The sequence below is a fragment of the Urtica dioica genome, chromosome 4 (genome assembly GCF_054948205.1).
Source record: "Urtica dioica subsp. dioica isolate 48M chromosome 4, U.dioica_male_clone48M_v1_H2, whole genome shotgun sequence".
Lineage (NCBI taxonomy): Eukaryota > Viridiplantae > Streptophyta > Magnoliopsida > Rosales > Urticaceae > Urtica > Urtica dioica.
Window position 1 is genome coordinate 26,302,473 of NC_142759.1, and position 72,089 is coordinate 26,374,561.

The 72,089-nt window shown below is 41.9% G+C and overlaps 3 protein-coding genes across 3 annotated transcripts; 2 read left to right on the forward strand and 1 right to left on the reverse strand.

Annotated features, from left to right (window-relative positions):
- The first annotated feature begins 8,775 nt into the window (after positions 1–8,775).
- LOC149401403 (Glutaredoxin family protein) lies at positions 8,776–10,253 on the forward strand. Its single transcript, XM_089613137.1, has one exon. It carries the CDS (start codon positions 9,089–9,091, stop codon positions 9,923–9,925), a length of 837 nt encoding a protein of 278 aa, XP_089469263.1. The 5' UTR covers positions 8,776–9,088; the 3' UTR covers positions 9,926–10,253.
- Positions 10,254–30,442: 20,189 nt separating this feature from the next.
- On the reverse strand, positions 30,443–32,735 carry LOC149401404 (pfkB-like carbohydrate kinase family protein). Its single transcript, XM_089610315.1, has 4 exons — positions 31,958–32,735; positions 31,097–31,282; positions 30,815–31,010; positions 30,443–30,681 (listed from the first exon to the last, which is right to left on the reverse strand). The coding sequence occupies exons 1-4, from the start codon at positions 32,576–32,578 to the stop codon at positions 30,590–30,592; spliced, it is 1,095 nt and encodes a 364-aa protein (XP_089466441.1). The 5' UTR covers positions 32,579–32,735; the 3' UTR covers positions 30,443–30,589.
- A 35,623-nt stretch (positions 32,736–68,358) lies between these two features.
- LOC149401405 (uncharacterized) lies at positions 68,359–69,165 on the forward strand. The gene has a single exon (XM_089610705.1). The coding sequence runs from the start codon at positions 68,359–68,361 to the stop codon at positions 69,163–69,165; it is 807 nt and encodes a 268-aa protein (XP_089466831.1).
- Positions 69,166–72,089: the final 2,924 nt, after the last annotated feature.

Consider the following 72,089-nt stretch of genomic DNA (forward strand, 5'->3'; position numbering starts at 1 on the left):
TATCAATAAATCGTCAAAAGATTTTGGAAAATTCTTTGAAGATTTATTGACATCATTGTCAATAAATTTTCTGGATGTCAAAAACTCTTCAAGATACAATTTTTATTTTAAGATTCATCGACGTCCAGACTCCTGAAAACTTATTGACAACGATGTCAATAAATCTTAAAAAAATTTCTAGAATCGTTAAAAAAATATCAATAACTCTTCAAATGATTTCGAGATTTTCAAACCTTTTTATTCTTTGGATTTTCCAAAAAAAATCATTCTTTTTTTTAACTTCACAACCAAAAGAATCAGACGAAATAATCTCTAACTTTACTTTTGTGACAATTAAGTAAATACAAAAGAAAAATAAAAGGATATTCATTAAGGGTATTCTTGTACAAACACATATAACAAATTCATAATTTTCGATTAAGAATAAATGACATCCTCGCCCCCTCAACTATGGCTGTTGCAACGACCTGGTCTTCGCAGTTTTTTTTTCGGATTAAGCATATTCAAACTCTTTTTAAACAATTTTAGCGTTAATTTTTAGGTGGAACTGTGAGTTAAGTGATTATGCTTTTGTCACGTGAATAAATAAAAAGGGCAATACAGTAATCTCTTTTTATTTTTCCTTTATTAAATTAAAAAACCTTTCTTATCATATTTTTATTTCTTTTTCTTCATTCTTTTTTTTATTGAATTTCTCTCTCTCTCTCTCTCTCTCTCTCTCTCTCTCTCTCTCTCTCTCTCTCTCTCTCTCTCTTCTTCCTTTTTCTTCTTCTGACTTTTTTATATAAAAAAACTCAAAATCCGGAAAGCTTATCTCCAAAAAATCGATAAACAAACATACGAATTGAAGATATGTACTCGAATTCCGGCCATTTCTTATTAGTCTGGCTCGCTTCTTGATTTTTTCTTGTTGTTGGAGTGAATTGATCAACAAAGTTTAAGTGTTGTCATCTGTTGATGTATATATGTCAACAAATCATGTCATATTTGTTGACATCTATGTCAACAAATCAACAAATTTGTCAGTGTTGTCAATTGTTATGTGTGTATATATATATATATATATATATATATATATATATATGTCAACAAATTGTGTCCATTGTTGACATATATATGTCAACAAATCAATAACTTTTTTAGTTTTGTTGTTTGTTGTCATCTATATGCAAGGATCGACTTTCTCGGGGGAACCGGCTGGGAACCAAACGGGAACCGATGAACCAGAGCGGACCGGGGGGGTAAAGACATATACCATTTTCATCCATAGAACCCGGTCGAACTGGACCAGATTCCTTTGAACCGGTTCCGGAGTTTAATATAAAGGATTTGGTCTAAATTTCGGGAAAACCTAGCTTCCCGAGTCTGAATTTGACGAAACCCTTTTCTCTCGGATTTCATTTCTTCTAGCCTAAATTTTCTCAGTTCCCAATCTCGTTTAGCAATTTCCGTCAGCGTCAAGGTGCTTCCCTATAGTCCCGTTCTTCACAGGCTTCTTTTGTCAATTTTTCGGCGTTTCCGAGAGGTAAGTGACGAGGATTTCAGGGATTTGGGGATTTTTCCATTTTTTTTCAAAATTTCATGTTTTAATCCTCAAATATGATGATGAATTGATGATTTTGATGATGAATATGTTGATTATAGATGAGTATGATGATGAATTGATGATTATGATGATGAATATGTTGATTTTAAATTAATTTGATGATGAATTGATGAATATGATGGTGAATTGATGAATATGATGGTGAATTGATGATTGTGATGGTGAATAAGTTGATTTTAAATTAATTTGATGGTGAATATGTTGATTTCGAATGATTGTGATAGTGAATATGTGGAATTGAAATGATTATGATGAAGAAGTATGACGTCCGACCCGGCACAAAAGTATTGAGAGCCCGTCAAAGGACGACCGATTGGAACCGAATGCAAAATCTGCGAGCACATCATGGGCGGTGGTGGAATCACTCGTGTGAAGAACCACTTGGCAAACATGGACAAGATAAAAAGCGTGAAGCTGTGAGAAAAGGTTCCTCCTGAATTAAAGGAGGAAATGCGAGAGTTACTCTACGGTAACTCTCAAAAGACGAAGCAACGTAACAGTTTGGATGAGTCGATACGAGACAACCTTCAAAAAATTCTAGGTGGAGACAAGACTCTGATGAAGAAGTAGACGAAGATCAGGAACTTCTTCGAGTAATGAGGAGTTCTTGAGAAACACAAGCCGTCGAACAATGGCGGAAATAACATGAAGGTCCCGGTGGATTTTTCGGGTCGCCGAGCTAAAAAGATCTGCTACGACTGCACCGTCATTGTACAATAGCGACAGTGCGCGCCAAAGGAGGGTTGACAAATTGCACTCCGAGAACAAGAAGAGGTTAGCCAAAGCCATCGGCCGATTCTTCATTCACTCGCAAGTTGCCACAAACAAGACGCTTGACCATCACTTCCTAAACATGATTCATGTTTCTGGTGAAGTGGGTAAGTAAATTTTAATTTATTCTTTCTTTTACAAGTATAAATTGCAATATCATATATTTGATAAATTGATCTCGTTTAAATGTAGGACCAAATGTCCCGGTGCCCAGCCCGAAGGACATTCATGGCTAGATCCTCGACGAGGAGGTAGAAGACATGCGAAGTATGTTGAAGAACAAAAGGTCATGTGGTAGACGTACGGATGCACCATCATGGCGGATGGTTGGATCGGACCCATGAGATTAAGTATCATAAACATTATGGTGTATTGTGGTGGGTCGATCGTCTTCCTGAACTCAATTGATGCGTCCGACAAGATCAAGAATGCCGACTACCTCATCGGGATACTCATCGAGGTGATTAAACAAGTGGGACCCGCGAACGTCGTACAGATCATCACCGATAACGGATCCAACTACAAGTATGTGGGAAAGAAGCTGATGAGAAAGTACAACTTGTACTATACCCCTTGCGCCGCACATTGCCTAGACTTGATTTTTGAAGATATCGGGAAGAGGCGATGTGTCGACAACGTGGTGAAAGCCACTCGGCAGACGATCAAATTCATTTACAATCACGGCTCCATGCTATCCATGTTGAGAGAGACAAGTCTGGATGAAATTGTGAGACCCGAGGCAACAAGGTAAGCTAAAAACTACTTAGCTCTCAGAAGTCTCCGAGCCAAAAGACAGCATCTCAGAAACCTCTTCACCTCTCAATGATGGGAGAATTTGAGGTTGTCGTTGTTAGGAATATTGCCCACTTGAAGATAATAAGTAAACATGAATCATTACTGAATTGGATAAAAAGTTTACTCTATTAGCATCATATGATTAGTGGGTTGAGTCCAGAAATTAGAATCAATAACAACTATCTTCCATAGCCTCTGTATTAAACTGAATCATGTGTTGGACACCTGAGTTCGGACGGTGAGCTAAAACATGGTCGATGGAGCAGAGTGAAGGTTGATCACTTCGTGAGAGCATTCTGCACATTTGGTAAGTGTACGACCCAGATAGACTTTGGTTGTAGATGTGTCGTTTAAGTACCGTTACGACGCACTAGCCGGGATCGTTTATTATGGTCACAATGAGACTTGATCTAAATCCTTAAGTGATCATAGACTTCTAGTTCATATCGCCGGGTTCTTTGACTCATTGCGTTAAAGGCTACTGAGACGCTGATTAAACTTATATCTTGGGAATTCAGAATATGATCCGAGAAGAATGTGGTTGACAGATACAGAATCCAGTCTTCCTGAAAGAAGGTTAATGTTCACTCACCTAAGGGTTGATTCCATAATCGATAGATTGCTAGAACTTTCGAAGTAAGTAACGTTCGGAAGAATCTTTCGCCGGGGAAACAACGGTGCTTAGGGTATATATGTATGAAGAAAAGTATAACAGAATAATTGACCTTTCTAGAATATATAGAAAGAAATAATATATTCTTCTTTATTCTCTCTAGAATAAATATTCTCTATTTAAACAGAAATAAAAATATCTTAAATATTGACATGATGGATGAGAGAAAAAGTCCGATTCATAAGATGAGATACAAGAGCTGAAATTACTCCATTGATGAACACATAGTTTAATGCAATAAAGGAAAATAATATATTCTGGAAGTTTCAAGGAATATCTCTTTCTATAACTATAAATAGGGGTACATGAGAAGACAAAAATTACTTCAACAAAAGTAAAAATTCGCCCACTTCCTCTTTGTGGTCAACGAATTTTTTTGCTCTCCTCTCTCCCTCATAATTTTGTTATTCCATTCTTAAAAAATAAGAGTGAGATCTGAAACTTCAATAGTCAGATCTAGTGAGATTAAATAAAGTGTGGTCCACACCTTATTCTTGTTCCTCCGAAGATTACGTTTCGGAAGACTAATGTGTCATCGAGGCGTAAAGAATGAGATCCCAAGGTTTTCAAAGACATCCTAAAGGTCTAATCGTAGAAGACGACGCTAGGAGGCTGAAACGAGACGATGAGCTCGAGCAGATCCTGATTCAGAAAGTTTGAGAAGAAACCCGTAAGTTTTCTAATAACTCATCTCTTTATATTGGTTGCTTGACTTGTATGCTCTCATGATTAAATTATATAAACAAAAATAGATCTTGTTAAATAACCATTAAATTGATTAGCTTAAGTTAGCGTAATTAATTATATTTTCCGCACATTTATTATTTTTTGGTGCATAATCACCAACAGTCGTCCTCTTGAGATGGGAAACGGGTTGCCGAGAACGCTTTACAATCCCGTTTTTCGCAAGGAGTCGATGACGTATGTGCCATCTTCGAGCCCATGTATACGTGTTTACGACTAGTGGGCTCGGAGCTGCATCCGACCATGGGGTTGTTGTACTATGTATAAAATGAGATGCGGAAGCGGTTTGAATCGCTTCACGGATGTCGCTGGGTCATAGACATCATCGACAATAGGTGGAACAACCAACTAGGCCACCCGTTACATGAAGCATGTAACATCTTTTTTTTTTTTTAATTTTAATATTATAATTATGAACCTAACATTATATTAAATTGTCCTTAATCCAAACTTGCAGTACAACAAGGAAATCCATAAGGATAGTACACATATGGCCGCAGTGACCAATGTGTTCGACACTCTACACTCCGACGAAGATTCATCGACGTTGACGAGTGAGTTGTTGTCATTTCGAGATATGCGAGGTGACTTTGGACAAAAGAGTGCAATGTCTGCTAGGGGACCGTGAATGCAAGTAAAATTTTATTAAGATGTTATTCAGGTTTTATTCACTTATTAACTACATTCGTATTGACTATAACTACGTGGTGGGAACTATACGTGAATCATACACCTATGCTGCAGAAGTTGGCAAGGCGAATCCTATCGCAAACGGCGTCCTCATCTACCCGTGAGTGGAACTGGAGTACGTTTGCTTTAATCCACACGAAGCAAAGGAACCGTTTGGCGCACTCAACGCTCGACAAGCTTGTCTTTGCAAGCTACAACATGAAGTTGAGCCTGAGAGACAAAAGAACGAGGTATGCAGATAAAATGAAACCTCTCGATCCTCACGATAACATTGAAAGGGCTTTCGATAGCTCAGGTACGAATAATTAGGGCGACGATGAGCTTTACCGTTGGATCAATCCGGTCCACGTGGATGGATGACAATTTGCTCGGTCCTTTGGTGGAATCTCATGCTCGGGCAGAAGAAATAAACATCGAACAAGTATTAAGTGAGGAAGACGGAGTTGATTCCCGTGATCATAATTTTGGTGGGGAAGTCGGAGTTGATACTCTCGTCTTTATTGTTTCAACTTATGGTTTGAATGATTATGTGTGACAGCGGCAGATGGTCGTGGAGGTCATCAATAGAGACATGGCGGGTCGTCACACGGGGGCAACAGGTCACCACACGGGGGCGGCGAGTTTCAATACGGGGGCGGCAGCGGCGGGAGCAATCCAGGCCCGGAGGTTCTCAATACCGGGGCGGCAAGGACCAATACGGGGATGAGCCCTTCAATCCGTTCCTTTTTTCTCCGGGAAGTGGATGGAATCAAGGCAGGAACCAAAGAGGTATGAACGATGCGATGTCAATGTCGTCTAGTAATGACGTTGATATGATGACTTCTGAATTTTGATTGTTCTCTCTTACAACCGATGGCTCTGAGACTGATTATTTACCGCAAAAGGCGTCATACAACCCTTATGAGAACCAATCTTACTCTTCTTACCCTTACGTCCCCATCCCCATCCCTATCCCCGTCCCCGTCCTCGTAATACCCGTAATCCCAGTGGAGGACACACATGAGACATACAATGACTACAATCAAACCTCTTTCACACGTTGGGAGGTCGGATATTGTCCGTAGTCGCGGCCTATTAGTCTTAGCCAAGAGACCTACGATTATCACTTCCGTACGTGGATGAGCATATATTTTAGTTCTATGACGTGGTACCAGTATAACATGATGGTGGATGATCGACCAAGACGCACATCTAGGCCGCGTAGATCTCAACCCCGAGACACTCCACCTATAATTAGTGTATTATGTCGTACGTGTTGTAATATATATATATACTCTACTTATGGCACTTTTTGTTTTCCAACTCAATTTATGTTTGGTATGAAGTTTGGACTATGAAAAGTATGTTTATTTTTGCAAAATATTTTTCTGAATACTCCTCGGTTTCCTACCTTTTTGCCGGTTTCCTCCGCGCTAAGCGGTTTCATGCCGGTACCGATTTCCTAATATTTGTCTGAATACCCCTCGATTTTCCCTCCGGTAAGCGGTTTATCCCTAAAATTGAAGTCCCGGTATGCGGTAACGATAAGGCGAACCTTGTCTATATGTCAATAAATCATGTCAATTGTTGACATATATATGTCAACAAATCGTCGAACAAACCCAAATTTCTAAAAAAAAAATATCAGATTTTTTGTAATATGCAATACTCGGAGAAAAAGAAAATTAGGAATAAAAGTAAAGAAAAAAAATATAGGGTAAAAATGGTTAAAAATTATTCTTTCTCCAAAATTTGTTAGTAAATTTGTTTAAATTATGATTTTGGTGAAAAATGAGAATTGAGTTATAAAATAGTGTGTCAATATTTTTTTTATTTTAGACCTGTATGGGCTTGCAGCGATTCAGAGAGAGAGAGAGGCCTACATAGAGAAGTCTGTTGCCATATTACACCTTTAATTTCATCACAAAAAGCGACTTCAAGTAGAAGAAAAAAAAAAAAAAGATCAATACAAAAAGGCTACAAGTAAACACTCTTTAAATTACATAAATTTTTGTTTATGTATTTTAATAGAGTTTTTGGCGCCAACGGTCTTCAACTATTTAAAAAACTACATTTTGGCCAAGATATATATATATATATTTTAAATAAGTCAACTGCAACTTTTAGATGACAATTTTATTCATTAATCCACTCATTCAACGGATCTTATTTGTAAAAGGTTTTATTCATGACTAAATTATCAAATCCCATAAGAACGAGAGTGACTTGTATTATATTTTAGCAAGAATAATAAATATATCTTCCAGTGTCAAAATATACTTTAATTTTAAATTATACAAAAATTAAAATGTAATTTAATTTTTAAGCACATAAATATGTCTTATCATCTCATTCTTTTTATGCCTTTCTACCTAATTTAAAGTTTGAGTTTATCAAATTAATCACTTTCTAAATTTGAAATAAACTAGACAAAAATCTTAAAAATCATTAAAATACTTTTTCACTCGCCCTCTAATACCGACCTCGCCGTCGATCTCCGTCGATCTCCGTCGACATCGATGTCGACTTGATCTCCGACCCATCTCCGTCGATCTCTCTTGCCATCATCGTCGATCTCGGACCCACCGCCGTTGATCTCCCTTGCCATCACCGATGAACGTGAACACAAACATAAAAATAAAAAATTTAAATATTAAGAAATTATGATGAAAATAAATACAGACAATTTTGAAACGACCGATGGACCAGACTTGAGTTTGGAAGAAAAGGACATTGATCAAAATCATGTACGATTTCTTTTTCAAAGTGAAATAATATACACCCAAACACTACATTATAAATGACTACTATGCAATAATTTATGAAATCTTGACTATTTTATCAAAAAATAAGTTTAATTAAAATAAAACGTCCGTCCAAACTACAATTTTTTTTTTAAATTAATCTAATCGTCTATTGTTTGATTTTATGAGATTTCATAAAATATCTTAGTTTAGAGAAGTTTTTCACTGCTAACAAATATCCCACGGACAAAGTATAATAATACCGTCAATGAGCTGGTATATTATTAAGAGTTACGAGTTATTTACTAAAAAAAGATTTAAAATTTTGCTCATTTGCCAGCGATCTTTTAATTTGGGATATTTACTTATAAAGCCATTAACTGAAGAGAATTCACATCAATTAAGATTAATTTTTTCACATGGCTATATATGTACAATTCCCTTAATTCAATCCACAAATTATTTGCTCCTATCAAAATTAAACCAATAAAAAAAGGGTAGGAAGAAAAAAAAGAAGATAAAAGGGGGGCTATTTGTCAAGAAAACAATTTCAAGAGCCAAATGGTCGAAATGAAAGAGCTACAAGACTTCCTCAAAAAAAAAAAAAAAAAAAAAAAAAAAAAAGAGCTAAAAGACGTTGAACAGCTAATCAGAATTTAAAAACACTAAAAGATTTACTTGAAGAATTTCCGTCTGTTATTTAAATATATTTTACATCCACATTATCCATGTTATAATTACAATAATAATTATTAGGTTATGGAACACGCTTTCATTATTCCTTGCTTTCTGTCTACGTCTTCCCTTTGAAAAAGTGGCTTTCATTTTCATTTGTGTACGACAATTCACAACGCCCAAAAACAGAAACAGAAACACCACACCAACACCAATAACGAAACCAGTTTTCCAAACACAGATTTTTGACAACACAAAACCAACGATAAACAGACATACGTTACTCTCTCTCCAAACCGTCCAATTTCATTTCTTGATCCAACGGCCAAGATTACCTCAATCTTGATTTCGCCTCGCGATTATCATAATATCGAAATTCGAAACCCTAGTTCCTCCAATTCACCGGCTTCCATGGCGGATTTTGGGAAAAAGCTCGACTCTTCGGAGAAACCGAGATTTTCCTTCTTCAACCGATCGCTCACGATGTACTCGCCGGCCATCGCCGCCACGGAGTCGTCGCCGAAGAAGTATTTTCAGCCGCCGCCGGAACAGCCATCTCCGACCAGCTCGTTCGCGAAGCTTTACAATTCGATCGAGTCCGTGCGATCGACGAGCAGCTCGTTCAGAGGGAAGGTCAAGAGGCTCTGCAGCATCTTCGAATCGGCGAAGCCCACGGCGACGACGGCGAAATCGATCCCCGACGAGTCTCAGGCCAAACTAAAACCCTCGAAATCGATCGGCGGCGATTTTAGGGTTTCTTCGTTCCTGAACAGCTCAACGCTCCGGCTTCCGGGAACGGAGGACAGGATCGTGGTGTACCTGACGAGCCTCAGGGGAGTCCGACGGACCTACGAGGATTGCTACGCCGTGAGGATGATATTCCGGGGATTTAGGGTTTGGATCGACGAGCGTGACGTGTCCATGGACTCGGCGTTCCGGCGAGAGCTTCAGGGCGTGCTGGGGAACCAGAACGCGGGGCTTCCTCAGGTGTTCATCAATGGAAGCTATCTCGGCGGCGCAGAGGTGGTGAAACGGCTCTTCGAGACCGGCGAGCTTGCCATGATCCTCCATGGATTCCCTCTCCGTGACCCAGGGTTTGTCTGCGAGGGCTGTGGAGACGCGAGGTTTGTTCCATGCTCGAATTGCTCCGGGAGCCGGAAAGTGTTCGACGAGGAAGAGGAGACGATGAAAAGGTGTTTGGTGTGCAACGAGAACGGGTTGATTCGGTGCCCGGATTGCGGTTCATGAGAAGAGATTTCTCGGTGCGTATTTATAACTAGATGCTCCTTTTGTCAATACTCAGATAGAAGAATTGCTGTTACATGATAAGTATAATTTAATGTATGTATTACTGAATGTGAATTGTGAAGCGGAGTTGAAGTACTAGAATTTCGTGTACTTGCCCCGAAAATCTCTTTTGGGGATTCCAAGGTTCGTCGGTTTTGGGAACCGATGTTCAGTCACTTTTTATTTTCTTTTTGGTGACAATGTATGTTATCAGGATGCAAAAATCGGAGGTTTGTCGATTGTTTTTCTTTTTTCAATTTTATTAACACTGATGACAGTGTTTCTCCTCTATGAATTGTGTAAATATATCCCAAGTGTAGTGTTGTAATCGCCGCACGGTGTTTTTGCAAATGTTGCAAAGAAGAAGATGAATGGTTTTCTCTTACCCCAATCCTGAATTTGAACTCAATTGGCGTGGGAGGTTAGTTTCGTATCGCTTCTCGTAATTTTTTTACAGCAGTGTTATCGACCAGTTTTGATAGTTATGTTTGACATATCGAGTGTTTCGGAGAAACTATAGTAAACACTTGGATGCAAAACAGTTGATAAAGTTGGCAAGGGTCGCTCTGTTCTTCCGTCAGTATGAGAGGCGGGACTTGATCAATGACTGGTTGTGGAATTCTCTATCGGGTAAACCCGTAGCAAATAAGACGAGGAGTTGAGTATTGGCTTGAATGGTATTTCAGACTAGGACAGAATCCAAGTGTTGAAAGTTAGTTTGTCAGACAAAGAAGTGTGAACCACCAATGCAGTGGCTAGAGTTAGCTTCGGGGAAGCTTCTCGATCCAGATTCGGATGTCTATATTGCTGTTCAGTGATTTACGGGTGTTTCGAGTGCAATATTCTGGTTTTGGGGGTCAGACACCACCTTTTCTTTCTTTCAAAGCATTTTGGGATAGTCAAGGATGATACCTCGCAGGCACAAGTGAATAAAAACATGAAAGAGAGGTCATGGCTTTAGCCATCTTTGACCACGCTTTAATCAAGCACGTGTATTCAATTCAATTCACCCTAAAACCTTTTGCATAGGCAACACCCACGAAAGTAAAGACATTTATTTGCTTTCCCAGAATTTGGTGCAGTTAATGCTTTGCCATATCGTTTCTCTTTATTCTGCCGCCTGCCCTCTTTATTTACTTTAGAGGCTTAGACCAATCTTTGGTGAGAGGGCAACAATTTAAGAATATACGGAAAAGACCCATAAAAGATGACTTTTCGCATGTTCACCCCTCAAACAATAGAATATTACCCTCTTCATCCCTCTTCTTTCGAATCTTTATCTAAATGACTTTGGCCTAGCAAAAGAAGAAAAATAAAAATAGTAAAATACCACTTATCATTCTCTAACTGTAGGGAGCCGTTCTATGGCCTTTGTTTGTTATCCGATCAAATGGCACTCTCTCAAAATTTAGAGGAAATCAATAGTCAATAAAATATCATCATGCGAGTTGGGTTATAGTCATATTTACATTTTTAAATTGTTATTTAGTCAATCTTTAGTAAATATTTGGTAAATAACCACGTCCACGTATTTACATCCGTAAATAGACTAAAATACCATATCTTATTTACACATTGGGCGGGAAATAAAATGGGGTATATTAGTCAATATACGGGTGTAAATACGTAAACATGGCTATTTAAAAAATATTTAGTTGGCTAAATAACAATTTAAAAGTGTAAATATGACAATTTTACTAATTATATTTTGCTAAAATTGCATTTGTTTTTCAAAAGTCGAACCTGGATTGAGTTTTTATAATTCGTATGCGAGCTATCAAATCCCTAGTCTACAGTCTTCATGACCTTTTTTGACTATCCAGATCGGTCGAAGTGTGAAGTAGTGCGAAATCCATAATAAAAGTATCATCCCTTCAATAAATGAAGAGTGAGGGAGCAACCAAGTTTAAAATGTCCATATAAATTTAAACGTACGTTAAACGTTGTGCGGTACGCCTTAGACACGAGATGCGCTAACCTTTTCTTTTCAAATGATTATAGAGGACGAAGTAATTACTTTAATGACCTTACCAACAAGACGAAAATGATGGCGATGCTAAGGTCTATTCTAATGGAGCATGATAAAATCACAAAGCGTTATAATGAAATAGATACTTCAAGAGAGGAAGGACTCATGTAGTCATGGTAGATCGGATAAGGGGAAATGCCATAAGATAATAAGCAACCAAATGTTCAAAGGTTTGGCCATAAGAATGGCAAGGTCGGAGAAGATAATGACAAAGCTCAAGAAGACGAAGAGGAAGTTGATACAAATGATGAAGACATTGTGGATTTTATCCCAAAAAGTGGAAAGGGGACCTAACAGCTTATCTCAATCTAGCAGAGAGCGGCACATAAAAAATACTTGCACTTACTTCATATCTCATTACTTATGATAAGGTTACATATTACCCAACAGGCTAGAGAATTTTGAAAGTGGACAATACACTTAGTTTGATGTGAGTATATTTGTGCCTATTCTATCAACTATACAATTTAAACCCTCGTGTTATCTTAAACAAATAATTACCAAAAAGAAAAAAAATCTCGAGGGCGACGGCACGGGTCAGACGACTTACTTGCATATCATAGAAAGTTACAATATATGTTTTGGACATTTCGCGAGAATGATTTTAGAAGCAACATGTCGTTTCTAATTTGTTTTTCACGCGTTTTATTAGAAGCGACATTTCATTTATAATCTTTGTTTTTATTTTTTTTTACAAATTAATATCAATTATTTACAATATGAAACTCAAAACTAAAGTTTCATTAATTCATTTACAAAAAAAAACGTAACATCTCGACCTGGACCGTTCTCCTCCACGACTGATGCTGAGATGATCCCTTTGGGGTTGGACCGATGCACATAATAAGTTCCTCGGATTGCGAGTGTGCCTCGGGTGTGTGGTAGGAGCTAGGAGAGACGTTCGGTGACCGTGAACTTCTGGCTAAGTCTAACGCGATCTGGGATAGACCCCGCTCCTCTGTTTGCTCCCGTATATCAGTGATTTGGTCCATGATCCAGCCCTGCATATGGAACTTGTGTGGGGAAATATAAAAATAATACGCACAGCCACAATGACATGGTTTCTTATTCAAACTTAGAGTTGACATTATGTGAGATTCATTAAAAAAAAAAAAAAAAAAAAAAAAAAAAAAAAAAAAAAAAGTGGCATGATCAGCGAACGACGACAAAGACACGTTCAAAACAAAAGATTTCACTCCAAAACATGTCTACAATGACTTGTTAAGATCAACAAATCAAAAGCATGTACGTCCCATTAGAAGATCAATAGATAATTAAAGTCATAGCAATTTGTACCATAAGAAAAGACAGGCTAACAATCGTAATAAAGACTTTGTAGCTAACAAAACTTGATTTTGTTTTGTTACTCCTTTAATGGCAATCTTTGTTACCTTTAATTTGGTTCAAAATGTACTTTACGCAACACTTTCTTAAAGACTACTTGTGAGTAAAGATTAGCGCTTATAACAGTTTATAATGTCGTACCTAAATAATTTACGGGTATACACCATCTCAATTTACCACTGGTACTTGACAAGGAAAAAAAATTCGATACTGGCTGTTACATTGAGATAACCATAAAAATAAAAAAGAGTAAAATGAATGATATTCCAGAATAAATAAATACAGAATAAAAATTTGTTATAATTAGTCATTTTTTAACTCATTTTAAAAATTTTACCCAAAATTTCATTTTATTAAAAAAATGGCATATCATGCCCGCAGTAAATTAATTAACTAATTTATTTATTGCGAACATGATGAGTTATTTTTTTTTTAATATAAATTTGAACTATTTTTTAAAAGGAGAGTTGACTATTGGGTTAATTGCCCCTTCTATTATATATGGTGAAAATAGTCGAAAATAACCGTTTTTCATAACTTTTTTCAATATTAACCGTTGAACCTTCTAATGTTCATAAATAACTATTTTTAATAACAAATAACCAGATTTCAATAACGGTTAATCAGATTTCAATAATTGTTTATCATATTTCAATAACTATTGACCAAATTTCATTAACTTTTAACCGGATTTTAATAACAGTTAACCAAATTTCAATAACAGTTAATCATATTTCAATAATTGGTGATCATATTTCAATAGTTGTAGACTAAATTTATGAAACATGAGTGTATTTTTGTCCCAAAAAAAGAGAAATGGTTATTAGTAAAATATTTTTGAAAATTTGAGTGAAATATGAAAAGTGACGCATGTTTTATGTTTAAAGTTAGTTCTGAAATTTTCTCCTATTTATACATAATAAGATATAAAATTTGAAATTAAATAGTACATACTGCTTAACATTATTTGATTGTTCTCCTAATGATACAAAATAACATACTTTTACAAAACTAATATCTTCATTTATAAGCCTTAAAAAATATTACACTTCGAGTAATTATAATATTAATTTGTCAGTTAAATCAAGTCTTCAAAATCAAATAAATTCTTTTTTATTTTATGTAAATTGCGAAACCTCCAATTTTCTCGAAATTTTCATGAAATTTGTAACTGGGTTGGTTGGTTTCTGGAGCTTAGGATATGCTACTCGTACCGCGTGAGAAACTCCAAGTACCCTAATATCCACGATTTTATACAAACCAGTGCCTATTATTTGTGGTTTGCGTAATACTGCTTAAGAACCGATAGATTAGTCTGGTACCTCAAACTTTGCTTGCAGAGTAGGGCTAATACAAAATCCACCTAAAGATTATGGACCATGATATATATATATATATATATATATATATATATATATATATATATGGCCTGTTTGGAAGAGCTTATTAAGCATGTTTTTGGCTTTTTATAAAAGCTTAACCGTTTTTTCCTGTACGGTAAAAACAACTTTTTTAAAAAATGGCAAAAGCACTTTTGAGAGTATAACGTAACTCTGAAAAAGCTACAATTCTTAGCTTTTGAGAAAAACTTTTCTTAAAAAAAAATTCAATAACTTATTTTCCCTCATAAATTTAACAATTAAGTGTATCTGCTAAAATCCTAACGCATCTGCTAACGTATCTGTGGGGTATAAAAATTCAAATATTTAAATATTATTTCGGATGGGCTTTGACCCGACTAAAGCCCATAATCAGTTTAAAGACCGGCCCACGAAATCAATTACCGGCCTAATTCGCTCTCGGCAGATCCGCCCAAGCCCAACGACATTTCCCGTCTCGATGAAGGACTCCAGCTCGACCACGTCTTCTCGATCAGAAGGATCGGTCAGTCAAAGAGTAGGCCACGCCGCGAAGACCGGATCTCGGACGACTACGACCTCGGCGAGGAATGTGGATCGAGGAACACGTGTCTTCGGCCAGAAGGTTCCATCTCGTCTATAAATAGAAGGGAAGAGGACGATTTTGGCACATGCAAGCTCTACATCTCAGTTTTCAATTAATTCTATTTTGTATTCTTATATTCACGATCTTGAGCTCGACCTGTTGAGTTCGTCACTTCGTCCATTTGTAACCTTCTCTAAATTAATAAAAGTAATTAATATTCGTATCTTATTATAGTTCTTTATTATTAAATTGTTTCTTATACGACGTCTTTCTAAACCCCTTTAAATTATTTTTATCATTTCACCTTTCATTTGTGATTGTTGATCGATCTAAAAATCGACATCAACAATTTGGCGCCGTCTGTGGGAAATTTCAGAAAGACCAATCTCGGAAGAAGCAGTTCGTAAAAAAAAAATTTTATCATGTCTTCCACTCCGACTCATTACGAATCCGGATCAGGGCAATCCTGGATATGCTGACCAAAAAGATAGATGAGCAAGCCGAGTGACCGGTTGAATACTCTCTCGACTCCTCAAAACACCCCGAATCCTCAAGTGGGATCCGGAGATATGACCGCCTCTGAGTCAGCTCGCCAAGCAACCTCGGTTGCGCAAACAAGCCGAGCTATCCCTCCCGGAGTCCGTCTGTATTTCTCTGGTATACAGGTCGCCCGAGGAACAGACCAGTCTCCCATCACAAGCTTTCAGCTTGGGGGGACTGCTGGCGAGGTCGCGACAGAAGTCATGATCGATCCTTCTGGACTCCCTCCGCCTCTGCTCGGGGGAGCACCGTCCGGGTCTTTCCCGACTGATTCGGGACCTCACCCTCCAGCGATCTATCAAACATTCACCCCCCAGCATTTTGGCGGGATGAATCAGACCCGTCAGGGCCCGGTAGGTGCAACCGCGGCCAATCCGGCACAATCGGGACCTCGCCTCTTTCGTGGTGGCGAACCCAGTATGACCAAACTGGACAGGTTCAAGGAATCTATAACGGCCGAGCTGAGAGTTGTTCGTTCAGAATTTCATTCTGCGGCCAGCTCGGTCCCCGAGATAGATCGTCTCGTTGAAGAAACAAGGCGAACTCCTTTCGCCAGAAATATCACTGAAGTGCAACTGGGAGATACCGGAAAAGTCCGCCTTCCACGGTACAGTGGCACCTCAAGTCCGAAAGCCTTCATATTGTCCTTCAGAGTCGCAATGGGACGGGTTATGCTCTCTGAGAGAGAATTAGAGGCAGGATACTGCCAACTATTCGCTGAAAGCTTGTCAGGACCCGCCTTGGAATGGTTCTCCAAACTCGAACCAAACTCCATTGATGGTTTCGATAAGCTATCGGCTGCATTCCTGAAACATTATTCGATGTTCGTGGAGGACGATCTGACCATAGCAGACTTATGGGGGATCCAACAGAGAGAGAACAAATCCTTGAAGGATTTCATGATCCGCTACAAGGACGTACTCTCGAAAATCTCTAACGTATGCCACGAGTCTGCCATAACCTCTCTAAGGAACGAATTAAGGCACGACTCGAAGCTGAAATTGGAAATGACTGTTAACCGCCCCCTCACACTAGAGGATGCAATTCATAAGGCCACGAATTACGCAAAGGCTGAAGAAGAATTCGCTTCCTACGAGAGGCAACGCGCGGCCGAAAAGAAACCACCCTCCAATACTTGGGTGAGGCCCGTAAACACTGGGAATAACCCTCGCAGGATTAATCCCCACGACGTCATACCTCACGCCAAAAAGCAACACGCCCCTCCTAATTATACGCTCAATGTCAGTGATGACATTAAGGAGGGAGGTCCCCAGGCTAAGAAATGGACACGGGACCCCAATGCGTATTGTAGTTTCCACAAGGCTAACGGCCACGACACGGTTAACTGCGAGACCATGCGTAAGGCTTTAACCGAGAAATATGCAAAGGGGGAACTAAAAGACGTCGATCTAGGACCCCCGCCAAAGAAGAAGGTCTTCAATAGCAACAACAGGGGAAGGGGCAACCCCTCCCCCAAGAGAGCGAGACCCGAGGAGGAAGGGGAACCAAACTCCCCGCCAACTGTCGCAAAACACAGGGTTGACTTCATAATGGGCGGCTCAAAGTTTTGCAACGAAACGGTCAACTCCATCAAAACACATCAACGTCGATTGAGTAACCAAACTACCAAAATCAGATTAGAACAAGGTGTTCAAATCTCGTTCTCCGAAAAAGAAGCAATGGGGACAACCGAACCACACGACGACGCACTTGTAATCACGATTGATGTGTCTAACTGTGAGGTTGTGAGAGTTCTAATCCATGGAGGCAGCTCTGTAGATCTTATTTTCAAGGATACCCTGGCAAGGATAGGAATCGATGAAGACTTGATCGAAAGAGAACGAACCCATTTGACAGGTTTCAATGGGTCCACTACTCCATCCTTAGGAACAATCAGGTTGCCCGTAAAAACACATGGAATCAACAAAATAGTAGAGTTTCAAGTACTAGACTGTCTCTCCCATTACAACATTATCTTGGGAAGACCTTGGATGCATATGATGAGGGCTGTGCCTTCAACCTATCATCAATGTATTCGTTTCCCTACGCCTGAGGGAATAGGAGAGATCTTAGGTAATCAGGCAACCTCTCGCAGTTGCTATCTCACTAGCCACAAATATTGTGCCAAAACGATTAAAGAAGAGCAATAGCAATTAATGAATGTGGAGTCGGCCGAGAGCGTTTCCGCACTAGAAGATCCCGATTCCCTTGATGTGCCAAGCACTGAATTAACAGTCCAAGTACAGCTTGACGGCTCTGACCCTTCCAAGTGTGTCGGAATCGGAACTAAGCTTAAAGGTGGTACTAGGCGAGAGCTTATCTGTTTCTTAAAACGAAACAAATCCACCTTCGCCTGGTCAATCGAAAATATGCCAGGAATAAGCATCAACGTCGCGTCTCACCAACTTGACGTCGATCCCAGCTTTAAACCCGTAAAACAAAAAAGACGAAAGCTCGGTCCAGACAGGGCGCGGGTTGTCAACGACGAAGTCGAAAGACTGCTCAGTGCAGATTCAATCCGCGAGGTAAAATATCCGGATTGGCTGGCGAACACTGTCGTCGTAAAGAAGAAAAATGGGAAATGGCGGGTATGCGTTGATTTTACCGACCTAAATAAAACATGCCCCAAAGACAGCTTCCCGCTGCCCCACATCGACCAGCTAGTCGAAGCGACCGCGGGACATAAAATCCTCTCATTCATGGACGTATTCTCAGGATATAACCAAATCCTGATGCACCCTGACGACCAAGAAAAAACAGCTTTCATCACCGACCGAGGCACGTATTGCTACAAGGTCATGCCCTTTGGACTAAAAAACGCTGGCGCCACCTATCAAAGGTTAGTCAACGAAATGTTCAAAGAAAAGATAGGGAAGACGATGGAAGTGTATATCGATGATATGTTGGTCAAATCTCTAAGGAAAAACGACCACGTAGGGCATTTGGAGGAATGTTTTGAGGTACTGAATAAGTATCAAATGAAACTCAATCCCACCAAATTTTCATTCGGAGTATCATCCGGTAAGTTCCTTGGGTATTTAGTTACCCAACGAGGAATTGAGGCCAATCCGGATCAATTACACGCCCTGCGAGAAATGCCTTCACCTTGTAATATGCGCGAAGTCCAAAGGTTGACGGGACGCATCGCTGCCCTCAACCGCTTCATTTCTCGGTCCACAGATAAATGTCTTCCTTTCTACCGGCTCCTTAAAGGGAACAAGAAGCTCGAATGGGACGAAAAATGCGAAGAGGCGTTCAAAAAATTAAAAGAGTATCTATCGACGCCCCCAATCTTGGCAAAACCCGTTGCGGGGGAGCCACTCTATCTATACGTCGCAGTGTCTCAAGCGGCAGTTAGTGGAGTACTCGTCAGAGAAGAGCAAGGGGACCAACGACCAATATTTTATACAAGCAAGTCGTTAGTCGATGCTGAAACTCGATATCCTATTATGGAGAAGTTGGCCTTGGCCGTCGTTTCCGCCGCGCGAAAACTTCGACCATACTTCCAATCTCACACCATTATAGTAATGACATCACATCCGCTCAGAAGTTTCCTACATAGCCATAATCAATCAGGAAGATTAACCAAGTGGCCCGTGGAGCTGAGCGAATACGATATTGAGTACCGAGTGAAGACATCCGCAAAATCGCAAGTTTTGGCGGATTTCATCATCGAACTCCCGAGGGAAAGTCCCACCGTGACGGAAATCGAAGGGACCTGGACACTTAAAGTGGATGGGGCGTCATCGAAGCAAGGGGTAGGAGTGGGAATACACCTGACGTCCCCTCACGGTGAGACCATAGAACAATCATTCAGGCTCGACTTCGTCGCATCAAATAACGAAGCCGAATACGAAGCGTCAATCGCCGGACTTAGGTTGGCCACCGCAGTTGGATCAAAGAAAGTAGAAGCTTTCTGCGATTCCCAACTTGTGGCAAACCAATACTCCGGAGAGTACGAGGCTAGGGACGAGCGAATGGAAGCCTACCTAAAAGTCGTGAAAGACCTCACGAAACAATTCGAAGAATTCTCCCTGACTAGAATCCCTCGAGGTGAAAATACTTCGGCCGACGCACTGGCTGCCTTGGCATCTACCTCGGATCCGGACCTCAAAAGGATCATCCCAGTCGAAACAATCAAACAACCTTCCATTGCCACAACCACTACCGCGGTCATAACAATAGAAGGGGGGGATTGGAGAGATGAAATACTACATTACATCACGACTGGCACGGTCCCATCCGATAAGATGGAAAAACGCAAGCTCGCGCTAAGAAGCGCGAGATTTTGCATCATAGATGGAAGTCTATTTAAAAGAAGCTTCGCAGGACCCTACCTCAAGTGCGTCGGGATGGAGGAGTCTAAACGAATCCTGGAAGACGTGCACGAAGGGGAATGCGGAAATCACGTAGGCGGACGAGCGCTTGCCATCAAAATAAAGAGGCAAGGCTACTTTTGGCCGACCATGCTGGTAGACTGCGAGGCGCACTCACGCTGTTGCGACCAATGCCAACGCCATGCTCCCAACATAAAAAGACCCGCAGAAGAATTATCCTCTATCTCGGCTCCATACCCGTTCATGAAATGGTCTATGGATATTGTGGGACCAATGCCGGTCGCCCCTGGCGGGTTAAGCTTTTTATTAATCTTAACAGATTATTTTTCAAAGTGGGTGGAATCTGGCGCCTTCGTCCTGATAAAAGACGTCGACGTCACCGCATTCATCTGGAAAAATATAATCTGTCGACATGGCACTCCCCACGAGATCATAACAGACAACGGATCGCAATTCATATCGAAAAAGTTTAGAAAGTTTTGCTTCCATAACAACATTGAGGTAAGAATGTCGACACCCCGATATCCTCAAGGAAATGGACACGCGGAAGCAAAAAATAAGACCATAGTTGACTCCATAAGGAAAAGGCTCGATGCCAAGAAAGGGGAAACTCCGTTTTCCCTCGTCCATGGAGTCGAATCTGTCATCCCAATTGAGCATCAGGTGCAAACCCTTAGGGTAAAATACGCACCTGAAGATGAGCCAAAAAATGACGAGGCTCTATGCGATGCCTTAGACCTAGTGGAGGAAAAGTGAGATTCAGCACTATCACGGTTATCCCGTTATAGGCAATCCATCGCTAGATTCTACAACAAAGATGTTAACACAAGAAGATTCGATGTAGGGGACTTGGTCCTCCGAAAAATCTTCCAAAACACTGCTGAGGCAAACGCCGGAAAACTCGGGGCAAAATGGGAAGGCCCCTATAGGGTCACCAGAGTAACCTATCCCGGCGTTTATGAACTTGAAACACTCAACGGAATCCCGGTTTTAAGATCATGGAACGTCTCGAACCTCAAAAAATACTACTGTTGAAACCAGTAATAATTGAACTACGTCCGACTTGATCCATGTATAAGGGTACGTAGGCAGCCTCTTACCATAAAGGCACAGTCCCCCTAACCTCTTAAGCCACGAAGCTCGCACCTCGGCCAATGACCCCGACCTCGGACTAGGCTAGCAGTGCAAACACCTCACGACGACTCTGGCAAGAGCCGACATCTCACAGCGTCATCAGAGATCGCACCCACACGGGTCGACCTCGTCCGAAAATATTAAGGGAAACTTTTTAGGTCCCCGACGATCTAAAAGACTTAAAATTTTCACCAAATTTAATTACGGACTTCGGCTTCAAATCTAAAGGGAAACGCTTCAGACCGGCAATACTCCGAACAACTAAACAGATCTTGAGCGACGAACCGATTTCAAAACCTCAGCCTAAGGGAAACTTTTTAGTTCTATGACGATCTAAAAGACTCGGCGAATCATCTGAAATCTTTAAGGGAAACATTTTAGGCCGAATGTGGGCGACCTAAAAGACTTAACATTATGCGAATCCAATCTATCTCAGAAGTAAACAAAATAATATTTCAAACGTATTCAGATCGGTCGGATGGACTAAATAAAAGACAGAATATAAGCATCTGTGCAAGCAAAGGAAAGTTTGACGAGCTAAACGACTTGACAAATTATTCGACATAAAATTGCATTAAAAATAATAAGATAAAATAATTCGAATATAAAATAAAGGTACCAAAGCTCCCTATAATTGTATCAAAAGTAGCAAAAACTTCACCCAAAACATACGGGCCCCAGAAACAAAATAAACATTTTTATTGAAAAAAAAAGACAGGTTGCCGACTTAAGCTTGGTCACGGGGTCCGACCTCGACGTCTCGATGCTCGAGGGTAAGAGTGAACGCCGCCACTTCTTCGTTCCCCTCTGGGATAGAATTGAGAACCTCGTCAGTTCGGTCGAGCATCGAGCCGTGCTCATTGAGGGCTTCCGCGGGCTCGACCTCGGTCGCGGGGGCGTCGGCGGGAGATCGGTCCGAGTATGGAGTGAACGGGATGTCCTCGATCTCAGAAATAGCAATGGCCGCGTAATCGGCCTCATACTAAGCGATGTCGTCCTCAGTATCTTTCATCTCGGCGGTCCAATCCGAGATCTCACCCTTTAAGGCCTCCGAGATCGGCTCTTTATTCCCCCGGCACTGCTCGAGCTTCTTCAAGATGAGGACGGCTTCGTCCATCTTCTCCTTCTGTGCACGATGCTTGAGTATCTGTTCACGATAATTCAGCGAGGTCGCCTTCCTTGCCGCATGCACAGCCCGATCCGGTTCCGCCCTCGTCGTCCTCTTCATCCGGGCGATCTCTTCGAGAGCATCTTTCAGCTCTTTGTCCCGAGCCGCCAGATCGATCGCCAACCTCTTGCTCTCCTTTTCGAAGTCATTGGAACGGGACACCCATCCCTTGATCTTCTCCTTTTTGTCATCGACGTCAACGGATAAGAATTGAACCTTGCCACGAAGGCGTTCAATCTTGCCGTTCGACCTCTCCAAGAGAGCATCCTTGGCCAGAAGGTCGTCCTGAAGGATGGCAATTTTCTCATTCATGCCCTGGAGCTCGGCTTGAAGAGACTTCGTCCCCTTTTGAACCTCGGCGAGCTTTTCCTGCTCGACCTTGGAGTCGCGAAGACGCTTTTTGTAGCGAAAAACACCTCGGTTCAATTGGGTGGACAGCTGAAATCAACAAAGCTCTCCCGTTAGTTCGATCACAACAAGATCCATAAAAATTAATTATTTCTCTAAGTATAACAGGTCGACTAGTTATGGCCGAAGCCATCATCCTGTACCAGTCTACCTCGGCTAGCTCAGGGACCTTCGGAAGCCATATGCCGAAACAGGTCAATTGGCGAAGATGTTGTCGCACGAAAATAAACAACGATTAAATACCTCGGGCGGTTCGATCCAAGGCCGGACCAAGGTGGCCGAGGTGGCAAAGCTGCTCGGCCGAGATGGCAAAGCTGCTCGGCCGAGGTGACCGAGGTGGCAAAGCTGCTCGGCCGAGGTGGTAAGGACACCCGGCCGAGTCAGCAGGGGCGCGGGAGCGCGCGCGGGCCGGGAGGCCGAGGCGCAAGAGCATGCGCGGGCCGGGAGGCCGGGGCGCAGGGTGCGCGCGAGCCAGGCGCGCTAGGGCGCGCTGAGGCCCGTTGGGCCGGGGGCCTCAGGGCCGGGGGCGCAGGTGCGCGCGCGCCGGCCATGCCGGGCCGTGGGTGCCTCAGGGCGCTCGGGCCTGGTGGGCCGGGGCCCGTTGGGCTTCCGGCCGGTAAAACCCGGCCGGCCTTGAATCGTTTTTGAATTTCCGGTGTCCCGAAAACGACCGGTAACAGAAGAAATCCCGCCGAAGAGTAGATATCGTCGCACAGCATGTGATCCTGCGCATAGTGAAAATTGACGATATGCTTCTTCTTCCGGGATGCAGACGGGGCTGAATCAGCTCGGCCTCCAGATTTTGACTTCGAGGAAGACCTGCTTCCTTCCGCTGCAGCCTTACCCTTGTCCGCCCGAGTCACCGCGGTCACGAGGACCTCAGGAGTAGGCTCTTCTTCGTCCCTGCCAGCGAGGTCGGGAACCGAATCTTTTTATTCTTCTTCCTTTTTTCTCCAGGGACACCGCCCTCAGGAACCCGATTCGCTGGCATCTTCCTCTTCTTGGGCGCTCCCATGGTCTCGGCCCTTTCAGGGGCTCGACCCTCTTCGGCCCCTTCGGGGATGTCTCCCTCGACCCCGGGGACTCGAGCTTCCTCAGCCTCGAGAATTTCGGCTCCCTGGATGTCCGTCGGGGCAACCTCGGTCGTCTCAAGTACCTCGTCAGACGGCACCAGAACGACCGAGATCTCGGACATCAAACGAACCCCGGTCACTTCGACCTCGGGATCGTTGAGAGGAACGGTCGGGGTTGGGGTCGAAGTCGAGACAGCGCCCCCCTTCTTTTGTTTCCTCACCTCGCGAGCACTGATCGGGGTATTCATGTTGTCTCCTACGTCTAATTGATTATAATAAAAACTTGATCAAAATGGCACGTACACAATTGACCGCGGGAAGAGGACGAAATCAAATCAAACTAACCTTCTTCAAAACCTTCTAAAAAAGCTGGGGGCTGATGCCAAAGCTTGACCGAGATAAACCTGTAAGAAGTAAAGTTTGACCACGCTACTTCGCCCTCCTGCAATATGGAAAGTTTCTCGGCGAACTCTGCTCCATGAGATGGCGCCTTAATCTTTTCTAAAAAAAAAAAAAGAACAGATAAATGTCAGTTTATCTCACCCACCTACATAGTGAATATCAAAGAAAAAAAATATGATAAATTAATTTTTTGTGCATACTCGGCGAGCTCGCCCACTTCGAGGAAAAAGAACGAGCTCGATCCCCAAGTGAGTGCTCGTTCACGGCAAAGTAAAAGTATCGCCTTCCCCAATATTTATCCTTCGAAGGCAGGCCCGAGATCACACCCCTGCATGCGGCCCTCGAAAGATAGAAACACTTCGGATCGTGTTTCGAATTCTCCTTAACGACACAAAGACGGACCAAGTCCATCAACGAGAGTTCGACTTTTTCTCATGAGCCACAACAATCAGGCCCATCACCATCCTGACTAAGTTTGGACACATCTGGGACAGGGTTAACCCTAGGGTCTGAATGAAGTCGAACAGGAGAGGATGAATTGGAAATCTCAATCCGCATTTCTCCAGCCAGATGTCGTATATACAGCAGAAACCCTCTACGACGGTGTCGGCGGTGGCCCCAGGATGAGGAAGAAGAATTCCTATTTCTGGGGGAATCTGGTAATTTTCGCGGATTCTCCTAAGGTCAGTCAAGGTCACGGCAGAAGGTAACAGTATGTCATCGTTCCCTAAAGGTTGAGACCCTGAGGGACGAAGTCTTGAGCTCGACATTCTAAAATTAAGGTTTTCAGGGGGGATGTGTTTAAAGTTATGAACTTTCCTGAGTTCGCTGGTCGAACTAAGAATAAGAAGTGGTCGAAGTCTAAATAAAATCGAAGAACTTAGAGAGAGTTTAAGGGAGAGAGAGAGAAAATCAGAAGAGAAAGTTACCTTTTAACCGCGGAAGACGAGAATATAAGTAAGAAGAAATGACTCTTCGGCACGCTTATTTATACGTCTCTTGACTAACTAAAATCCCGAAAAAATCTAATGATTTCGGAAATCAAATCGAATCTAATCTAAGATATTTCCCTCGATATCTGCAAAGATAACAGATTCTCTGACTCTTAGACTTCGAACTACGAAATACGGTCACGTCACGCCACGTGTGAAGAGGAGGCACTCTCACACGATGCCACGTGGTCCCGAATCTTCGGTCTCCCCCTATTTATTCGGAACAGTTCAAATTCTCCGCGCTAAATATTTTCAAAATATTTGGGGGCTAATTGTGGGGGTATAAAAATTCAAATATTTAAACATTATTTCAGATGGGCTTTGACCCGACTAAAGCCCATAATCAGTTTGAAGACCGGCCCACGAAATCAATTACGGGCCTAATTCGTTCTCGGCAGATCGGCCCAAGCCCAACGACATTTCCCGTCTCGATGAAGGACTCCAACTCGACCACATCTTCTCGATCAGAAGGATCGGTCAGTCAAAGAGTAGGCCACGCCGCGAAGACCGGATCTCGGACGACTACGACCTCGGCGAGGAATGTGGATCGAGGAACACGTGCCTTTGGCCAGAAGGTTCCATCTCGTCTATAAATAGAAGGGGAGAGGACGATTTTGGCACATGCAAGCTCTACATCTCAGTTTTCAATTAATTCTATTTTGTATTCTTATATTCACGATCTTGAGCTAGACCTGTTGAGTTCGTCACTTCGTCCATTTGTAACCTTCTCTATATTAATAAAAGTAATTAATATTCGTATATTATTATAGTTCTTTATTATTAAATTGTTTCTTATACGACGTCTTTCTAAACCCCTTTAAATTATTTTTATCATTTCACCTTTCATTTGTGATTGTTGATCGATCTAAAAATCGACATCAACAATATCTACCACCAATACCGAGTCTAAATCCTAACGTATCTGCTAAAATTTCTCTACAAGATCACAGAATATCAATAAAATCTACGTTGAAGCCTAAATAAGTGTATAAACTATCTCACACTCTCTGGAGAACAAACATTGAGGCGCTGCAACATAATTTCAGTTGATTCTCGGAAATCCTCATCGAATTAATCTTTGGAGTTCAAACTGAGAAGAACAAGAATCAATGTTAGTCTTTTCCGGTTGTGTTTCTAAATAAACTCTATGAATTATAAATGGAATTGAGTTTGATTTTTTTATGGAAACTGTTTGATGTGTTCTTGGTTGGAATCTAAAAGTTTACACGTCGTTAGTTATTTTTCTGGTTCGAACTGGGAATTGGTTAGTATTCAGGATGTGATTAAGAAAGCAAAATTAACTCGATTAGGATATGGAATTGCGAGTCATGGTTGATAGAAATCGTTTAGGCTCGGTGGCAAGTTTTCATCATAACCAGAGCTTCGTATAGAAACAATATTGAGCAAAGAAAAGATACTTGAACGCACAATCGCTGCAAGCTCGAATCCATCACCAATTTTCTAACGACGCCGTAAACTTGAACGCACTGTCGAAGATACATGGCGGAGATCATCAGCTCGGTGATGCGTCGGAGGTCCGCCTCAGCCTCCGCTGTAACCAGATCGACCTCGCGGATGCTACTCGTCGATCGATAATTGTTGCTCTCTCTCTCTCTCTCTCTCTCTCTCTCTCTCTCTCTCTCTCTCTCTCTCAGATCCTTCTTCTTTTTTTTATCAAGCTCATATCCCTCTTCTCATGTCGACTAAAGGATTTGGAAGAAAACATGTGCAAAATGTTAAAAACTTAAAAATATAAAATACATTGGTTAAAAGAAAACAATAAAATACATAATGTTCTATTTGTCCTTGTCGACCAAAAAGTAACTACGATAATACTGTGGTTAAGTTATACCATATTGAGTTAAGTATTTTTGTTTTTAATGTATATTGAGTTTTTGAAGAAATTTTTTTATCATAGACGTAAAGTAGAAATCATTTATTTTTTTTAAGTATTCACACATTTGATATTATAAAATTCTTCTCTTATAAATATAATTACTTAAGCTTATAGAAATATTAAATTTATTAAATGTGAAAATTTACTAATATATTTTACATATATATATGAGTGAAAATCATGATAAACGGTCGCGGATCAAAGCGGTATGGGATAATAATGTGGTTGATATCTTATGCGACGCTTGTATCGCGGAGATTGAAACTGGAAACCGACCTAGAACAACCTTAACCAAGCTAGGATGGGAGAACATGGTGAAAACTATTTCTAAGAAAACACAAAGAGATCAATACGATAGACACCAATTGAAAAATAAGCTAGAATTACTGAAAGGTGAATGAAAGCTTTGGAAGCAATTAATCGGAAAGGAAACTGGTCTCGGGTGGAATGATAACAATAATACCGTCAATGCAAGTGAAGAATGGTGGAAATATAAAACAGAGATTTGTATCAATAAATCAAATATATTTGCAAACTTAAATTTTAAATTATATGAAGACAGTTGAAGATCGAAGCGACACCGTACAATTTAGTACGCAAAGAAGTACTTAGTACCAGTATCGCCGAAGTAATGGAAGTTGTTTATTCACTGCGTGATATTGTAGTTGGACATGCAATGTGACTTTTTGCAATAGACTATTTCAGAGCCGGGAGAAGAGAGAGATGTTCGCAACCATGAAAGATCAGCATGTTCAAAGTTGTTGGCTTAATTATGAGTATAATCTAAGCTATGGCTCCAATCAAGAAGGAGCTCAAAAATCCCCCGCAATTTTGAATTTTTGTTGTATTTTATTTTAATAATCATCATAATATGAGAACTATAGTCTCTTTTGTATTTGTTGGTTGATTTTTTTTCTTTATTATATAGCTTATTTTATGTTAATAATCCTTATAATATGAGAACTATAGTCTCTTTAGTATTTATTTGTTGATTTTTTTTATAGTATTGTTTATTTTATTGGTAGAATTGTTTCATTGAATGATGTTGTTAGTCTTATGATGTTACTAGTATTTGTTTCCAGGAATAAATGGATATGACAGAAGACGAGGAATTAGAAATCATTGCCAAAAAAAAAAAACGACGAATCCATTATCCTTATAAAGAAAACTGTTCATATGATGCAACTTTATTATGATACGTACATACATAAAGTTCCTTGTATGAATTCGAAAAAGAAGGAGAATATTTTCATGCAAGAGATGTTGAGGGAAAACAGAAGTCACTGTCAAAGAATGTTTAGAATGGAAAAAAGATATTTAAATAAGTTTGTGCAATAACTTGGAAACAAGTTACGGATTCAAAGGTTCAAGAAAAATGATTGCATTGGATATTTTATGAATGATTCTAATCATTCTTGGACATGGCATAGGAAACCGAATAGTGCAAGAGATATTTCAACATTCGGATGAGATGCTATTGAATTCATGCCAGTTAAGTTATATGTAGTTATATGAATGAGTATTTGAGAGCTATTAATGATATCGAGCAACTTGCTTTTGATAGTGCCCGTATTCCGAAGGTCCTGAAAGGACATTGTATTATCCCGGTGGGTGTGTCGAATGAAGCCAATGAAAGGAAAGACAACAACTGGTCATGAGCAGCAGGATGGATGAGTAGTTAGAGCTAACAGCATGCAAAAAATACATAATATATAACAACCTTCTCTATCCGTAGGCAAAAATAACAACAGGCACAAAGTAGTTGTAGCAATTTCATGAATCCAGAATGATGTTTTAGCTTACAATCCGTATCTGGGCAGCTTCATGGCAGCAAGGAACTGAGTTGAATAATGGTATTGTTTCTTGTTGCTTTAATGAAATGATACAATGCTAGAGAAAGAAGAGTCTCTTTGTTTATTCTTTATTTAAAAGAATGGCCCACAATCATTTCTTTATTTAATTAAGAGCGGTCTATAAATCGATATTTTGCGGAGATATTAGATATATTATGTCTCATGGCAGTAGATGTCATAAAACGTTCTGATCTAAAATTTAAGAATACTCACAATGAAATAGCAAGAGATTCAAGATATATGCCACATTTTAAGGTATTCTCATGCTAATTTTTGTGATTTTATTTTCATTATCATCGTATTACAATAAATACATAACATAATTGACATATTTGTATTTTTTTTTAACGATTGCATTGGTGCTATAGATTGTGTTCATGTTCCAGCTTCTTTGCCAAAAGAAGATCAAGTACCATTTATCAGTAGAAAGAAGATTTCCACTCAAAATATATCAGCAGTAGGTGATTTAAATATGAAATTCACTTTTGCTTATGCTGGTTGGGAAGGTAGTGTGTATGATTTAAGAGTATTCTCCGCCGCTCTTCGTGATAGTGAGCTTAACTTTCCGAAACCTCCGGAAGGTATGACTATAATTTTTTATAGCTTAATTTATTGTATAGTTTTAACTAAATAATTATTAATTCATTTTAAATTATGACAAGAAAGTATTATTTGGTAAATGCTGGTAACTTTGAAACGTGGAAAAAAAGATGGAGAATCCTGAATGCCATGCCAAGTTACCCATTCAAGAATCAAGTAAAAATAGTTATCGTAACTATGGCACTACATAAATATATTCAAGTACATGCAAAACAAGAGCTAGATTTTGAAACAATCGATGAGACATTGGATGATGAGAGTGGATGAAAATCACACAAGTGAAGATCATGATGAAGAGCGTCAAACTTTTACGAGTAGTATGGATAACTTAAGAGATGAGATTGCTGTAAATTTAGTAGGAACGATAAATCCGTAGTTTAAATGTTCGTCAATAATAAGAAAACTTTATATTAAAAATAAAATAATTTTTCGTTGTCCACTTTTTTTTAATTTACAAATTATGATTAGTATATATATATATATATATATGAATCACCACATTATTAATTACTATTTAATATTTAAAGAGATGTCTATTTTGATCTTTTTTCTATAATCATGTTTATTTTACTAAACGCTAAATCTGTTTTTACTGACACTAAAAGCTAATTAAAAACACTTTACCAAACAATTGTCTATTTAAAAAAAAAAAAAAAAACAGTCCTTTTCAAAACCAGAATCTAAATGCGTTTATTTTAAAGCAAGGCTGAGAGAGAGAGAGAGAGGGAGAGATTATTTTTTTTTACAGAGGACAGGAAATTGTAGGAGCTACGCTTTTTATTACTATGATTTTGGCATCCGTCTACAATCCTAAAACATATGAGCAGGTTATTTGGTTTAAGTTACAATGAACCTAAAGAATAAAAATACAAAATATTTGAAGCTTTGAAACTAATAAACATCGTCAAACAGACCCAAGAAGATTAATGACTGATTTCCGATCGGGCATGCTGGGAATTGCACCTTTAACTTGAACACAGAGAGATGCGGCCGCAGCTACAAAAATTATTATTATTATTATTATATATATATATATATATATATATATATATATATGTATATATATATTGAAAAAGAAAAGAAATCATAAAAAAGCAATGTGATATCAAAGTGGGCATGAATCACGTACCCGCGAATCTTAAGCATTCTTTTCTAGACTTTCCCTCGATGAGTGCGACGGCAAAAGCGGCCGTGAAGGTGTCACCGGCTCCGGTGGTATCGACCACTTTCTCGGCCGCGATGACTGGTTGTCGGATCGGCTCTTCGCCTTCCACAAAAAGAGCCGACCCTTTGGCTCCGAGTTTCACCAACACCTGCTTTGCACCCTGAGACACACAACAACAAAAAAACCCGTGGGTCATCATTATTCAAGCCCAACCCTAAATATCTCCTCAATCCCAAAAAAACTTACCATTGCGTGGCATTTTTCAACGGCCCGACCGATCTCCTCAAAAGTTTCAGTGGGCATGGCTGTCAAGCGGGCAAGTTCGCTTTCATTCGGACTGAAAATGTCGACCAAATTCAACAATTCGGGCGGGACTGGCGAGTCCACTCCTCCCGCGTCTAAAATGACCAAAACACCCGCGGTTTTCGCAGCCTTGAAATTGATTACAAGAATTACATAGCAAGTTTATTTTAGCCTCCTCATAAGAACAGTTTATTTTATACTTGAATCGAAAATAAAATACAAAAAGTCGTTCTGTTTATAATGCTCTTCATCAAAATCCGGCACTTCACAATCCTCTTAGAAGTCAAAACATTTGTAGAGCACCACCGAGATTAAGATTAAGACGTCTTTTAACACTAACACACAAAAGTCAATAGTAATATATAAAGATATTTTTTCCAATAAACCTAATACAAGTGCATTAAGCCTTAAAAACCCCTCTCTAACTCCAAATCAAGCACATCATTCTATAGCCTGTATGTACTTGTTGTGGCGCCAAATTTCAAACCCAAAGTTCGTTTCTTCTTTATTTATATTATTCTGTTAAGATTCAATTGAGAATGTGAAGTGACTCAATTTATCGGATAAAAGGGACAAAATTAAGGGCTAACTTTTGAAATTTCAAAGTACCAATCTTGTTTTTTTGACAAACTTATTGACGAACTAGACTATATTCTTTTTTATAGAGAGGCGGGGAGGGAAAATACGAAATGAAAGGGATTGAATACCGACATTCCTGTAATTAAATTGATTACAGTGTCAAAATTGAAGTTGAAAAAGCAATACTAAATGCAAATGTAGCGAAGGTAATTTTATATACATTACCTGAGCGACTCGAATATTGACGGAATCGGGAATCTCTCTCTGAAGCAAAACAATCCCAGCCCTCTCAACCACGTCCAAACCCGCCGGAGATTCCGGCCACCCCACAACGTTAGCCCCGCCAACGATCACGATCGAGTTCTCTCCGCCGGCGAGCAGCATCACCACCGCGTGCCCGGTTGGCACCTCGCCGGACTCCACGACGGAGAGGTAGTCGAGGCGGACTCCGCCGGCGGCGAGGGCGTCGGCGATGAGGCGGCCGTGGGCGTCGGAGCCGATCTGGCCGACGAAGAAGGTGGGGTGGGAGAGGCGGGCCCCGCAGGCGGCCTGGTTGGCGCCTTTGCCGCCGGCGAGGGTCTGGCCGGAGGAGGCGGCGATGGTCTCGCCGGCGGCGGGGAGGCGGTCGATCTCGACGTAGATGTCGGCGTTGGCGGAGCCGACTACGACGAGAGGTGGGATGGGGGAGTTATTGGCGGAGGCGGAGACGGAGAAGGACACGGATTTCGGCGGCGGCGAAGGAGGGTTGAATCGGAGGCTGTGGGGCTTTGGGTTTGGGTTTGTTGTGGTTTGGGTTGGGTTCTTCCATATGTGGGCTTGTGATGGGGAAAATGACAGCCCTTTCATTGTTACCTCTTTCTTGGTGATATCGCAACCCTTTCAAGCGTGTGAGAGTGAGTGATTTGCTTTGGCTTCGTGATCTTTCACTGATGCTGTTGCTGCTATGCGGAGTCAACCCAGGGGAATCTTGTTAATCTCTGTCTCTCTCTCTCTCTCTCATGCTTCCTATTAACATTCCATTGGATTATAAATTAATCACTTTTTTAATACAAAAAATTGGTTACGTAATTAAGGCTAACAATTTGGGTGTGGTCAACATTTCATTAATTTTCTGTCATTAGCCAGCTTGCTTACGTGTCAGCTTATTAATTGAAATTTTTGTACACGTTTACCCTTACTAATTAAACGGACTAGTTTAAGATTTTTTTTAAATTTGAATCTTTCCGATTTGGAAAGAGTTTTTAACGTGTATTTCAGGATTTTATGTATGTGAGATATGCGTTGACTTTAGATAAGTTTGAATCTATTTTCGTGACTATTAATTATGGAATAAAATCAGTAAATATATTCTTTTATTTACTGAATATTATTTGATTCAAAACAGCGAATCATCCTCAATGAAACAATTGGTATTAACTGTAAATATGCTTTGTATTTACAATGCATTTACGATGAAACAATTGGTATTAACTGTAAATCAATGTTGTATTTACAATATTGGATAAGAATTCACCATAACCAAAATCTCAGCAAATTCACAATCACTGAAACAAATCTCATACACTCAAAACCACCAGCAATTCCGATGAAAAACAAGAAGAAGAAGAAGAGAGAGAAAAAAAATGAAGGATCATCATAATATAAGAAATTTTGTAATCCCAATTCTTTATTAATAAAAAAAATAAAATATTTGGGTTCTTCTTTCCCAATTCTTCATCAATACACATATTTTCCTTTATGAAAAAGAAAAAAGAAAAAAAAAACATTAATGGCGATTTAGGTCTGGTTGAACATCGCTCTGGTCGAACATGGCCACGGCGGAGAACACCATGGCCGACATCACGGCGTGGACAAAGTCAACGAGCCTCACTCTGTACCGCCCAAATTCTCCTCTTTTAAACGAATCTTTTCTTCTTCTGTCATCTTCTTTCTTCTCGTTGCCTCCCCGGAGAAGAAAGAAGATGACAGAAGAAGAAAAGATTCGTGGTGCTCCTGTCGGCGAGGGAGCATCTCGGTGAATTTGTGGTGCGTGATGTTTAATTACGTTTGTTAATGATGGTCCCTTGATTTGTGCCAGAAATTATGACCTAATATTTTATTTCCATTTTAATTAATGGGCTGAAAATAATGAGCGGGAATTTGACACTGAGGCCGGTTTGGTCTTTTTACCCTTTGTAAATTGGTGGGTGTGGTTATTTACTAAAAATTAACAAAATGTTGATTAAATTTAAATCCTCTATAACAAAAATGGCTATACACCTATATAACCTTTTTTAATATCTGTTTTTCGTAAGTACACAAGAAACTTAACTTGTGAAAGTTTAGAAAATATTACTAATAACATGTTAAATTTAATTTTGTATTTATCCTAGCGTCGAATTTTTCTATATGGGAGACTAAAAAATATTGAGCCCAATTCTAACATGATAATTGTTGACGGAAGAATCACCTCAAATCCCAAGTAGTCTCATGCTTCTAGAAATCAAAGCCTAATTTCCATTTAGGATTTTTGGCCTCAAAGTTTGATTTATTTGAGTATTAATGGAAGGTAATAAATTAATTAAAATGAATTCATATAATCGAAATCTCAATAATCACAAATATTATATTAAATATATTATTTGATTTATTTAATAGGTCTCAGAAGACTTCGTATAAAAAACAAACGATATTAAAAGAAATATTAATACGAAATAATAAGAAAGTAATCTTCATTTGTATCTGTTGTTTACAAGGGGCGAAGTGCCGAACTTAAGTGGGGGAACTCAACAAATGACCAAGAGAATTTGAATAATAAATAATTTTGTAATAACATAATCTTGTGTGTGCAAAAATGAATACAACAGTCGGTATTTATAAGCGAAGAAAGGATCGTCTCTTGGACACGTGTTGATCAGCTTGTCCTCGCCACACGGACTGGTCAAGTCTTAGATCCGATCTTCTCGGCGAAATTGCGGGTTGACCACGACTTCGTTACTTGGCTAGGTCAGCACGGGCGAACTGGATGACTTCTCTGTGAACTGGGTTTAGGCCTTTTCTCCTTGAGCCAGACTGGATCATTTATTGGGCCTTTGGTCGAACTGAACCCCAATAAATAAATAATAATAATTTATTTTGAAAATATTTTACACGGAGAATCCGATTTGTCTCGAAAATTTGGAGGGAAGTTGGCGATTTTTTTTTTTTTTACACGCGTCTTCGATGAGATGACGCGCTCTTGTTGATGATTGATACATGGCACACTCTAGTCATATTGGAAAAGTCGGAGTCGAAGAGTCGCGGTGTCTTTTGATATTCTCGAGAATATCGAGTATTTGATTTGATTTTTTGAGAGATTTTTTCGGAATGCGGCTGGATATAATTGTATATAAATACGTGCAACGAAAAGACATTTCTTCTCATTTATATTCACAGCATTCGAAGTAAAAGGCAACTTTCTCATTCTCTCACTTATTTCGAACTTCTCGCTTTCTCTCTGAGTTCTTAGTTTCGTATAGACTTCGCCCAGTTTTTGTTCTTAGTTCTACCATCGAACTCAAACAAGTTTATATTTTTAGTCACTTCGTCCCCTACAAATTTTACCCCCCCAAAAAAACTGTACGTGAGAGTTTCCCTTCATATGGCTCTTCATGTAGCTGCAGTTTTAAATGTCAAACTCAGGAGTTCATTCGTCGGAATCTGGCTTTCCAGGAAATGAGGATATTCTTATGCCTTCTGTTATAAATTTCGTAGAATTGAGGGCAATTCCTAATAAATACCGGATAGTTCCAGAGATTCTGATCCTTCTTTCCCCACCCGGAGCCACATTCGACACGATTATAAATTGTTTTTTTTGTGTCTATGAAATTTTGGCTAGAGAAGTGCGAGTTAAGGTTTCCGATTCACCCCCTTCTATTTGACTTCGTCGAAGCGCTAGTTGTCAAATATGCCCAAATTTCATTAGGATGGTGTTGGGTCTGTTAGTTGTCGCCCATGAGCAGGAGGTCGTCCTCACTCTAATGGACTTAGTTCGTCTCTATGTTGTCAAGGCGAACTCGAAACCCGATCCGAAGTGTTTTAATCTTTCGAAGGCCGCGGGTAAGGGAGTGATCTCAGGCATCCCTTCTAAAGACAAGTATTGGGGAGGCGATATTTTTACTTCACCATTAATGAGCACTCTCTCATGAGCTGAGCTCAATCCTTCTCGTTTAAATGGGCGAGCTCGCCGAGTATGCTTAGATTATATATCTTGTATTTAAAATAGTTAGCGAAATATGCTTAAAAAATTATTCGTTTTGTTTTTCAGGAAAGATCAGGGCATCACATCCTGGAGACGAGTTGGCCGAGAAACTTTCAAAGCTTCAGGATGGTTCTGGCGAGTGGTCGAGCTTCACCTCGTACCGGTTCATCTCAACCAAATTGTGGCACCCTGCTCCAGACGTTCCAGAAGATTTTGAAGAGGGTTAATTCGATAAAATCGAGTTCGTCCTCGTGACTTATTATTATTATTATTATTTTGATGAAGTTTTTTTCTAGTCGTAGGAGATAACATGAACACTCTGGTGACTGCTCGCGAAGCGAGGAAGAATAAGAAAGGGGGCGCTGTGGGAGTGAATATCTCTCCCTTCCACCATGCGAATTGGACCAACTAAGCCCAAGACAAGCTCGGCCCAGAGGGGACAAGACAATCGTTAGTTCGGCCCAAAGCCCAGTTCGGCCTAATAAACCTAGGCGCGGGCGAGATCGGCCCAAGACAATATTTCGAAGAATCTCAACTCGACCCGGGCCCACAAGTGTTCCTAGACGGTCCCGCCAAGAAATTTGAACGACGGATCATCTAAGAAACGGTCAAATCGCCTATTTGAAGGATGGAAGACCGGTTCTGCTCATACACGTGTGCCGATCTGAAGAAGCAGGAGAATCAGCGAGCTAGCTATAAAAGCTAACTCCATTTTCATTTTACACGGACGAAATTTTCTAGAGAGAGATTGCGCTTTATTTTTCTTTACTCATTTAGAGTTTTCCTGCTTATTCTAAAACAACTTCCTGTTCTTGTAAGGTTTATATTCAATAATTAATAAAAGGAATTCCCTTTCGCTCTTTCTATATTCTAATTCGTATTATCTGTTAATTTCTTTCGGATTTCGATTCAATCTTCATAATCGGATTCTGAGACCCTTAATTTATATAAATAAATATACGAGACAACTCGAATAAATCTGGTATAGATTGTTGGGACGAGAAATCGGCTCAACAATTTGGCGCCGTCTGTGAGAAACTTATCAGAAACCTAACGCCGAAGAACACAGATCGGATCTGAAAGAATGTCTTCTAACAACGAGCACGAAATCTCGGTTTCTGGAGCCGATCCGGAGACATGGGCTCTTCTGTTGAAACTCGTTGAATTCCAGAGATCAACCCGATCCCAGCTCGATAGCTTGACAGCTGCGCAATCATCGCTTCAAGAGAGCTCGACGCTGAGTGAGCTATTCTACTGAGTTTGACCGGTCCATCCGCCGCAACCGGACGAAGGTTCGCCCCACCCGGGAGGCGGCTAAGCTTCTCCGGGATCCACATGTCGAACGATATGGCCGGCACTAGCAATACGGCCGGAATTGGCCAGTTTGATGGACAGGTCGAGGCCAGTGTTTGGCAAGCTCGACCGACTCAAGGCTTCCTACCGCCCCCGCCTCCGGGAGGCCCTCCTCCTAGATATGTTCCTCAAGTCATCAACCTCCCCCGCGAGGAAGGAGTTCCTGAGGAACCAAACTATTTCGAGCCGATAGTTCGTCCAGAAGAAAGAAACCCTCAGAGAGGAGAAATCCAAACTGGGGGAGAACAGTTCGCCGTAGAAATCCCGAGGGATGATCACCCCGCGTTCAATGCCTTCCGTCAGATGGTGGATGAGAAGTTCCGGGCTGTAGACTCCCGAATGTACTATGCCACGAGCTCGGCCCCCGAGATCGACCGGCTGGTGGCAGATACTGGGCGAACCCCTTTTGCTCCATGTATTACCCAAGTCAAAGTTGGGGACACCGGAAAGATCAGGTTACCCAAGTACTCTGGTACTTCCAACCCGAAAACATATGTGACGGCCTTTTGCATCGCGATGGGGCGAGCATGTCTACGAGATAACTAGCAAGAAGCAGGGTTTTGCCAGTTATTCGCCGAGAACCTGTCAGGAAGCGCCTTGGATTGGTTTTCACGTCTTGAAGAAGGGTCGATAAGTTCTTTTCAACAGTTGTCAGCCGCATTCATCAAACACTACTCGATGCTAGTAGAAGATGAGGCGACCATGGCAGACCTATGGAACACCCAATAAACCCGAGACGAAACTCTGAAAAGCTTCATGACAAGGTTTAAGACTGTCATGTCAAAAATCCCTTCCTTGGAGGGAGAATCGGCTATGAACGCTCTAAAAAATGGGTTGTGGCACAAGTTTAGATTCCGAGAGGAAATGACCGTAAACAGACCACCCACCATCGAGGATGCAATTCATCGTGCCTCAAACTACGCCAAAGCTGAGGAAGAAAGGGCCCTCCTGTCAAAGAAACATAATCCAAGGAAAGTCCCTTCTATGACACCTGTTCCGGCCATGGCCAGGACACCTGGAATGAGGCCTTACCGAAACAATGAATGGATGAAGCCTCCAAACATCCCAGAACATGCCTTTAACGTAAACAATGAGGGAGTTTCTGAAAGAGGCACCCCGAAACGGCCGCGTGACAAGAAAAAATTCTGCGATTTCCACAAAAATTACGGACACGACACTGGATTGTGTCGTAGACCGAAAGGTACTTATTGAGAAATAGAAAAATGGAGAGCTGAAGAATGTCGACATGGGACCACCGCCCCAGAAGAAGGAATTTAACAATAACAGAACCCGAGGAAATCCCTCCCCGAAAAGGGGAAGGGAAAAGGAGGACGATGACGACGTTCCCCAAGCAAAACCCCGGATCGACTATATCATGGGAGGTTCAAAGTTTTGCAGGGATAACGTAAACTCAATTAAGGCACACCAACGTCAACTTAAAGGTACACCGAGGTCATCTGGGTGCCAAAAGGTAGAGGATACCACGATCTCATTCAATGAAGACGATACCAAAAGGCTATATGGGCCCCATGACGACGCTTTGATCATCAAACTCGAAGTGGGTAACTGCTGTTGGGGAATCAAGTGGGTATCAGACACGAACAATCGCTCTGATACCACTTGTCGGTGGATCGAGCGCGCATCAGACACGAACGATCGCTCCGATGCGACTCGTTTGAGATGATTCCACCATATAACCATATTAATGAGGAAAAATAATTAATTACGCTGATCATAAGCTAATTAAATTATGGTTATAATTAACAAGATCTAGTTATGTTTAATTAATTTAATTCACGAGAGCATATAAGTCAAGCAACCGATATAAAAGTAAACGAGTACTTACATTGATTTTCGGTTCAGCTACAGAACGCTCCAATCCAATCACGTACTCCTTGCGTCGTCTTGATGAAGGACTCGAGGATGACACCTTAGTCTTCCGAAACGTAATCTCCGAGACGAATAAGAAAGATGAGTGGGCACAGTCTTTATCTCACTGGATCACGAAACTAGGTGTTTCGAGATCTCTCTCTTATTTTACTAAGAATGGAAACGAATTTCCGAGGGGAGGGAGAGGCTGTTTTGCACGGCCAAGGTAGCCTAGAGTGCACGAAATTATTAGGTCAAAATCCTTAATTTTTGCCTTCTCATGAACCCGTATTTATAGTAGTAAAAAGGAGATATTCATGGAATCTTCCAGAATATTTTATTTCCTTTTATTGTGTTCATACTAGAGGATTTAATCTAGGCCCTTGGATCTCAACAAGTGAATCCTACTTTTTCTCTCATCCATCAGATCAATATCTATGGGATATTATTCTTTTATTTAAATAGAGAATAATTTATTTAGTGAGATAATAAAGGAGAATATATTATTCTCCTAAATATTCTCCTAAATATTTTCCTTTAAATAAGGAGAAAATATAGGACAATATCTTATATTTTTCTCTCTCCTTTATTTAAACAACTAAAGAGAAAATATTGGTAAATACCAATATTGAAATTTCGAACTTGATGGCACACGGCCAAGGAGATTTGCGCAAACCCTAGTACCAAAAATCCTAATTCGAATTTTCCATGTGTGCAAGGCCCAATTGCTTAAAACCCAATTAATTATTTATTTACTTGGTCCAACAATAAACAAATAATTAATAATTGTTTATTTACTTGATCAAACAATAAATAAACAATTCTACCATAAATATTTATTTAATTCTGCGAATACCCGTTTTCCAGAATTAATGTTGTCAATCACAATTACAGCAAGTGAGATTAATAATGATAAACATTATTATACGAAAGTTCTTATCCGCCTTTATCATAGCCGAATCGGGGACTATGGACCTAGTAATAGGAGCTTAACAAATCCGATGAAAAAGACGAAATAGTCATTTCTCTTTTGTCCATCGATTCGTCTAATCTTGGTCAAATACTCCACCTTGTAAGCCAATACTGAACTCTCCTTTATACTAGAATTATATTTACTCATCGTGACGAGTGTCCACTGATATAGTCAGTTCGTGATCAAGATCCTACAGGTTCAACCCGTATCGAGAGAAGTCAATTTATCTGTTATACTTCTCTTGATACATATCAGCCCTGAGCATTGTTGCTTCCCCAGCGAAAGATTCTTTCGAACGTTACTTACTTCGAAAGTGCTAGCAATCTATCGGTTCTGGAATCAACCCTTAGGTGAGCGAACATTAACCTTCTTTTAGGAAGGCTGGATTCCGTATCTGTAAATCATTTCCCACTCGAATTATGCTCTGAGAAAACTCCCAAGACATAAGCTGTGATTAGCATGAATAGCCTTTTAGCGAATGAGTCAAAGAGCTCAGTAACATAACCCAGTGTCCATGATCACTTCAGGATTTAGATCAAGTCTCACTGTGACCATCATAGTGACCTCGGTTAGTGTGTCGTAACGGTCCTTAAACGACACATCTACAACCAAGACCTGTCCAAGTCGTACACTTACCACAAGTGTAGAATGCTCCCACATAGTGATCAGCCTTCACCTATGTGTTCCACATATATGACTTTAGATATAGCTTTCCAGGCGTATATCAGTCATCGACCATGTTTTAGAACACCGCCCGAACTCAGGTGCCCAGCACGTGACTCAGTTAGATACGGAGGCTATGGAAGATAGTTGTTATTGATTCTAATTGTAAAGAACTCAACCCACTAATCATATAATGCTAATAAAGTAATCTTATTATCGAATTTAGTAATCATTTATTTATTATCTTCAAGTGGGCAATATTCCCAACAATCTCCCACTTTGACCAGAGAAGATAAGTTTCCTTCAGCCAATTTAATTCTTTGCCATCATTATAGACGGTTTAGACTTTGACCCAGGATTGAGATTCCCATCATATGGATTCCCACTTTATCTATACTCTATCATTTATGTCGATCTGACATATGTCCCATTTTCATATTATTCTAGTTCATGCATTTTTGCTAGTGATCTTTGACTTACCATTTTAAGGTCAAGTCAAATTGTTCATAGTAAATAAATTTACTTTAGAACAAATTAACACTTCGCATACCTTTAGATTATACACCAGACTTTATATCTAAAGATAACAAGTCTCCCTATCAAGGTGTACATCCCTTTGGTGCCAAAACAGGTTGCACCATTGCATGGTTTGATCTCATCACCACTTACTATAGTGTGATTTATTGAACGTGTTTAAATAAGAACTTTATTGACCTATTTCCATTACTTGGTTATTTATAGTTCATCCTTGTTTGTCGTGTTCATATTCAATATATACACATGACTTTAAGGATTTACTATATTTAAATAACTAAGTATCTCACTATTTCCAGAAATTACAGTGTTTACAACACATGTAGTTATTCTCGGAAATACAACATTGTCTAAGGTCTAATTATTAGTCCTTTTAAAGACAATGTTGATAGCCTCAACATTGAGCTCATACCTTATATCAATAAGTATGTTTGAGACATAATGGAACGAGCATGTCGTTTCTAAATTTAATTTTAGAAACAGTTAGCTCAGCCAATTTACTTGTGTCATAATGAGGTCTAGAACTATAATAGTAATGACTTTATTCATGACACTTGTTTAGGAGCTATACTTATCGATCATTCTCAAAATATCGATTATAACAAACATCCATGTACAATCATGACTAGTTTGTTAAGTACTTAGGATCTACCTTTCATATTTCAAAAGGTTTAGTAGTATAACTACTTCGATCCATGTATTTATGTTATTGGAACTTCATCCTCAAATGATAGTTCATCTTCAATTTTGAAGATCCCAAATGAAGTGGTTCGTGGTATCAGAAAGAAGAGTATCATTGATGATAATGTCTCTCCTTAAGGGCTCAATCCCTTACCTTATAGCTTATTAAAGCTTAAACCATTTCATTAATCCTTTTATAGATCTCTCTATTCCTTTAAGCTAATAGCTTAACAGGTAGATCTATTAAATATGGGCTAATAACTTTCAGACAAGTTAGTATGATCGAGAGTGATATCTCAAGATCATGTCTTTCTATTTAAGGAAAGTTTATTGTTGATGAGAGTGACAAGGATCCATTCTAGGATGCTCCCACTAGGTTATTGATTTTAACGACAAGATAATTCAAAATTATCCTTCCTTTCAATTCATTGATTTATGTGGCAAGGTAATCATTGATTACTCTTCCACTTTAATTATTGAATAATAGCATATACATTCCGGTTAAGGATGCCATCTTCAATGATGGGTTTAATCCTGTGAAGGATGTTGCTATTTATTGAACAACAAGTGGCTAGATTTCATTAAAGAAAGCTCTCACTCTTTTATTGAACAATAGTTACTAGAATCCAATTAAGGATGCTCCCACACAATAATATTGGTTATTTAGTGGCTAGGTTCCATTTATGGATGCTCCCACTATGTCAATGAATAAGAGTAGCTAGGTTCCAGCTAAGGATGCTCCTACTCGATTATTGAATTTTAGACTGGCTAGGTTCCAATTAAGGATGCTCTCACTCAATCAATAAATCTAGAGTGACTAGGTTCCATTCAAGGGTGCTCCCACTCAATCAATACGAGTATTAGTGACTAGGTTCCAATTAAGGAAGCTCCCACTAATTTAATTCTGTTGTCAATGGTGCCCACAAGAAGAGTTGTAATCTTTGTATTATGCATTTGATGTAATAAAGTCTCATGAAGACTCTTGCTTGTAATTGCTTATTCATTAATAATAAAGTTGAAACGTTCATTCATTCTTTCTTTGTTTGAAGCTTTATGATAAAACCTTAGTCTTTTAGTCCATAAACAAACTAAACAACTTACGAAGAGACAAATGTAGATTTGCATGAACAAACTCTTCGTAGTTTGCTTAAAACGATATATTCGCAATCTAAGGGTCAAAGGACTATTGACCTCAGTACGATTGTTAGGAGAATCTATGATGTCTGGTTATGGGGCATTGAGAGTTGGAGACTCTATAGTTCTTCTAGGTATCTTCCGAAGGTACTGAATTGACCAGTGCACTTCTAGAGACAAGATAAGAACAAACCATTTAACCTCTTATGTCTCGAAGTCACTACGTATGAATTACATCGTGCTTACCTTAATCCTGAAATGAGACATGCCATTTCACACCTTACGTATTCTCATTTGAGAAAGTCAGAGTTCGGACTCACTATGTGATTCCGAACAAGGCCTATTGGTGAAGTACTAAGTTGTGAGAATGTCATGAGTAACTTTGTGAAGATCTCATAGATATGGAATTCATGTACAAGATTGCTGAAATGCAATGTATATCACCTCATGCTTTGTTCCTTGGAGTGTGAATAAATGAACTGGCCAGTGTCCAAATTGAGTCTTGACTCTTTTGGATGAAACAATGTGACTTGTTAGCTCCTCGTCAATACGTTGTTTCTAACTTATTCACAAGCGACAAAGGAGTTGAGGAAATAACAACTAGAAGGGTAAAATGGTAATTTTGTAAATCCCGACTAGCTGATGATATTCATGAAGGGTAAACACTGATAATATTCTGTGGATCCACTCATTACAATTAGGTTGAATTCTTGAGTAGAAAATAAATTCATTTGAACCGAGAGATTTTCAGTGTCAACTCTTTAGTGGAGTCAGTTGACATTAAGCTAAGCTTGGAAAAGGTTTGTGAACTTTTGAGTCCAAGTATTTTAGCTCAAGCTTTGTTCATTTGGATCCATGAGGTCACTGTCACGAATCACATCGATTAGGAATAGTTAAACTGGAAGCTAAGTCAAAACAGGAACGAAAATTGTCAAAAGGGTAATTTTGTCTTTTGGACATAGGACGAAATGAATGTCAATAATTTTTTTTTTGACATTGTCATATGATGACAAATGATTTAAACCACTCGGCCATATTGATGAATTTGGGCCTTGAGGATTAATTTCATTTCATAGAATTTTACTTGAAAATTCTTAATGGGCTTTTCTTATATTGTCATGAACAAATAAAGAAACATCTAGAAGCATGTTCTAGAAGGCCAATTTCGTGCATACCCTAGAGAGAAAGAGGAATTTATTTTGTGCATTGATGTATGAAGATACTTGCCAAAAGAAAAAGAGGAAACAAATTTCCTATACAAGGAAAGAGGATTTCGGCCAAATGGGTCAAGGGAGAAGCAAGATAAAAGAGGAAACAAATCCAAGGACTTGCTCCTATAGCTTGCACGTCCAAGATAGAGAAAGGGAAGCCAATATTTGCTCATGAATATGTGATATTCTATAGAAGAGGAAACTACCTTGTTGAAGGTAATCCCTCCCCTATAAATAGAGGCCTCATTCTCATTGTTTTCTCATTCAAAAGTTTTAGAGATTGAGAGTTTCTCTCTCTAGAACTTTGGCCGAACTCCTCTCTCTCTCTCTCTAGTTTATTTTCGATTTTTGTCTTGGCACCTAGGTCCTCATTTGACCTAGAGTTTAGCTCTGCGACTTCAAGACTTGTTCTTAAGTCGTAGTGTTTAAAAGTGTCCACTCACTAATTCCTTTTCTCTCGAGTGATTTAGTGATAGAAACTTTCGTGGTTGCTCGAGGTGCCGAGGAAAGAAAGAGGGACGTGCTGCGAGGGGAGACGAGTGTTCCAAACTTTCCAAAAGCTTCTTCAAAGTTCAAGCTTCAAGAAAGGTTAGTAAACTTCTATACTCATAATGGTTTTTAATTACATGTACTTGCTCTTTGTCTAGGTTAGTAAAAAACCGTTTTTACTTGAAAAGAAATCTTTTAAAATTCTGCCGCTTACTGAAGCGTTAATTATTTTCTTAAACCCTAGATCGATTCCAACAAATGGTATCAGAGCTATGGTCAAAGATTAGCATGTACATGTATTTAAAAATATGAGCTTGAAAATCGTTTTCGAAAGTTTACTAATTTTGTGACAAGTTAGAATTGTTATCTTAGATTTTTTTTTAATTTATTGCTCTTGCCTTTAAATTAAAAATCATGTTGATTTTCTATGAGTTTGGGATGTTTTTAAAACACATTAGAATCAGTTCTAAAAGTTTTTAATTTTTTATATTGAAAAACGTGTTTTAAAGGTTTGAGAAATTTCGAGTAAAATTTTGTGACTAGTTTTCTTGTCTTACTAGTTTCTTATTTTTACTTGAATCGTTTTATGCTTGTTGTTATTTCTTTTATGCCTTATTATTACCTTGCTAATAAAACACAAATAAAAGCTTTAACAACCTTCATAAAACGTTCCGTTACACTCGATTCTATTTCGCACCTAAAAAGGACCAAGCTTTAATTATTTCTTTTTCTTCGAACTGGAGTAAACCCGCATTAAAAGTGGCATAACTCTCTGCTCAGAAATCTAAATTTTATTATTTTTGAATCAAATTAAAGCTCTGTCTGTCCTCTGTCCAATGCCACCGGGTTCGACTCAAAAGGACATCGGAGCCGCTAGATATGGTGATTTTACTCCGAGGTGCGCGGCTGTGCTGAAACTCCAGTTTTTTAGAAATCCGGATTTTCAAACCCCACTACCATGAGTTATAGAACTCTAATGAGAAAACTTTCTTGAGCAAAAATGTTTTTCATATGATTATAAACATGATGTGTAAGATTAAAATGTTTTGATTTTTGAAAGTTTTAATTGAAATTGAGTTTTTACAAAACTAGTTTGAATTTTTAAAAACCGTTTTCACTTTCAAACTTGAAAATATTTTGTCATCCAAATCAAATAAGTTTTCAAAATGTTTTCAAAACTATATCTATATCACATATGTTCAAAATCTATATGCTCTTGAAAAATTTGAGTGGGAGGTCTCCTTGTAGACAAGCCGAAAAATAAAAGATGTGTAATCTCAAACTTTCAAGTGTTCGAGTGAGTTGAAGTTCACACTTCCCTCACGCACTTTCCCGAAATAGAAAATAGGAAAAGATCGAGTATGTACCTTGTGCCTTTATGCACTAATACTGCTCTAAACATGTGGATCTAGGATTCTCTTCTAGTTGTCCGCTCTGTCGCTCTCTAACTAGGAAATCTGTTTCCGAACTTATAAGAGTCGATGAACCAACTCCAAAAACTGAGTGGGAGGGTTATATTTGTTGTTTGTAACCCGCGATCCCCAACACTAATGAAAGAAGCAATTAACGTGGGACTAAGAGCCGCTCTTGCGACCCTCACTTAAATGGGAGTACTCCAAGGCGTTATTGATTCGATCATTGCTCAATGAGCTACGTCCGAGAGTGAGACGATGATGGCAAGGCCTCCCCTTGGGGGATTGTTTTTCAAAGTTGACCTTTTGGACTAAGTGGTTGGTTGCACACTTAGGCTCAATCCCTAGTAATCCTCCCTTGAGGCTCTGCGAAAAGATGTGAGTGATCAAACCAATTTAAAAGGTGGCTAGTCAAAATAGATGTATTGACATCTTGGCTTAGCATTAATGATGTGTCATTTACTTATAAATGGAGATTTTTTGCGGCCTTCTCTTGAGGGAGTAAATTATCGTTTGGTTTATAACACCTTTGGATTTTATAAAAGTCTTAATAAAACTTAAATCCTAAACCAAAGACTAATCATAAACTTGTTTCAACTTAATTAAGCAACATGTCTCGCAAACTTCTCTCAATCATCTTTTCCTCGAACAAACTCGAAACCTATAACTACGCAGATTCGAAACATAACCTCGACATAATCCTTACCAAGCACAAATGGGTACTCACCACCCCGTGTCCTCCCCTGACGAATAATGATTCAACTCAAGAGGACAAAGACGCCTTGGCGGCCTGGCTTTGCTCCGATGAGATTGTGAGGTGCTATATCTTAGCATCAATGAACAATGTGTTGCAACAACAACATCGTGACATCGAGACTGCCGCCGACATGCTCACCAATCTCTATGAGATGTTTGGAGGGCAAAGGCGTCAAGCAAGGCAACAAGCAGTCCGACAGCTAATGAACTGTCACATGAAGGCTAGGACTCCTGTTGGAGACTTTATGATATTGATCATTAGTTTTCTGAATAAAATGGAAATCCTAGGATCTGAGATTAATGGGAAGAATGTCATAGATATGATCTTAGAAACTCTCCCCGCATCTCTTGATACCTCCAAGATGAACTACTCCATTAACAAGCTAGAGTACACAGTTACCAAGCTTATCGAGGAACTTCACACTGCTGTAGGTCTCACTAAGAGAAAGAGGAATCAAGGAGAGGCACATGCTACTGAGCAAAAAGCCTCCGCCTCTGGAACTGTGAAGAGACCTCACAAGGCCGATAAAAAGAACTGTCCTGCCTATCTCAAAGCAAAGGAACATAGTATTGTACTAGTTACCGAAGCATGCTTAGTAGCTGATAATGTATCAACGTGGATTCTTTACTCCGCTGCTACTAACCATATATGCTGTTCCTTGAATGGTTTCAAGAAAACCAAAAGCTTAGAGGAAGGCGAGTTCTGTTTCAAATGGGGTGATGGGAGCCTGGTGTCTGTGAAGACTGTGGGATCCATGACGCTGTCTTTTGAAGACCGCACTTTAAACTTGAATGATGTTTATTTTGTTCCTACCTTTGGGAAGAACTTAATATCCGTTGCTCTTCTTCTTGAGCAAGATTATTGTTTAAAGTTCATTAAGAATGGAATTCGTATTTCGTTTCCTGATAATTCTTTTATTACTGATGCATGTATGAAGAATGCTCTTTTTTACATTTATCCCACTCAACCTTCCATCTTAGACACCGAAATAGATAATGATCTAATTAGGGAGCCAAAGAGGATCAAACTTTCTGAATCCTCCGATCTAACAAAATCAACATACCTATGGCACTTAAGACTTGGTCATATCAGTCTAGATAGGATTAAGAGACTTGTGAGGGACGGTCCACTCCAAGCCTCTGCAATAGGTTCACTACCTACTTGTGAATCCTGCATAGAAGGAAAAATGACTAAGCGACCTTTCTCCGATAAGGGTCGAAGAGCCACTGAGTTGCTGGAACTAGTACATTCTGATGTATGTGGTCCGCTCAGCCAACAGGCACGTGGAGGATACGAATACTTCGTTACTTTCACCGATGATTACTCGCGATATGGTTTTGTCTATTTGCTCAAACACAAATCCGAGACCTTTAACGTATTTAAGGTCTTTAGGGCTTTAGTGGAAAAGCAAACTGGCAACGTGATCAAAACCCTTCGATCTGATCGAGGTGGTGAGTATATGTCTGGAGAGTTCGATGACTTTCTTAAAGAAGAAGGTATCGCTTCTCAGCTTACCGCACCTGGCACACCTCAACAAAACGGAGTGTCAGAGAGAAGAAACCAAACTCTTATGGAGATGGTTAGATCAATGATGAGTTACTCATCACTCCCTCTTTCCTTTTGGGGATATGCCCTCGAAACAGCCGCTTACATTCTGAACCAAGTTCCGTCCAAAACGGTTCCTAGTACTCCTTATGAACGATGGACTGGCCGTAAAGTGAATCTTGGCCGCATCAGAATTTGGGGTTGCCCTGCACACGTGCTAAGGCAAAAGACTAGCAAGTTGGCTAGTAGGTCAGAATTGTGCTTGTTTGTGGGATATCCAAAGGAAACCAAGGGTTTCATCTTCTATAGTCCCGAGGACGATAAGACTTTCGTTAGCACGGATGCTCGTTTCCTTGAGGAGGACTTTATGAAGGATGCAAAACCTAGAAGCAAAATTGTGCTTGAAGAAAAGTTGGGTGAGGAAGCTTCTACCTCATCTGTAAGAACTGTTCTTACCCCAACTGAAACACAACCTAACTCATCAGAATCTCGTCAAGTAGTACTTCGACGTAGTGGGAGGGCTACTCAAAAGCTTGACAGGTACATGTCTTATGGAGACTCTCTTGTAGCCGTCTCTGACATGGATGATCCTGTTTCCTATAGCCAAGCGATGGCTTGTTCTGAATCAAACCTTTGGCTTGACGCCATGAAAGTTGAAATGCACTTGATGTATGTCAACAATGTCTGGAAACTTGTAGACCTTCCTGAAGGGATTAAACCCGTAGGGTGTAAGTAGATATACAAGAAGAAAAAGGGTCCTGATGGGAACGTCGAAACGTTCAAAGCACGACTTGTGGCGAAGGGTTATACCCAACAAGAAGGGATTGACTATGAAGAAACCTTCTCGCCAGTCGCGATGCTTAAATCCATCCGCATACTCCTATCCATAGCTGCAGCTCTCGACTATGAGATCTGGCAAATGGATGTCAAGATAGCCTTTCTGAATGGCAATCTTGACGAGCGTATTTACATGGCTCAACCAGACGGTTTCATGGAAGAAGGTCTAGAGACCAAGGTTTGTGAGTTGCTTAAGTCCATTTATGGATTAAAGCAAGCATCTAGGTCATGGAATATTAGATTCGATGAAACTGTAAAGAGCTTTGGCTTCGAACAGTCAATAGATGAGCCTTTTGTTTACAAGTTAATACACGAAGGTAAAGTTGTATTTCTGGTACTATATGTCGATGATATACTACTCATTGGTAATGACGTGGGTAAGTTATCTGAGGTTAAGGTCTGGCTGGCAAAGCAATTCGATATGAAGGATCTAGGAGAAGCCGCGCACATTCTGGGGATCCAAATCTTTCGAGATAGGAAAAACCGGACCCTGTCACTCTCTCAAGCATCTTATATTGATAAGGTAATGGATCGCTTTTCGATGCAAGACTCCAAGAAGGGCCAAACACCCTTTAGGCATGGAGTTTCACTCTCTAAGGACCAGTCTCCCAAAACTGCACAAGAGATTGAAGACATGAGGAAAATTCCTTACGCCTCTGCCGTAGGAAGCCTCATGTATGCTATGCTTTGCACTAGACCTGACATCTGTTTCGCCGTTGGCGTAGTTAGCCGTTTCCAATCCAACCCTGGACCCGAGCACTGGATTGATGTTAAGCATGTTCTTAAGTATCTTCGAAGAACTAGGAACTTGATGCTTACATACTCAGGTACTGACCTGACTATGACGGGATATACCGACTCCGATTTTCAAGTGGATAAGGATTCCAGGAAATCCACTTCGGGATCTGTGTTCATCCTTAATGGTGGAGCTGTTGTGTGGAGGAGTATTAAGCAATCTTGCATTGCTGACTCCACAATGGAAGCAGAATATGTGGCTGCTTGTGAAGCATCCAAAGAGGCTGTATGGAATGTCATGAGTAACTTTGTGAAGATCTCATAGATATGGAATTCATGTACAAGATTGCTGAAATGCAATGTATATCACCTCATGCTTTGTTCCTTGGAGTGTGAATAAATGAACTGGCCAGTGTCCAAATTGAGTCTTGACTCTTTTGGATGAAACAATGTGACTTGTTAGCTCCTCGTCAATACGTTGTTTCTAACTTATTCACAAGCGACAAAGGAGTTGAGGAAATAACAACTAGAAGGGTAAAATGGTAATTTTGTAAATCCCGACTAGCTGATGATATTCATGAAGGGTAAACACTGATAATATTCTATGGATCCACTCATTACAATTAGGTTGAATTCTTGAGTAGAAAATAAATTCATTTGAACCGAGAGATTTTCAGTGTCAACTCTTTAGTGGAGTCAGTTGACATTAAGCTAAGCTTGGAAAAGGTTTGTGAACTTTTGAGTCCAAGTATTTTAGCTCAAGCTTTGTTCATTTGGATCCATGAGGTCACTGTCACGAATCACATCGATTAGGAATAGTTAAACTGGAAGCTAAGTCAAAACAGGAACGAAAATTGTCAAAAGGGTAATTTTGTCTTTTGGACATAGGACGAAATGAATGTCAATAATTTTTTTTTTGACATTGTCATATGATGACAAATGATTTAAACCACTCGGCCATATTGATGAATTTGGGCCTTGAGGATTAATTTCATTTCATAGAATTTTACTTGAAAATTCTTAATGGGCTTTTCTTATATTGTCATGAACAAATAAAGAAACATCTAGAAGCATGTTCTAGAAGGCCAATTTCGTGCATACCCTAGAGAGAAAGAGGAATTTATTTTGTGCATTGATGTATGAAGATACTTGCCAAAAGAAAAAGAGGAAACAAATTTCCTATACAAGGAAAGAGGATTTCGGCCAAATGGGTCAAGGGAGAAGCAAGATAAAAGAGGAAACAAATCCAAGGACTTGCTCCTATAGCTTGCACGTCCAAGATAGAGAAAGGGAAGCCAATATTTGCTCATGAATATGTGATATTCTATAGAAGAGGAAACTACCTTGTTGAAGGTAATCCCTCCCCTATAAATAGAGGCCTCATTCTCATTGTTTTCTCATTCAAAAGTTTTAGAGATTGAGAGTTTCTCTCTCTAGAACTTTGGCCGAACTCCTCTCTCTCTCTCTCTCTCTCTAGTTTATTTTCGATTTTTGTCTTGGCACCTAGGTCCTCATTTGACCTAGAGTTTAGCTCTGCGACTTCAAGACTTGTTCTTAAGTCGTAGTGTTTAAAAGTGTCCACTCACTAATTCATTTTCTCTCGAGTGATTTAGTGATAGAAACTTTCGTGGTTGCTCGAGGTGCCGAGGAAAGAAAGAGGGACGTGCTGCGAGGGGAGACGAGTGTTCCAAACTTTCCAAAAGCTTCTACAAAGTTCAAGCTTCAAGAAAGGTTAGTAAACTTCTATACTCATAATGGTTTTTAATTACATGTACTTGCTCTTTGTCTAGGTTAGTAAAAAACCGTTTTTACTTGAAAATAAAATTTTTAAAATTCCGCCGCTTACTGAAGCGTTAATTATTTTCTTAAACCCTAGATCGATTCCAACAAATTCATCATCAACACTAATTTTTAGTTGTGTCTCCTTTATTACTTATTATTCGCACAAGTCATTGTCGAATAATGATAATATTTATTTAGATGCTTTTCAAGCTCTAAATAGTTCTTAAACAATAAAACATATTCAACATAAGAATTTAATGAAGCAATAAAAGCTAATTAAATTCTAACAGAGATAATAACTTAGAAAATATTTATATTTATTTATTGTGCTTCTATATAACATATGAACGGAAAAACGTGACCTTCATATTCTATATCTTTTTCATAAGGACATAAGCATTCATGCATATTCAAATATCATAAAAAGCAATCAAGGCATTCAATAGAAGGAAATATTTAAAGACACAACCTTGTGTTCATAAATTATGTAATAAAACATAAAGAAAGAAAGATTCATCCTTTCTGGAATAGCCATAAAGGCTACAATCCAGAAAACCTCGGATTATTAAATGACACATCCCATGTTCAAAAATAAATCCAAAAATGAAAGTAATAAAACTAGCGGGAAATTAGATCTTCAAACGGAGCATGAGCTTCTCTACAATACGGGCTTGAATCCGACATTGCTCAGCAAGCTCGTCTACACATGTGTGCTCCATCAGATCTGCTCCGCAACAAGCAAAGAAGTATGCTCATGAATAATTATCCTCAAAACATTTTTCGGATATCTTTAATCATGAATTTTAAGGTACAATACCAGCATTCTTCTTGTTTTTCTCAAGCTCAGCCAAGTACAAAGGACAATGCCTCTTCCAATGGCCTTGAGTGTTGCAGTGGTTGCATTTACCAATGCTTTCTCGCTTCTTTTATTTTCCTTTTCCACTTCTCTTGAAGTTCTTCCTTTCCTTCTTAGCGGGACCTTTCCCCTTTGAAGTATTCGGACGTGCCTTAGATGAATCAGCACCAGAAGTCAACTTCTTCTTGGTTTTAGGCGAAGAAATCTTGTCAGCATAGAGAGCTGACCCTTTGTTCTTCCCATGTCGAGTGATAGACTCGAAAGTCTGTAGTTCATTCAACAGCTGAGACAGTCCATACGTCAACTTGTTCATGATGTAGTTGGACGTAAACTGTATGAAGTCACTCGAAAGGGAATTCAGGATTATTCCCACCTGAGTAACCTCATCCATCTGTGCCCCATGGAGTTCAGCTTCGGTGAAGTAGTTAGTCATCTTCATGACATGATCCCTCACCGGAGTTCCCGCAGTCATCCTAGTGCTAGTGCACTTATGGGTGAGCTCAATGCGGGCTTGCTCGCTTTGCATCCCAAACATTTGTTGCAACGAGTCAAGGATCTCCACAGCGGTCTCCTTCCCTTCCATCTTAGTTCGCAACGCATCAGATATGCTTGCGAGCATGTAGGCCACCGCCTTGTTATTGGCAGTAGTCCACTTGTCATAGTCCTCCCTCAAGTTCTTGGAGGCACCATGAGCAGGAAGAGGAGGTCTGTCTTCAGTGAGGATAAAGCGAATGCTTTCACTCACAAGCAAAATGTTGAGATTCGACTTCCACTTAGGGAAGTTATCTCCAGTCAGGACGTCTTTCGACAACAGGGCCATAATAGGGTTCGACATGATTACTAAAAACATAAAAATCACATTTATTGGCAATATGAAAAGAAACAACTATCAATATAATTTAGGAAATAAAAACTATAATGCAAACATGCACGGGATAAAATACTAATCAAAAGAACCCAGTATTTATATTCCAAGGTAATTCGACTAATAGTCACAGTCCGTTTCACTCTAGTGACGTAACGGAGTGCACCTAGTGAAAATGAGAACCATCTAAGATTAGTGAGCAATCATAGTACATGCACCTTCATAACTATGCTCACTAACTACCACTTTTATAGGAATCTTTGGCCACATGAGCAACCACCGGTTGGTTCATGCATGAGTCAACCCAACATTTCAGCGAAAGAAATCTAGCTCATACGCACTAGCGTAACTAGTACACGCAGAGATCAACCCTCCCACCTATCGTCAGAGACACAACCTTGGTATTGGAATCAGAAAAGCCCTTCCGAATGGAACTGACCACCATGTTTAGAAAACCGTCGATCACGAGGGATCTTTCATCCTCACGGTGTTGTGTCAATGTTGGAGACCTACGACTCAATATACTTTCAGTATTTTAATTTTCCTAGCATTAACTTTAATCTAGGTGATCCACTCAAGTTAACTAAGTCATATTAAAAACTCGAGTGTTTTTAAGCTACCCTTAAAAACAGATGTTTCGATATAGCTTAGTGATTAGGAATTCGTGACATCTAGTCTTGATTATCCTAAAAGTATTCCATCACGGAAAAGCTCCCAGTAGAGAAGGTGAGACACTAGGTCTTCTTAAGTACCTCTCAGCTTAGCCTCTTATCGGCTTGGTGACAAAGCTCTCCGATCCGTTCAACTCATTCATTAATTAACTATCCTAATCCAATTAGACAATTTTAATGAATGAAAGCCCATGACAACCATTAACATACGATACATGATCTAAGTTATAGCATACAAGCATGGCATAGTAATTAAATAAACAAGCAAGAGCATGCAAGAATGGTTTGATTCGGATTGATCGTTTCCTATTTGATTCTATAAAGTAAATCAAGATGAGCCCAATCACATTGGCCCATGGATTCAATTGGGCCCATTCTTATGTCCCTTAGAAAAATAAATCAATATCAAATTATTTAATTTTTCTAGTTTTTTATCGAAAAAATTAATTAAGTAAGGGCCCATTCCAATGTCCCATTTAAAATAAATCGATATCATAATCATTTATTTTGTAATGTTTTAAATAAAAATCATTAGGGCTCAGCCCATATAATTAATTAAATAAAACATTAAAAAAAATTAATTTTTTTTTCGGTAATTTTTTTTAATGAGTGGGCCCGTGGGCCCACTAGGGTTTCCGGGCTGAGGCCCGGATGAATCCTCTAATCTTGACCTAGGTCAAGATTAGACTTGAGGCTACACCGGACCGCCTCCGCCACGAGGGCACGGCCCGGCACGAAGAGGCGGCCGAGACTTGTCATAAAATTTTGTGACAAGTTTTCTTGTGGCGTAGTCGTGGAGGCTTTCTTCGTCCGTCATGCTTCTTCGTTGTGTGTCCGTCTCTCACCGATCGTCGTGATCAAGAACGTCGCACCATCGGATTACAATAATAATAATAATAATTACATAAAACCTATACCCTTTGAATTTCGGGTTTACAATAATCTAGAAAAGCGAGAATCAAATATTCTACGATCAAACCACGAATCACAATTCACATATCATATATTGAATTGCATGAAATTCACATCCACATATAATTTCATTCAAACCATATTTAAATTCATTACAAGAACGAATCGATTAATTAATCATAACATCTAGCTCTGATACCACTTGTTGGGGAATCAAGTGGGTATCAGACACGAACAATCGCTATGATACCACTTGTCAGTGGATCGAGCGCGCATCGGACATGAACGATCGCTCCGATGCGACTCGTTTGAGATGATTCCACCATATAACCATATTAATGCGGAAAAATAATTAATTACGCTGATCATAAGCTAATTAAATTATGGTTATAATTAACAAGATCTAGTTATGTTTAATTAATTTAATTCACGAGAGCATATAAGTCAAGCAACCGATATAAGAGTAAACGAGTACTTACATTGATTTTTGGTTCAGCTACAGAACGCTCCAATCCAATCGCGTACTCCTTGCGTCGTCTTGATGAAGGACTCAAGGATGACACCTTAGTCTTCCGAAACGTAATCTCCGAGACGAATAAGAAAGATGAGTGGGCACAGTCTTTATCTCACTGGATCACGAAACTAGGTGTTTCGAGATCTCTCTCTTATTTTACTAAGAATGGAAACGAATTTCCGAGGGGAGGGAGAGGCTGTTTTGCACGGCCAAGGTAGCCTAGAGTGCACGAAATTATTAGGTCAAAATCCTTAATTTTTGTCTTCTCATGAACCCGTATTTATAGTAGTAAAAAGGAGATATTCATGGAATCTTCCAGAATATTTTATTTCCTTTTATTGTGTTCACACTAGAGGATTTAATCTAGGCCCTTGGATCTCAACAAGTGAATCCTACTTTTTCTCTCATCCATCAGATCAATATCTATGGGATATTATTCTTTTATTTAAATAGAGAATAATTTATTTAGTGAGATAATAAAGGAGAATATATTATTCTCCTAAATATTCTCCTAAATACTTTCCTTTAAATAAGGAGAAAATATAGGACAATATCTTATATTTTTCTCTCTCCTTTATTTAAACAACTAAAGAGAAAATATTGGTAAATACCAATATTGAAATTTCGAACTTGATGGCACACGGCCAAGGAGATTTGCGCAAACCCTAGTGCCAAAAATCCTAATTCGAATTTTCCATGTGTGCAAGGCCCAATTGCTTAAAACCCAATTAATTATTTATTTACTTGGTCCAACAATAAACAAATAATTAATAATTGTTTATTTACTTGATCAAACAATAAATAAACAATTCTACCATAAATATTTATTTAATTCTGCGAATACCCGTTTTCCAGAATTAATGCTGTCAATCACAATTACAGCAAGTGAGATTAATAATGATAAACATTATTATACGAAAGTTCTTATCCGCCTTTATCATAGCCGAATCGGGGACTATGGACCTAGTAATATGAGCTTAACAAATCCGATGAAAAAGAAGAAATAGTCATTTCTCTTTTGTCCATCGATTCGTCTAATCTTGGTCAAATACTCCACCTTGTAAGCCAAGACTGAACTCTCCTTTATACTAGAATTATATTTACTCATCGTGACGAGTGTCCACTGATATAGTCAGTTCGTGATCAAGATCCTCCAGGTTCAACCCGTATCGAGAGAAGTCAATTTATCTGTTATACTTCTCTTGATACATATCAGCCTTGAGCATTGTTGCTTCCCCAGTGAAAGATTCTTTCGAACGTTACTTACTTCGAAAGTGCTAGCAATCTATCGGTTCTGGAATCAACCCTTAGGTGAGTGAACATTAACCTTCTTTCAGGAAGGCTGGATTCCGTATCTGTAAATCATTTCCCACTCGAATTATGCTCTGAGAAAACTCCCAAGACATAAGCTGTGATTAGCATGAATAGCCTTTTAGCGAATGAGTCAAAGAGCTCAGCAACATAACCCAGTGTCCATGATCACTTCAGGATTTAGATCAAGTCTCACTGTGACCATCATAGTGACCTCGGTTAGTGTGTCGTAACGGTCCTTAAACGATACATCTACAACCAAGACCTGTCCAAGTCGTACACTTACCACAAGTGTAGAATGCTCCCACATAGTGATCAGCCTTCACCTATGTGTTCCACATATATGACTTTAGATATAACTTTCCATGCGTATATCAGTCATCGACCATGTTTTAGCACACCGCCCGAACTCAGGTGCCCAGCACGTGACTCAGTTAGATACGGAGGCTATGGAAGATAGTTGTTATTGATTCTAATTGTTTAGAACTCAACCCACTAATCATATAATGCTAATAAAGTAATCTTATTATCGAATTTAGTAATCATTTATTTATTATCTTCAAGTGGGCAATATTCCCAACAACTGCGTAGTAGCCAGAATCTTGGTTGATGGAGGAAGCTCCGTAGATGTTATATTCAAAACCACTTTGGATAGAATGAACATCGAGGAGCCTGAAATCGAGCACAAACCCAACCAGCTATCTGGGTTCAATAGGGAAGTAACACCTTCTTTAGGAATCATTGAACTCCCTGTACGGGCTGGAGACATAAACCGGATGGTCGAATTTATCGTTCTCAACTGCCCGTCCCCGTTCAACGCTATCTGTTGTCGGTCGTTTTCGGAAAACCCGAGACGCCAAGAAGGCACGTCGCTCAAAGGGCCGATGGTCAGGCCGGAGGTCCTGAGGAGCGGCAAGTCTTCAAGCCCTCGCCCAAACTCTTGACTTCTTGAGTCGAGCTTAGCCCCTCGAGTTGAGACTTGAGTCGGTTCCTCGAATCGAGCCTCGCTCTTCGAGTTGAGCCTTGAGTCGATTTCCTCGGGTCGAGCTTCGCTCCTTGAAGTTGAGCTTCGAATCGGTCTCCTCGAGTCGAGCATCGCTCCTTGAGTTGAGCCTCGAGTCGGTCTCCTCGAGTCGAGCATCGCTCGTCGAGTCGAGCACCAACTCGAGTCCTATCCGTCAAACAAACATTTGTGTCATAACCCAAAATACCATGCCCACAATAGTTCAACGGGCCCGGAAGCGAGACGGTCACAAAAAGCCCACAGAAACGAAGCCCAGCGCACGCCGCGGGTTCTGCACCGCGCGCCACGCGCCAAGGCTCGCACGCCGCGCAGGTCGTGCGCCACAGGTTGTGCGCCGCGGGTTTTGGCACCGCGCGCCGCGCGCAAAGAGTCGCGCGCCGCGCAGGTCGTGCGCCGCAGGTTGTGCGCCACGGGTTTTGGCACCGCGCGCCGCGCGCAAAGAGTCACGCGCCGCGCAGGTCGTGCGCCGCAGGCTGTGCGCCGCGGGTTTTGGCACCGCGCGCCGCGCGGTGTGCGCCGCGGGTTGTGCGCCTCTTCTTGAAAAGAGACGCGTTCCTAGTCCCACATGGACGCCGAATGACCCCCTTAGGGTCCTCAAACACCTATATAAACCCCTCCCATTGAGGGGAAAATCATCCCTTCATCTCCTATCGACATGCTCGATTTCTTACTCTTCTCTGCTTCTCTGGATGCCATATTTGGCCTGAAGCAGTTTCTCTTCTCTCTCCCCCGTTCTCAGAGGTTCCGAAGCACTCACGAGGACTTCCCGGACGTCGCTCCCTCTGACCGAACGTTATCCGGTGCTCAAGCACGCCCCTAGGGTTCTCGACTAGAGTTCCCCTCGCGCGTCTAACACGCTAGACGCGTACGCGATCTCCGAGGCTCTGAGACGCTGCCGAGGACTCCTCGCACCCCGTCTCCTTCGTCGAGCACGCTTCTCCGCCGAGGTTCTACGCCTCATACTGCGTCTTTCACGCTTGAACTACGTTCTGACCTGATCCCACGCACGGGTACGTAGGCAGCCGACAACCAAGGCACGCTCACTCCTCATCCTCACCCCCTACCTCTCCCGAGAGGCGGGTTGATCGGAGAAAACCCTAGCTCGAGACTATCGAGTTCACACTCTTGGTCCGGCCTTGGATCGAACCGCCCGAGGTTTTAAATAGTTGTTCATTTTCGTGCGACAACATGTTGGCGCTAGAAGGAGGGGACTTCCCGACCTATTCAGCCCGAAATCCCTTCTGTTCATCTTCTTCTTTTCTTCTGCGAACTCAACCTTTTCGAACTTGAGAAACGATGAGTAGCCAACCACCCGTACGTTTTGAGGGCGTGAACAACCCCGAAAACGTCACTGGGACCAAGAAATACTTCTTGCACTCCCGAGCGCATGGTGACGAAGAGTCGCTCCATGAAGAGAGTTCGACCCGCTCACCATCTCCATCTCCTGATAGCAGGGACCACCGCATCATGGAGTTAGAGGAGAATGTCCGCCAACTAAAGGCGAAGAACGCGAGGTACCACAGCCGACTCGCTGCGGAGCAACCCGCGCATAACACGGCGATCCCCAACGGGGATCCCGAGAACCTCAATGAGGAAAGTCGCGACCGCGACCCTGACTACGAGGGTACTGGCGATTCGGAGGGTATCGAGACTTCTCTCACGAAGGACGGGGGATTCCCCGCTGTGTTTGAAGCCGGTCCTTCAAATCCCCTACCCCGGGTAGGAGACGCGCCGACAGCTTCTCAAGAGGGGAATTCCCGACGCTCAGCCCTCGACCGACTAGGTCAAAGAGAGAACGTTACGGAAAGTCAAGGCACGCGGAGAGCGCGCCGTCGCAGACGAAGCCTGCGCCTCCGTATGACAAGCCCTGATCTTAGGGACCATCTCACTGCTCAACGCATCAAGCGTGGCGATGAACTAAGAGAGCGACTAAGCTCTCGGCCAAACATCCCCGTAGCAGCCCCAACTAACGGGAACCGCCGCACGGGTCAAGGGTCAAATGAAAGACGACAGGTGACTCCTCCCGAACAGGGAGTTACTCCGACTACCGGTCTCGATGTGATCACAATGATCCACAATCTTCGAAATGAAGTACGAGATCTCCGAGAACACGGAATAGGCGGAAGTGCCTATGGGGTCGTTGAGGAGAAGTCATCGCTTTTCACGGCTCAGATACTGGCCGAGGTATGCACGGGAAATTTCAAACTCCCGAACCTCGCTCCCTATGATGGAAAAGCAGATCCTGCTTACCATATCCAGCACTATGAAACCTGGATGACGATGCAGGGTGTCGCTCCCGGCGCCATGTGCCAAGTTTTTAGTCTTACCCTTGCCGGACCCGGCTTCGAATGGTTCAAGAACTTAAGGCCGGGAAGCATCCGATCGTTCAAAGACCTGAAGGACATGTTCCTAGCACGGTTCGCTACGTCTATGGTCCAAAAGAAGACCAAGATGTACCTGTGGTCAATCAGGCAAGAGGATGGCGAGTCTCTTAGACGATACCTCGCCCGATTCACTGAAGAATCAAATAAGGTCGACCGCTTTGACGACAAAGACGCAATCACTGCCATCATTGAAGGCTTGCGCACAAGTGACTTCCTTAAGTCCATCGTTAGCCGTGTCCCTTCCACCATGGCCGAGTTAATGACTCGAGCCAAGACCTTCATGGGAGTCGAAGATTACCTCGATGGTCGCAAGGGCAATGATCAAAGCCCTCACCACCGAGACGAGCCTAGCAACGAGCAAGGAAACTCCCGTAAAAGGCGAAACAGAGGAGGTCAGACTTTTAATAGACGACCTCCGATGCCCCAGAAGCCGCGACTTGCGGAAGACTTTAAGGGCTACTCGTCGTTCACACCGTTGAACACAATGCCGGATCAAATCCTAGCTTTAGCGCGTGACAAGTTCACTCCCCCGGCTCCAATGAACAAAGATCCCGCGACTCGCGATAGATCTAAATATTGCGAGTTCCATCAGGAATACGGTCACTTGACCTCCGAATGCTACAATCTCAAAAGGCAAATCGAGGCTCTGATCCAACGGGGTGAGCTGAAGGAGTTCGTGTTACGCATGATTAGCGCTGCGGGCCCCACCACAAACAGACCACAGTCTGGCAAGGGAGGAGGAACAGCCGCTTCTGCTGGCCAGACCATAACTACTGTCGACGTCAATACGCAACTCCACGTTGTGACCACCATACTGGGCGGTCCACAAGATGGAGACTCAGCCCGACAGCGGAAGAAATTCCTGAGGGCCGCGTCCCAAGGAGACGCTGCTATGCACGTCAACCTCACCTACGAGGAACCTCCGTCCGTACCTCACGAGACGATGTACTTCACCAACAAAGAGGCCAAGCGAGTTGTGCATCCGCACAATGACGCGATTGTGCTCAAAGCCCAAGTGGCTAATAACTTGGTGAAAAGGGTTCTCATCGACAACGGCAGTGCTGCCGACATAATATTCAAGTCCACCTTAGAGCGCATGAAGCTCGGGGGGCTACGCCCAACTCCGACCCAAACACATTTATTCGGGTTCACTGGGGAGAGAGTCATGACCGAAGGCATCATCGATCTACCGGTCACCTTCGGAACTCCCGGAGGCATTGAAGTCGTTCACATGGTCCCATTCCTAGTGGTCGACCAAGAGTCCCCCTACAACGTAATCATTGGGCGACCTACGCTGAACCGACTAAGGGCTATTACTTCAACATACTACCTACTGGTGAAGTTCCCAACTGAGGATGGAATCGGCATCATGGCTGGAGATCAATCCCAAGTCAGAATATGCTACATGCAGGGAATCGATGGAAAAACTGCTAGAAAGACAGTTAACACAATCTCCCAGCTCAGAGATAGCGTCGAGTCGACCAAGGTCCTCCGCGAAGTCCATGAAGACACCTGCATGACACCCAAGTGCAAGGTAACGGCGTCCTCATCAGGGACCCCACAGAGTCTACCAGGTCATACATGGACGAGACACCGATCTATCGCATGTGGAATGCGGAACACTTGAAGAGAGTACTACCACTAGCCAGCGCTCCCCCCATTTTATTTCTTTGCTTTCTAAACATTCAATAACGCCTACGAGCCAACGTTTTAGGATTTCAAATTTTTTGCAATATTAATAAAGTTCGATGTTTTTCTTTCAAAATCCACTTTATCAAAGATCTTCAATCATCAAAGATTACACTTGTAAACCCAAAACTCGGGGGGCTAGTGACATAGGCAATGGTAAGTATGCTCAAAATCCTCAAGAAAGTACGCTCCACAAAAAGAAAGCACGCTCCATCAAAACAAAACACCCGAACATAAAACGGGAACAAGCGTGCACCAAAGACGCCTCCGCGGCGCGCCGTAAGCCATCCCCGAGATGCAGGCTAAGACGCCTCCGCGGCGCGCCATAAGCCATCCCAGAGATGCCGGCTAAGACGCCTCTGTGGCGCGCCATAAGCCGTCCCAGAGATGCAGGCTAAGACACCTCTGTGGCGCGCCATAAGCCATCCCAGAGATGCCGGCTAAGACGCCTCTGCGGCGCGCCATAAGCCATCCCAGAGATGCCGGCTAAGACGCCTCCGCGGCGCGCCACAAGCCATCCCAGAGATGCAGGCTAAGACGCCTCCGCGGCGCGCCACAAGCCATCCCAGAGATGCAGGCTAAGACGCCTCCGCGGCACACCACAAGCCATCCCAGAGATGCAGGCTAAGACGCCTCCGCGGCGCGCCATAAGCCATCCCAGAGATGCAGGCTAAGACGCCCACATGGTGCACCTAAGACGCCTACATGGCGCACCTAAGACGCCTACATGGCGCAACCAAGCCGTCACTCGTGACGCACCTAAGACGCCTACATGGCGCACGTAAGATGCCTACATGGCGCAACCAAGTCGTCCCTCGCGACGCACCTAAGACGCCTACATGGCGCAACCAAGCCGTCACTCGTGACGCACCTAAGACGCCTACATGGCGCACGTAAGACGCCTACGTGGCGCAACCAAGTCGTCCCTCACGACGCACCTAAGACGCCTACATGGCGCACTTAAGACGCCCATATGGCGCAACCCAGTCGTCCCTCGCGACGCACCTAAGTAGCCTACATGCCGCATCTAGGCCATCCCTTACGACGTGCCTACGATGCCTAAAACAACGCATAGAGCCGTCCCTAACAACGCGCTCTGAGTCACCACAAGGCGCTGCGTACGATGACTAATCGCAACGCACTAGAAGCCGCCATAAGGCGCACCTGAACCGCCACATTAGGCACAGTTCAAGCTATCTCCGCCACCGCCGGCTGAGCACGATCACACCCGCCTTGGGAGACTCTCCATTCTGTGCGAGCTAATCAAAGCTTCTCGTAAAAACTCGCAAACTCCGCCTCTGAGCGAGAACCTCGCTCGGCCTGAGCTAGCTGAGACTTCACTCGAGCAAGCTCCTCCTGGAAGAGTCCCAAGCGACAAATGAGGTCATGTAGAACCTCCTCGAGTCGAGTCATTCTCCTCGAGTCGAATCTCGCTCCTTGAAACGAGTCAGTCTCCTCGAGTCGAGACGCGCTCCTCGAGTCGAGTTATTCTCCTCGAGTCAAGCTTCGCTCCTCGAGTCGAGGCACGCTCTCCTTAAGTCAAGCCTTGCTGCTTGAGTCAAGTCATTATCCTCGAGCTGAGCCTTGCTCCTCGAGTTGAGTAACTCTCACCGAGTCAGTCTCCTCAAGTCGAGCATCGCCCCTTAAGTCGAGTCGCCCTCCTTGGGTCGAGCCTTGCCCCTCGAGTCGAGTCATTCTCCTCAAGTCGAGCATCGCTCCTTAAAGTCGAGTCGCTCTCCTTGAGTCGAGTCTTGCTCCTTGAGTCAAATCATTCTCCCCGAGTCGAGCATCGCTCCTTAAGTCGAGTCGCTCTCCTTGAGTTGAGCCTTGCTCCTCGAGTCAAGTCGTTCTCCCGGAGTCGAGCATCGCTCCTTAAGTCGAGTAGCCCTCCTTGAGTTGAGTCTTGCCCCTCGAGTCGAGACATTCTCCTTGAGTCGAGCATCGCTCCTTAAAGTCGAGTCGCCCTCCTTGAGTCGAGCCTTGCTCCTCGAGTCAAGACATCATCCTCAAGTCGAGCCTTGCTCCTCAAGCCGAGTCACGGCCTCCTCGAGTCGAGCCTTGCGCCTCGAGTCGAGTCACCCTCCTCAAATCAAGCCATGCTCCTCGAGTTGAGTCACTCTTCTCGAGTCATCCCCCTCGAGTCGAGCATCACTCATCAAGTCATTCTCCCCGAGTTGAGTCTTGCTCCTCGAATCGAGTCATACTCCTCGAGTCGAGCATCGCTCCTCGAGTAGAGTCATATTCCTTAAAGTCCAGCCAATCACCTTGAGTCGAGCCTAGCCCCTCGAGTTGAGACTTGAGTCGGCTACCCGAGTCGAGCCTAGCCCCTCGAGTTGAGACTTGAGTCGGCTCCCTGAGTTGAGCTTCGCTCCTCGAATTGAGACTTTATTCAGTCTCCTCGAGTCGAGCCTTGAGTCAGTCTCCTCGAGTCGAGCTTCGCTCCTCGAACCGAGCCTTGAGTCAGTCTCCTCGAGTCGAGTCCCGCTCCTCGAACAAGCACCTGGAGCGACGTGAAGAACAGGTTAGCCAAAGCAGAAACCCGCACTCACGTCTGGGGAATAAGGGCCGATCTCCCGAGCGCAGACGGAGAAGCATCGCCAGGGCTGGGATGACGGATGCCCCGTGAGACCGACTTATGCTTGGTGCGCTGTCAAACTTTGAGTGTTGACCCCCGAGCAGTCGAAGCCCTCCGGTGCGGCAGAGCCTTCCGCAAGGTACCACTCCGTCTTCTCAGAGCATCGGCCTACAGCATCAGCCTCCGTCTCCGGGACCTCGGAACGAGCACGCCTTTGCGAAATGCAAAAGTGCAGTCGCCTTCCAAGATGGCCGAGATGGGCGCCATGATCTTCCCCTGATTGGTCACGATTACACGATCGTCGCCCTGCTATTCACCATCGAGTCCCACGGACTCCGCTTGAAAATATCCTTAAACAAAACGTGACTTCACCAAAAGACCAACTGACCGCGACACGCCGGTACGCCTCTACACAAATGCACGCCCTACTTGCGCGAGCATATCCCCTTTGCTCCGGGGCTAGAGCGACGGACGCAAGCGCGTTCGCCTAGCCCACGTTGAGCCACGCCTCCTATCCGCTTGGATCCTCCTCCACGTGTCGATCACACACTCGTGTCGAGAAAGACGGAAAAGCGAGAAAGAGCACTTACAATTGTGAGAGTATTCTTTATAATCACAAAGGCTTCGCAACAGTGAAGCTCTGGGAAGTCTATTTTCCTCAAACACCCGGCGAAAACAACTAAAAGTTCACCGCATGGGGCCTCCCGAGCAATGAACTTGGGGGGCTAATGTTGTCGGTGATTTTCGGAAAACCCGAGACGCCAAGAAGGCACGTCGCTCAAAGGGCCGATGGTCAGGCCGGAGGTCCTGAGGAGCGGCAAGTCTTCAAGCCCTCGCCCAAACTCTTGACTTCTTGAGTCGAGCTTAGCCCCTCGAGTTGAGACTTGAGTCGGTTCCTCGAATCGAGCCTCGCTCTTCGAGTTGAGCCTTGAGTCGGTTTCCTCGGGTCGAGCTTCGCTCCTTGAAGTTGAGCTTCGAGTCGGTCTCCTCGAGTCGAGCATCGCTCCTTGAGTTGAGCCTCGAGTCGGTCTCCTCGAGTCGAGCTTCGGTCGTCGAGTCGAGCACCAACTCGAGTCCTATCCGTCAAACAAACATTTGTGTCATAACCCAAAATACCATGCCCACAATAGTTCAATGGGCCCGGAAGCGAGACGGTCGCAAAAAGCCCACAGAAACGAAGCCCAGCGCGCGCCGCGGGTTCTGCACCGCGCGCCGCGCGCCAAGGCTCGCGCGCCGCGCAGGTTGTGCGCCGCGGGTTTTGGCACCGCGCGCCGCGCAGGTCGTGCGCCGCAGGTTGTGCGCCACGGGTTTTGGCACCGCGCGCCGCACGCAAAGAGTCGCGCGCCGCGCAGGTCGTGCGCCGCAGGTTGTGCGCCGCGGGTTTTGGCACCGCGCGCCACGCGCAGCGGGTTGCGCGCCGCGCGCCGCGGGTTGTGCGCCTCTTCTTGAAAAGAGACGCGTTCCTAGTCCCACATGGACGCCGAATGACCCCCTTAGGGTCCTCAAACACCTATATAAACCCCCTCCCATTGAGGGGAAAATCATCCCTTCATCTCCTATCGACACGCTCGATTTCTTACTCTTCTCTGCTTCTCTGGATGCCATATTTGGCCTGAAGCAGTTTCTTTTCTCTCTCCCCCGTTCTCAGAGGTTTCGAAGCACTCACGGGGACTTCCATGACGTCGCTCCCTCTGACCGAACGTTCTCCGGTGCTCAAGCACGCCCCTAGCGTTCTCGACTAGAGTTCCCCTCGCGCGTCTAACACGCTAGACGCGTACGCGATCTCCGAGGCTCTGAGACGCTGCAGAGGACTCCTCACGCCCCGTCTCCTTCGTCGAGCACGCTTCTCCGCCGAGGTTCTACGCCTCATACTGCGTCTTTCACGCTTGAACTACGTTCTGACCTGATCCCACGCACGGGTACGTAGGCAGCCGACAACCAAGGCACGGTCACTCCTCCTCCTCACCCCCTACCTCTCCCGAGAGGCAGGTTGATCGGAGAAAACCCTAGCTCGAGACTATCGAGTTCACACTCTTGGCCCGGGTGCGATCACTTGGTCCGGCCTTGGATCGAACCGCCCGAGGTTTTAAATAGTTGTTCATTTTCGTGCGACAACACTATCCTAGGGAGACCTTGGATACATGGAATGAGGGCGGTACCGTCAACCTACCACATGTGCGTACGATTTTCGACTCCCAACGGGATACAAGAAATCAGTGGGAGCCAAGAGGCATCCCGAATTTGTTATATGAATAATCATAAAAAAATCATCGAAAAGCACCAGCCAAAAGAAAACAATTCGGAGGATCCATCTAGCGAAGAAACCAACGAAGGCCAATAGCAATTAATGGCCATCGGAAACGAGATCATCCATCAGCCTCCGATGGAAAATTCAGAGGAAAAAGACGAGCCTAATACGGAGTCAATAACGCAGATTCAGATCAATGGAACTGACCCCGAGAGATGCGTAGGCATCGGGACCAAGCTGAAAGGGAAGGTACGCCAAGAACTGATAACGTTTCTGAAGAAGAACAAAAAGACGTTTGCATGGACGATAGAGGACATGCTAGGTATAGACCTCAAAATCGCCGCACACAAACTCAATGTTGACACAAGTTTTAAGCCCGTAAAAAAAAGCGTAGGAAACTCGGCTCAGAGAGGGCTAAAGTGGTCAACGAAGAAGTAGATCGCCTCTTAAAATCCGGTTTAATACGCGAAGTAAAATACCCCGATTGGCTCGCCAATACCGTCTTCGTCAAGAAAAAGAACGGTAAATGGCGCGTATGCGTCGACTATACCGATCTTAATAAAGCTTGTCCTAAATACAGCTTTCCCCTACCACACATAGAGCGCCACCGCCGGTCATAAAATCCTATCATTCATGGATGTGTTCTCAGGATACAATCAAATCATGATGCATCCCAATGATCAGGAAAAAACCGCTTTCACAACCGACAAGGGTATCTATTGCTATAAGGTGATGCCCTTCGGGCTCAAAAACGCAGGAGCCACGTATCAACGACTAGTGAACAAAATGTTCGCCGACAAAATAGGAACAACGATGGAAGTTTACATCGATGACATGTTAGTAAAATCGCTACGAGAAACAGACCACGTATCACATTTAGAGGAATGTTTCAAGGTCCTAAACAGTTACCAAATGAAGCTAAACCCATCTAAATGTACCTTCGGAGTATCTTCTGGGAAATTCCTCGGATACATGGTAACTCAGAGGGGGATTGAAGCCAACCCGGACCAAATACAAGCACTCCGAAACTTACCTTCTCCCAGAAACAAAAGGGAAATCCATAGACTAACAGGACGCGTGGCAGCCCTTAGCCGATTCATTTCCCGATCGACCGATAAATGCTTACCCTTTTATAAGCTCCTGAGAGGAAACAAGAAGTTCGAATGGACAGAAAAATGCGAAGAAGCATTCGAGCAACAGAAACAATACCTGGCCGAACCTCCGATCCTAGCCAAGCCCGAAGTAGGAGAATCGCTCTACCTGTATGTAGCCGTATCACACACCGCGGTCAGCGGAGCCCTCGTCAGAGAAGAACGATGAGACCAAAAACCAGTGTTTTACATAAGTAGATCACTCGTTGATGCAGAGACGAGATATCCAGCAATGGAGAAATTAGCTCTGGCCGTCGTCACAGCGGCCCGAAAGCTACGACCATACTTCCAATCCCACTCAATAATAGTAATGACCACTCAACCTTTACGTTCATTTCTCCACAGCCCCAACCAATCGGGGAGATTAACCAAATGGGCCGTCGAGTTAAGTGAATATGATATCGAATATCGCATTAGAACATGCGCGAAGTCACAAGTTCTAGCCGATTTCCTTATCGAGCTCCCCGCAAATGAAAGCGAAACCACGACAGGCGCTGGAAATTGGACCCTTAAAGTCGATGGTTCATCCACAAAACAAGGGGTCGGGATTGGGATACATCTGGTATCGCCACATGGAGAAGTGATTGAACAATCCTTCCACCTGGATTTCACCGCCTCAAACAACGAAGCCGAGTACGAGGCACTAATCGCAGGATTACGCCTGGCAAAAGCTGTGGGAGCAAAATCCATATCCGCCTTTTGTGACTCGCAGCTCGTTGCGAATCAAATCAGGGGAGAATTCGAAACAAGAGACGAGCGTATGGAGACATACGCACAATTAGTAAAAGAAATGAAAAATCAATTTGAAAAGTTCGAATTAACCCAAATCCCTAGAGGAGAGAATACCACAGCTGACGCCCTCGCCGCCTTAGCTTCAACGTCAGATCCTACGATAAGCCGAATCATACCGGTCGAAGCAATAAAACAATCTTCTATCACTACCAAAAGCACAAGCATAATGGTAATAATAGAAGAGGGGGACTGGAGAAGGGATATAATCAGATATATCTCCGAAGGCCACACCCTGATAGATAAATAATTGCGTCGAAAGCTAATCAGCCAAAGCGCAAGATTCTCCATAATAGATGGAGTGCTTTTCAAGAGAAGTTTCTCCGAAATATACCTACAATGTATAGGAAAAGAAGAATCCAAACGCATCCTTTCCGTCATACACGAAGGAGAATATGGGAACTACGCGGCCGGAAGAGCCCTAGCGGTCAAAATAAAAAATCAAGGGTACTTTTGGCCAACCATGGTCGTCGCCTGTGAGCAACACTCACGGAAATGTGACCAATGCCAAAGGCATGCCCCGAATATCAAGCAACCAACCGAGGAACTATCCTCCATATCCACTCCATACCCCTTCCTGAAATGGTCCATGGATATCGTCGGCCCCCTAGCCAAAGCATCAGGAGGGCTGAAATTCCTCCTTATCACAACAGATTATTTTTCCAAATGGGTTGAAGCCGAAGCATTCGTCTCAATAAGGGATGTGGACGTAAAAAAAATTATTTGGAAAAATATAATTTGTCGACATGGAGCGCCGCAGGAGATAATCACTGACAACGGCGCACAATTCATATCAAAAGAGTTCCGACGCTTTTGCGCAGCAGAAGGAATCACTTTACGATTCTTGACACCCCGATACCCACAAGGGAATGGACACGCTGAGGCTACCAACAAGACAATCGTTAATAACCTGAAAAAGAAACTCCTAGCCAAAAAAGGGCGATGGACCGACAAACTCCCTGGAGTGCTGTGGGCCTACCGCTCGAGTCCACGAAGGCCTACCGAAGAAACCCCATATTCTCTGGTCTACGGGGTCGAAGCAATATTGCCCATCGAACACGAAATTCAAACAATTCGCACCATGTACGCGAACGATCACGAAGAAACTAACGATAAAATGTTGTGCGATTCCCTCGACTTGACAGACGACATGAGAAACCAAGCTTTGACGCGCATGAATTTATACCAACGATCAATTGCCCGATACTACAATAAAGGAGTTAACTTTCGAGAATTTAACACTGGAGATCTCGTGTTGAGAAAAAGTGTTGGAATTGATCTAGGGTTTAATAAAAAGTTTAACGCTTCGTTAAGCGGCGGAATTTTAAAAATTTTCTTTTTCAAGTAAAACAGTTTTTACTAACCTAGACAAAGAGCAAGCACATGTAAATAAAAACTAATATGAGCATAAAGGATTACTAACCCTTTTGGAAGCTTGAACGTTGAGAAGCTTTTGGAAAAGGTTGCAACGTTCATCTCCCTCGCAGCACGTCTCTCTTCCTTTCCTCGTTAACTCGAGCAACCACGAAAGTTTCTATCACTAAATCACTCAAGATAAAAAGGAATTAATGTGTGGGCACTTTTAAACACTACGACTTAAGAACGAGTCTTGAAGTCACAGAGCTAAACACTAGGTCAAATGAGGACCTAGGTGCCAAAACAATAAAAACGAAATTGAATAGAGAGAGAGAGAGAGGAGAGGGACGGCCAAGTCTAGAGAGAGAAGCTCTCAATCTCTAAAACTTTGGATGAATGAAATGTGTGGAATGAGGCTCCTATTTATAGGAGAGGTCTCACCTTCAATAAGGTAGTTTCCTCTTCTATAGAATATCACATATTCATGAGCTAATTTCCCTTTTTCTTTCATGAGGCACACGGCCAAGAGGATCCAAGCACATCCTTGGATTTGTTTCCTCTTTTATTTGCTTCTCTCTTGACCCATTTGGCCGCCCCTATGCTTTCCTCTTTGGAGGAAATTTGTTTCCTCTTTTTCTTTGGCAAGTATCTTGATACATTTATGCACAAAATATTCTCTCTTTCTCTTGGGTAGTAGGCGCCCATTTCAACTCTAGAAGGGCTTCTAGAAGCTCCTTCATTTGTTCATGACAACATGAAAAAGGCCCGTTAAGAATTTTCAATAAAATTCTTATGAAATGAAATTAATCCACAAGGCCCAATAAGACTAATATTGGCTGAGTGATACATGTCATTAAATGACCTTGTCAAAAAATTTATTGACATTCATTTCATCCTATGTCTCAAAAGACAAAAATATCATTTTGACTATTTTCGTTCTTGTTTTGACTTAGCTTCCAGTTTAACTATTCCTACTCGATGTGATTCGTGACAGTGACCTCATGGATCCAAATGAACAAAGCTTGAGCTAAATGCTTGGACTCCACAGTTCACAAACCTTTTTCAAGTTTAGCTTAATGCCAACTGACTCCACTAAAGAGTTGACACTGAAAATCTCTCGGTTCAAATGAATTTATTTTCTACTCAAGAATTCAACCAAATTATGATGAGCGGATCCACTGAATATTATCTATGTTTACCCTTCATGAATATCATCAGCTAGTCGGGATTTACAAAATTACCATTTTACCCTTCTAGCTGTTATTTCCTCAACTCCTTTGTAGCTTGTGAATAACTTAGAAACAATGTATTGACGAGGAGCTAACAAGTCACATTGTTTCATCCAAAGGAGTCAAGACTCAATTTGGACACTGGCCAGTTCATTTATTCACATTCCACGGAACAAAGCATGAGGTGATATACATTGCATTTCAGCAATCTTGTACATGAATTCCATATCTATGAGAACTTTACAAAGTTACTCATGACATTCTCACAACTTAGTACTTCACCAATAGGCGTTGTTCGGAATCACATAGTGAGTCCGAACTCTGACTTTCTCAAATGAGAATACGTAAGGTGTGAAATGGCATGTCTCATTTCAGGATCAAGGTAAGCACGATGCAATTCATACGTAGTGACTTCGAGACATAAGAGGTTAAATGGTTTGTTCTTATCTTGTCTCTAGAAGTGCACTGGTCAATTCAGTACCTTCGGAAGATACCTAGAAGAACTATAGAGTCTCCAACTCTCAATGCCTCATAACCAGACATCATAGATTCTTCTAACAATCATACTGAGGTCAATACTCCTTTGACC

What these genes read in the sequence shown, in the direction of transcription:
- LOC149401405 (XM_089610705.1), top strand. Translation starts at nt 68,359, where the DNA reads ATGGAGAAATTAGCTCTGGCCGTCGTCACAGCGGCCCGAAAGCTACGA.
- LOC149401403 (XM_089613137.1), top strand. Translation starts at nt 9,089, where the DNA reads ATGGCGGATTTTGGGAAAAAGCTCGACTCTTCGGAGAAACCGAGATTT.
- LOC149401404 (XM_089610315.1), bottom strand. Translation starts at nt 32,578, where the DNA reads ATGAAAGGGCTGTCATTTTCCCCATCACAAGCCCACATATGGAAGAAC. An exon ending in TTGAAAAATGCCACGCAATG is followed by an intron (nt 31,011 to 31,096) that starts GTAAGTTTTTTT and finishes TGTGTGTCTCAG; the next exon opens with GGTGCAAAGCAGGTGTTGGT. An exon ending in AGAATGCTTAAGATTCGCGG is followed by an intron (nt 30,682 to 30,814) that starts GTACGTGATTCA and finishes TAATTTTTGTAG; the next exon opens with CTGCGGCCGCATCTCTCTGT.